Below are 72,089 nucleotides of genomic sequence, written 5' to 3'. Positions count from 1 at the left end.
ATGGCAATGGGGTAATATTTTGTTTTACAAACTAGAACAGCTGCTTGATATCTCAAAAGTTTAAATAATACTTCAACCACAACATGGCTGCAGGATCATATCCCCAACTCTAGTGTCTCTGCCAGGCTTTCTGATCACACAAGCAGACAGAGATTTAAAGAGGAGTGGCAAACGCAAAGGAGGTGGACTCGGGGGGGATGCCCCCTCAAACAAATGCCTGCCCCCTCAAGTCAATACTCAATCACAAGCCCCCGCCCTGCCTCACCCTCCTGCTCTTATACTTAAGAGCAAAACATAATACAATTTGTTGCATTTGATACAGTCGATCACAATATTCTCTTAGAAAGGCTGGAATATGGTGCAGGGATCAGGGGAACAGCACTAGGATGGTTTAAATCTTATTTGTCTGACATATTGTTCATATAAATGATAAATCATCTTTAAACTCCAGGGTTAATTGTGGAGTACTACAGGGTTCAGTACTTGGACCAATTCTCTTTACTATATATATATGCTTCCAACAGGTAAAATTATCAGGCAGCATAGAATAAATTTTCACTGTTACGGTGATGATACTCAGCTTTACTTATCCATGAATCCTGATGAGCCCAACCAGTTAGATAGACTACAAGCATGTCTTGAAGATATAAAAACTTGGATGACTTTACATCTTCTGCTTCTAAATTCAGACAAGACAGAAGTTGTCGTCTTTGGACCGGAGTCTTTAAAAAAGAAACTGCTTAGTCAATCACTTAACCTGGATGGCATTAAATTGACCTCCGGTAATAAAGTAAAAAACCTTGGTGTTATTTTTGACCAGGACATGTCATTTAAATCCCATATTAAACAGGTTTCTAGGATGTCCTTCTTTCACCTCCGTAACATTGCCAAAATTAGAAATATCCTATCCTGGAGTGACGCTAAAAAACTAGTCCATGCATTTGTTACTTCAAGGCTGGACTATTGTAATTCTTTACTATCAGGATGTCCACAAAATGCAGTTAAAAGCCTTCAGCTGATTCAAAATGCTGCAGCAAGAGTTCTGATGAAAATTAAAAAGAGGGATCATATTTCTCCCATTTTAACTTCCCTTCATTAGCTCCCTGTTAAATCCAGAATATAATTTAAAATTCTCCTCCTCACATATAAAGCCTTTAATGATCTACCTCCATCATACATCAGAGATCTGATTGGTCCATATGTTCCTAACAGAGCACTTCGTTCTTAGACTGCAGGTTTACTGGTGGTTCCTAGAGTCTCTAGAAGTAGAATGGGAGGCAGATCCTTTAGTTATCAGGCTCCTCTCCTGTGGAACCAGCTCCCAGTTTTAGTCCGTGAGGCAGACACCCTGTCTACTTTTAAGGCTAGGCTTAAAACTTTCCTTTTTGATAAAGCTTATAGTTAGAGTGGCTTAGGTTATCCCGAGCTATCTCTGTAGTTATGCTGCTATAGGCTTAGGCTGCTGGAGGACATAATGACCACTTTCACCCTCTTTGCTACATTCTCACACTACTCTCCAATTTTACATTATTTTCTGTTATTTCAGCTTTTAACTTTATGCTCTCTCTCTTTTTTCTTCCTAGAAGCTACACCTGGCCTGACTCTGTCTACCTGTGACACCTTTCTGGAGGGGGGGCATCGCCCTAGCTTCTGCTGGCAACAACTTAATGCTCACACTCTACCAATGATCCACATGGCCCTGTCTTTCAGTGTTTAACCCTTTCTCTCTCCTAGACATGGCTACGGACTGATCTTTTACTGTAACTAAGTATATGTGCTCTCAGACACTAACCTTCAAAATGACTAAAGGAGCTACATCCATTAACATTTACTTTTCCTTCCCATAGAAAGGACTCCTGGATCAGTGCTCCGTTCTCTCAAACCCCCAGTCAGTCGTGGCAGATGGCCGCTCACACTGAGCCTGGTTCTGCTGGAGGTTAAAAGGGAGTTTTTCTTCTCTGTTGTGACTATGATTATGAATATATTCTTTAATATTTAATATTAATATTTTACAATTTTATCAAATAATATTTCTGTCTGTTAAGGGTTGTCCTGTGAATACCAGCCCAATAAGGCGGTGGTATTAGGACAAAATCGAAAAGGGTGAGCCAAGCTCTGACATTATTGAACAGCATAAACTCTGCACACATGGAATAAATTCACACAATTTCTTAAAATACAACAATTTATTGACAAAAATAACTCAATTCAAAGTCAAACATATTTCAATCAACAAACTCTTTACTACGCTAAAACAATCCAACTAAACTACCAAGCAGAATTAAAGAATAAGAAAGACTAATGGACTATGTACAATATAAACAAGTTGATTAAAGATGATTGAAAATTATGACCAAAAGAGTGATGCAACATTACCATGCAATGTTTATGTTTGAGGACCAAGGATTATCTTGAAGAATCTGGAAATGAAGTTAAGTTAGTCTTTTAACTAATTTAGGCAATAATCAGCAAACATTTAGATAACCCTTCACAATGCAAGATCAGATAAAATATTATTTTAATAAAATAATGTTTTAAATAATGATCTGCTGAATAAAACCAACCTTCTGGATGACCATTTCTCAACGGTGTCTCATTAACTGCCTTTATTTATTAAAATAATATTTAAAGAAATATTATTAAGGGAGTATTTTGGAAAAGAGCCTAATCTTTCTGGAGAAATGGGGCTTAATGGTGTTTACTTAGTTATCAAGTTTAGCAAAACAATGTTTAGGGAAATGTTATTTTACTTGATTGAAAACTATCAACCTTTTTGGGTAAATGATCTTAGTAGGCAAGCACGTGTTCTTAGCTATTAGCAGTTAAAGCTAACAAAAGAAACGTATAACTTAGCATCAGAATCAAACACACACCTTTAAAACACCGTTAATAAAATGGTTAAAACGCATAAGCGCGGACGGCGCGTTATTATCAATATTGTGTGTTCTTCTTAAAATCACCCTTCAAGTTTGTCTTAACTTTAAAAACACACAAAACTGGGCACATGCTGAGCAGATAGCCTGTTAGCACCAAGATAGCTGAGTTCAACACAAACAAAACTAAACTTCATAAAATGAAAAACGTTTAGGTTATTTCATTCTAAGTTACTTCTACCACTCTACCCAGCGCCCTGCAAAAGACAAGGCTCTACCTAAATGATTGATTGATCCATCCATCCATCCATCCATCCATCCATCCATCCATCCATCCATCCATCCATCCATCCATCCATCCATCCATCCATCCATCATCCATCCATCCATCCATCCATCCATCCATCCATCCATCCATCCATCCATCCATCCATCCATCCATCCATCCATCCATCCATCCATCCATCCATCCATCCATCCATCCATCCATCCATCCATCATCCATCCATCCATCCATCCATCCATCCATCCATCCATCCATCCATCCATCCATCCATCCATCCATCATCCATCCATCCATCCATCCATCCATCCATCCATCCATCGTATAGGAAATTAAAATAATCTTTTTATCTAACACAATAAATCAAGTAATCAGGATGTGGTATATTTATAAAGTCTGAACAGCACATGTGATTGTCTTAAATTTTCTTTTTAAATGCAATAAATCTTTAAATAACAAGAAATAATGTGTATTCACTGTCTGTGTTCCTTCCAGCTATATTTAAGCATTAACATGACAAGGCAATTGAAGGCTTATCTTAGGAGCTGTTTTTAATTAAGGATAAAAACCATTAAAACCTTAAATTCAAAGTAATAATATTGTATTGTATAAATCTTTATTATATGGAGGATATATCAGCTCAGTTTAAACTCAACATAACAACACGTCTTTTTAAGAAGCTTTTATAGAAGAGAAAGCAGAACCAAATCATTTTCCTGCTCCTGTCTTGCGGTAAGAATAGTTTCTTGTGCGGAGGGCTCTATTAGATGAAGCATCAGTGGCAGGAATACAAAGAGGCTTCCTGCTGCCACCAGTGTCAGGTAGGTTCAGTGAGGTGCCTGCTGTCTCCTTTCTCAGTTGTGGCTTTATCTCTTTAATCATAACCCTCTCCTGTGGTTATCCATTTTAAATGGCAATGTACAGTAAAATGCTAAAGATTTGAAGGAGGACTTTATGCATTGCTTTCAAGAAACATACTTTGTAGTGGTCTTGATCATTGGGTTAGACTTTCTGCAGATTCTTTTCTTTTTGGACTTGCTTGCTGCCTGTACCTAACCATTACAGCATTTTCTGTAGCGTGTGCTTAAAATGAGGTAAGTTGACAGAAAAAGATTTGAGCCTGGAAAAAGCACTGCAACAGATTATTGAAAAACTGAAATCGAAAGTCACGTCTTCAATAAACTGGAAAAAACAAATCTATTCAAGAGCTGGCATAGGAGCTGAGAGATACATCATCATACAGGTGATCATCTGTTGCGTGCTCTGTTGTAACTATTTCAAAATCACCTTCTTGGTACTATACAGTTATACATTAATTGTGTAATTATTGGTAATTTAAGATATTCAACTGAATAAATGGGAACTGATTACCTTTATGGGGGATTTCTTGTAACAAAAACTAGTGCTTTTGTGTTATGTTATGTTATATATAAGAAACCTTTTTAATTCTGAGTTACCAAAACTAAAGTAAGATTTATCTGAAAATGCTTAAAACCTTAGTGGGAAAAGCAGCTAATGTCCAACAAATAACTATAAGTCAGAGAACTTGGAGAACTCCTTATACAGAGTCCTTCGTTATTCTAACACAAAACTTGGCTGTTGAGAAGCAAATGAAGACTTGGTCAAGATACATTTTAAAGCAGGTTTTAAATAGAGAACAAGCCACGAAGGACATTTGTGCAATTTTGTGAGTGTTTTTTTATGTAATTAGGATAGAAAAGATGTTTTCTTCTCCTTAGTTGGATGAAGAATGCTTTCTCCTTGTAGAAATGGCTTTACTGAAGAGCTAATGTATGAGATTGAGACACTAACACAGCATTCAACATATTGGTTCCAGCATGTTAATATCCTTCCAACTGGGAACCGTGTGCTCCTGATGTCTTGCCTTCAGCTCCTGATTTATGGCTCCAGCCTGCTCAGCTTATGGATTCTGTTTTGCAGTGATCCCCACTGATGAACAACTATGCTGTGAGCTTATTCAGCATCCAGGTCCAGTTCAGTCTGAGAAACCGAATGCCTGTTTTGCTTTTCAAGAAATACGTGACGGCACCAACTATTGTTTTTGCAAATTGTAACTTTCTATTACAAACAACACTGCTCTGTGTGTTTTTGGCATGGCAAAATGTTAGAGCCTCTGACCCAGATCTTAGGAAAAAATAACATAATGGTGTCTTATTTTTCATTCCCAGCTGCATCCAGAATAATTGATTCATTTGCACACCAGAAGATTTTCACCTTACTTTATTTACAGTTTTTGCAGTTGGATGCATGAGTAAAATCAGTAAGAACCAAACAACGGGTATAGCTCTAAGAAATAAGAGCTGCCAACAAAGTTTAGGCCTTATTAAATCAGGTAAGATGCAACAAATAAAATCCTTATCAGATATTAAATGTGACACATGAAAAATAGCAATCTGTTGGGATTTAAACATGTTCAGCCATTAGTTGATAAAGATTTCAGTTTAAAGTTACACCCATCTGTTTAGAGACAGTAAATCTATTGTGAGCCCATATCTTCTTGTCTCAAGCTCTGCATTATTGACCAATTCTATCTGAAGATGCAGCTGAAACTGTAATTGTAGCTCACTTTCTCTTAACTACCAATTGATTTATTAATGTCTCAAATGAAAGTACTGTGGATGAAACTCAGGATCGCACTTTACATTTCCCACTGGGCACACAGGTTGGCTTGTTGCTGTAATTTATTACAGACCCATGAAGCCACATCTTAATCACATGCATTTATTGTGCAGAACCACAGTGGAAACATACAACTGAATGCCTTGATCTCTGAGGTGAATGTGCTGTAAATATGTCTGCTGAACCGAAGGAGGTCTTAATTTGCACCTTGCTTCCAAACACAGATGTGACTTTGCACACAAGGATTTATACACAAAAGAATGGTCAGTAAACACAAAACATAAAAACAAAAAGAACGCAAATAAAAGATGCATAAAATTAAATAAAAAAAAACAGGTACTGCAGAGATAATGTTGGATAAAGATGCAGCCAGAAACAAAATTAGCTTTCAGATGTGTTTACTTCTTGATCACTGAACTGGAAGCTAAATAAACATAATTTTCTGGCCTTGATAAAAGTCCACATTAACATAATCATCACTATTTCTGTTTCCTATTAACAGAAGCACATGTTCAGCTTTGTAAAAATTGAAGAAATAGGACGTGTTTTTCTAATGCATTTGGAGATAAGCAATGAATGAAAAGTTCAAAACTAAGGGATATACAGTTTTGTAAAATGTTTTGGCTGACTATTAGGAGAGAACACAGATAGATTGAAGGAACTGTTTGGGTCTTCAGGAAGGTGATTATATCAGGTTATGAGTTAATTTGAAATTAGCCCTTTCTAAGTTTGCTGTAATACCAATAAGGACATATACAGGGGTTGGACAATGAAACTGAAACACCTGGTTTTAGACCACAATAATTTATTAGTATGGTGTAGGGCCTCCTTTTGCGGCCAACACAGCGTCAGTTCGTCTTGGGAATGACATATACAAGTCCTGCACAGTGGTCAGAGGGATTTTAAGCCATTCTTCTTGCAGGATAGTGGCCAGGTCACTACGTGATACTGGTGGAGGAAAACGTTTCCTGACTCGCTCCTCCAAAACACCCCAAAGTGGCTCAATAATATTTAGATCTGGTGACTGTGCAGGCCATGGGAGATGTTCAACTTCACTTTCATGTTCATCAAACCAATCTTTCACCAGTCTTGCTGTGTGTATTGGTGCATTGTCATCCTGATACACAGCACCGCTGTTGGACCACTTGTTTGCTGTATATTGGACCATTTGCACGTTGCTGGACGCCACTATGCCTTTCCAACGTCATCGGCCATTTTGTACTGCAGGATAGTCTGTCCTACAAAACCCAGCAGCCACTGCGGCTGATATGACGGGGCCGTCCCAGGTCTGACGTCACAGGAGGCAATATAGGACGGCGAACATTTGAAAGAAGCTGTCTTCAGCTGGAGACCTTGACACGGTTACCACGCAACTGAAGCATCTCTCTCTGGAGAAGAAGAGGTCCCACATGGAGCCTTCATTTATTCTCCTTCGTTGACCAACGAAAAATTCATGAACGAGGTTTCTGGAATAAGAAGGCCAGAAATTTCACTTTGCCGATTGAAGACGTGAGTTTAACACGTAACCAAAACCACGGGGTTTCAAGGAGACGCAACTTTCCCTCCTTGCTTGGTTCTAGTCGACTGCTGACAGTCAGATCATATTTTTCCTTTTCACCAAGGAGGTCAAAGGATGAAGATTGATCGCTCTTCCCGAAGTTAACTGTGGACGCATGTTAACTTCCAACTTCCCCCTCCTCCTCTCTCCCTCTGCTCAGAAGGAAGACTTCAACAAAGTAAAACCCATCCTTTTTTATTTTTATTTTTATTTTGTTATTAGGAATAGCGTGGGCAGGATAGAGTAGGAAATTTTAGTGCGATTAGAGTCACCATGTAGAGTCTAATGTGTTCTGAATTGTATGTGCATGCCGTTGTTTTGAAACGTACTGGTACTTTGGGAGACCACCATGTCTCGCAAGTGTGTCTTTATCGTGCAAACACCTGTGCACAGGTGCGCTGTGAAACTGGACCGCTATAATAACCTTATGGTGAAAATCAACCATTTTCTTTGTCTTCAACTTTACTGCTTCCTGGCTTGCCGCCAAAAGTTTTATTACCCTTTATTACCCTCGGGGAGGGGGGGAGGTTTATGACTGTGCATCTCACTGAGCTACACTTTCTGGCTGGCTGCGCACCCAAAGCTTCGTTCAACACCATATTCCTTTGTCATATTATCACTTTGGCCATAACTGCTGGTTTGATCTCGTACACACCCACTGCTGTTTTGTTTTATTTTGTTTAGTTAGATATTTTGCCCTTTTGTGTAGAACTTTGCATGTTTGAGTAGGTGAAGATTATTAAATCGGAAGAGCGGATTCTATCAGGCTGAGATTTCATAAATATTCACATAGATAAATAGAAGGCGTTTTGTGTTTATTTTGTGCAACTGTGATTCGTCAGTCAAAATAAGGTTAAAGTTCCACACGTTTCGGTAGAAACGGTCGATTAAACAGTGACATCTCTGGTAATAGTTATCAATTATTACTGAGTATTTAACGGTTGTAATTATCAAAGGCGTTGAGCCACAATTACAACACCAGAGGACATCTCTGGCTTCGATTCATAAATGAGGATTTTGGTTAAGAAATTAATTTAGTCAAATTATAATTATTAATAATAATTCTTGATAAATATTAATTAATCGATAATCATAATTCCAACACCGCCTTCAGGATACAATGTTTGAACCATTGGATGCACATGGTCCTCAAGAATGGTTTGGTAGTCCTTGGCAGTGACGCGTCCATCTAGCACAAGTATTGGGCCAAGGGAATGCCATGATATGGCAGCCCAAACCATCACTGATCCACCCCCATGCTTCACTCTGGGCATGCAACAGTCTGGGTGGTACGCTTCTTTGGGGCTTCTCCACACCGTAACTCTCCCGGATGTGGGGAAAACAGTAAAGGTGGACTCATCAGAGAACAATACATGTTTCACATTGTCCACAGCCCAAGGTTTGCGCTCCTTGCACCATTGAAACCAACGTTTGGCATTGGCATGAGTGACCAAAGGTTTGGTTATAGCAGCCCGGCCATGTATATTGACCCTGTGGAGCTCCTGACGGACAGTTCTGGTGGAAACAGGAGAGTTGAGGTGCACATTTAATTCTGCCGTGATTTGGGCAGCCATGGTTTTATGTCTTTTGGATACAATCCGGGTTAGCACCCGAACATCCCTTTCAGACAGCTTCCTCTTGCATCCACAGTTAATCCTGTTGGATGTGGTTCGTTCTTCTTGGTGGTATGCTGACATTACCCTGGATACCGTGGCTCTTGATACATCACAAAGACTTGCTGTCTTGGTCACAGATGCGCCAGCAAGACGTGCACTAACAATTTGTCCTCTTTTGAACTCTGGTATGTCACCCATAATGTTGTGTGCGTTTCAATATTTTGAGCAAAACTGTGCTCTTACCCTGCTAATTGAACCTTCACACTCTGCTCTTACTGGTACAATGTGCAATCAATGAAGACTGGCTACCAGGCTGGTCCAATTTAGCCTTGAAACCTCCCACACTAAAATGACAGGTTTCATTGTCCAACCCCTGTAGATACCAGTCATATTCGAACACTAAGATAAATCAACTTTGTACAAAAGGTCATTAATAATCTTAAACTGCCTGTGACACGCCTTTCCCACAAATGCGGAAACTGAAAGAAAACATCTTAATATTGAAGGAATTGGCCAGTAACTGACATGATATTAGGATTATTATTAAGATGTTATACAAGACAATTGTGACACAAAATAACCATATTTCGGTGGTAAATTTTGCGAGTCCAAAGTCGACCAGAAATGACGTCTAGGGGGAAGTCCTTGGTCATTCACTGTGTGAGCATCAATGATAAAAGGTTTAGGTAGAAGACCAGTCAAAAACAAGGTTTATAAGGTGAAACGGTGCATTGCTGGTGGCTGCAACAGTAATACAACAGCAGCCGTTAGTCTGCACTACTTTCCTGAAGAGAAGAGGATCAGAGCTGCCTGGAACTGGAAAACTGAGGAGGGACAGATGGGCTGGTCCCACCAAGCACAGCCAGTTGTGATCAGAGGACTTCTTGGAAAACTGCTTCGAACAATAAACCTCTGAATTCACCAGAGAAATTATGTCAGAGGTCAGGATATCTGAATGCTGAAGCAGATGCTGTAGCCACGCTGTTCACAGCATCTGATGGGAAAAGATCTCCAAAGAAAAGGTTGTTGTTGCTGTCACTAAACGGATCAAGGCTCAGCAGTTAAGAACACTTTCTTGTTGCAAAACATTTTAGATTTAGATTTGTACAATTAGATTTTGGCAGTTATTGTTAATAATTAAAAATGATTATTTTTATTATTAAATAAGACAAATTACACACGCATCCGATATATTTAAAATGTTTCTCTAAAGATTCAAACATAAACACCAGGTAGTGTCTTCAGATGTTGAATCATCCCTTGTGTCGCTGCTGCTGCTCCATGCTGCTCACTTTGCCTCCGGTTGTTTCACTCAGAGCTGTATTTCCTGTAATTTAGCATTAACACTTTATCTGCTCAGTCTGGTCTGGTCAGCTGTGAAGCCCGGAGGAGCTCCAAGAACCATACAAAGATCGCGCAATAAAAGTCAGTGATAAATGTGGTAGGAAGTCCAAAACAAGTCATTCTGTGGAAGTTAAACCAGTTAAACTGCTTCATTTTTTGTTTTATGCATCCAGATATTTTCATATGTTTTGTTCTACAATGGATGAGTTCACTGAGGGCAGAGAATCTATATTTGTTGCTTAGTTTGGTGCATTTAATGTTTCTTCCCCTGACTCTGCGTTTCTCTGATAGTGACTGAAATATATCTACAGAAACATCAGATTCTTCGCTGCTGTCTTTGTTGCTGCCATTGCAGCAGTCAGTTTACATGCTGAAAAGAGCACAACAAAATGACAAAAGAGTCGTCTGGATTTTTTGTGAAATTTATGACCACATTTCTCAACAGCTGTTCATTTCAGTGGCATGAATTAAATTTTTTAAAAATTGTATCTATTTTTCCTTTCAATAAATGTAATTGGATTTATCATGAAAATTAAATGTCACAGGCACTTTAAGGTCCCTAAAGTGGTAAAGTAGTAAGCTGAACAGGTTTTAGTGTAACACTTGGACCCAAGTAGGAAAAAGAATCACTCCATTTAAAGTCAAGGGTGCAATAATTTCCTTACTGTCAGAAAAAGTTTGAAGTAATATTTAACCTGATGTGACTGTGGAGGAGGCAAACAGCTCTTCGGATTGATTTTACAGCGCTTAGTTTCCTGTGACCTATGTCTGTCTGCAGAGAAACCAATTCTAGTCCGTCACGTCCAGCTAAATTTAGCAGGAAGACTTAATGCATGCGGGGCATCTAAAGCTGTGAACATGTAATTCACTGTTTTCGATTTAACTCAACACTGTGATTCATTTTGTTCACAACATTTGGAAAGGGCTAAAGACACAAACCAGAACACATCTGTAAGGCTTGAATTCTGCACAGAGCAAAATTGTGGAGTTTCAATTTAATCTTGTTTTCTACTCTAATATAGAAGCGGCATAATTTATCATATGTAATTCAGTCAATATCATTTACAGTTAGTGAAAAAATTAGGGGGCAACATATGTTGCCTGAAATCAGCAAATGAAGGAAGAATGAGGAAAAAAATAGATAAATGATATAACTGACATCAGTTTTTATCCTTTTTCCTGAATTGTAATAAAACCACATACCTTGCTAAGTGAGTGATTCCTCTCCATGTGAATTTATTAAAATTGCAATTGGTATTTAGAGAGAACGTTATTGTGTGGGTAGAACAACAGCCACAGTTTGAAGTTTTTGAAGTCACCAAGGGAAGGAAAAGAAACATTTGTCTCTCATCATCTGCCTCCACATATTGTTTTTCTCTATTTTTCATTTTTCTCATTCTAACTCTGTCTCAATCCTTGTTATTCTAACTTTTCTTTTTAGCTTTCAATTGTGGAAGTATTGACCATTCCCAGGTCTGAGTTCTGTAGAATTGGCATCGGACATTAGAGAAAGCCATCACAGTGAATACTGTATTTAATGTGTGCTTCAACACACAACTCGTACTCGTCGTATTCGCTTTATCCGGGTCACGGGGGCAGCACACTCAGCAGAGACGCCCAGACGTCCCTCTCCCCAGCCCAGACACCTCCTTCAGCTCCTCTGGGGGAGCCCAAGGCGTTCCCAGGCCAGCCGAGAGACATAGTCCCTCCAGCGTGTCCTGGGCCTCCTCCCAGTGGAACGTGCCTGGAACACCTTCCAAGGAAGGTGTCCAGGAGACATCTGGTATAGATGCCTGAGCCACCTCAGCTGGCTCCTCTCGATGTAGAAGAGCCGCGACTCTACTCCGAGCTCCTCTCGGATGGCCGAGCTCCTCACCCTATCTCTAAGGGAGAGCCCGGCCACCCTACGGAGGAAGCTCATTTCTGCCGCTTGTATCCAGGATCTTGTTCTTTCAGCCGTGACCCAAAGTTCACGGCCATAAGTGAGGGTAGGAACGTAGACCGACCGGTAAATCGAGAGCTTTGCTTTTCGGCTCAGCTCTCGCTTCACCACAACGGACCGGCACAGCGCCCCCATTACTGCGGCAGCCGCACCGATCCGTCTGGCGATCCATTCTTCCCTCACTTGTAAACAAAACCCCAAGATACTTGAACTCCTCCACTTGAGGCAGGAACTCCCCTCCAACCTGAAGAGGACAAGCAAGAAAAAAAACAAATTTAAAACATTTCTTAGTCGGTTAAAGAAACAAACAAATCCCATTTAAGTTCATTGATTTAATTACACTTTTCACAGATAAAAATGACAATGTGCTTCAAAAGATGAAACCATTAATACATGCCTCACTGTTACCAGAAGTCTTGTTGGGAGCTGTACCAGATCACACCTTTCAGCCATTTAACATCTGTATTACCTTGGATCAAGACAAGAAAGGCTTGTGAGGAAAATCTGATAAAGTGAATAATTTATCTAATAGCTGCACTGTTGATACTACATGTTTTATAATGTTAACATGAATGTACAGACAATGTTGTAAAAAATGACACCATTTTTATCTTCTCTTCTGCTCTTGGTGGGGTCAGACGCTTTTCCACTCTCTCCTTGATCCTCCCCCATTTTTTGCCCTGCTTCAGCTTTTTGTCTGTTTTTCTTAGAGCCTCTGGTCGCATATCCTCCTAATTGTTTCATTATGGATTTGGTCAGCTTGTCTCTCAATCGATCAAATTTTCTTGAGGGGAAGACAGGGTAAAGGGGAACCCTCTTGTCCACACGGGACGTTCTTCTCCGGATACGCAATGGATTCCTGGCAGTGGAAGATTGTGTGCCTGATAACAATGTCAGTCGAGGATGTAGAAGATTTGTACATAATTGGATTTCTGTTAACAGAATTTCTGCTTTTTGGAGCTGGCGGTTACCTGGCTTATCGAAAGATTTGTAAAACATTGGCAGCTGTTCAAAGCACTCCAAAGCTGCCTGGGTTGTTTGAAGGGATCTTTAGAGCTCTCAGCACTCAGACTGATATGTTAAGAGAGCAGAATCGCAAGCTGGACGTGATCCTTGAACAGAATAGCAGGCTGGTTGTGTTTCCCGGACTCAAAGGTGATATGATTTAATCTTGGAGAAAGTTGTTTGCTCAGGATTTACTGAAAGTACCAGAAATTTGGCTATTTGGCATTCCCAAAATTTTGGCATTTTGAGAATGCCAGTAAGACTTTGAAGGCAGGCGGAAAATCACAGCCGGCCTGAACCAAAACATTTATTGTTTGTCTAATTCAGGCGCCCCGATATGGCCTTCAAAGGCTTCTTATCAAAACATTTCTCCTGGATGTTCTGTAAATACAACGCTCTGCCCCAGCAACCCCCCTCATCTGTGAACTGAACTGTATGGCCGTTTGATAAAACTTCCATCTCTTTTTCAAGGACAATGGCAACTCTGTCAGTGTTGACAGTCTAATTCTTTGCACACATGATCATACTTAAATATTGGCACTCTCACGGGTCCACCATGCCCCTGCAATATCTTTGCTTATGTGTGTTGCTTTCCCATGCTCCTTATTTTTTTTTACCTAAATGTGGATTTCATTTCTTCATTTCTTCTCCTTTTCATAGATTTTTAGATTTACCAGTGAAAGGAAAATAATACTAGTTTCTTAAAAATTTTAACAAAAACTGTTTTTACACCAGTGACTCAGCTTCCTTAGTTAGAACTCAATGATTGCTTAGTTAAATTTCAATGGATGCAAATGAATGTTATTATTGGACTACAACTGCATGTATACCAGTGAAACCAAGGATCATTCTCTCTTAGCACAAGATGCTTTCCCCTACATAGAGGACGTAATGATATAATTACCTCTTTAGAAAGATTGGTTTAGAACCAGCTCTTACCAATAAAACCCAAAGGATTATTAATGTTTTCTGTATCATTGTAATGTTGGACAGAGATTTTTAGATTTCTCAGAAGGATTCATAGATTTTTTGATTTCTTAGAAAGATTGTAGTATCATTTGATTTGTTTTTCTGTGTATCTGTGTTTATTTTTTTTGTGATTGTATTGTAATTGTATGTACAGCGCTTTGAGTGTCTCGTTACTGAAAAGCGCTATATAAATAAACTTACCTTACCTTACCTTTGGGGTTTTTATTTTTAGTTTTTATCCAGGATTTTGAGAATGTATTTAATAATTTCTAATTTAGCTTAATCTTTGTTAATAAATAATGACATGATGGAATCTGTAGCCTGGCTGATTTTGTACAGTTGAGGTTGGATTTCTTTGAAAACCTGGTAGTGACCAGATCATTTATACATTTACACCCTAGAATTGACAGAGTTGTTTATGTTTTCACCATAACTGTTTATCCATAAACTGAAAGCTAGATAATTCATTCGGCTAACTGAAAAGCAAAGGTTACATCTTGGTTTTTTTTATGTGAAAATCTAGGTTTTTAAAATGAAGCTTTCAAAATTATTATCAGTTCCTTTCAGTATGCATCTGCTTTAGAGTCTGTGTCATTTAATTTTAGCATACTCTGGAGGAACTGCGGAGATCCATAGCTCTGGTGGGAATTTGTTGACAAGACAAGTATTAGTTATGCCCTCCACAAATATGGTCTTTTATAAAAACAGCACTAAGAAGAAAGCCATTGTTTAATGAAGGCTATAAGAAGTTCTGTTTGTAAGTTGACACAAGTCATATAGAGGACGCCGCAAACCTGTGAAAGTGTCATGGTTGTAGATAGCTTCGAGGAGGAGAATGGGTTAACATTCTTTCCAGAATCCCTGTGATGAAGTCAGGAGAAGCAGGATTAAGTTATAAAAACAATGCCATTCTATGGCTGAACTGCAAACCTAACAAGTCATGGTCGTCCACTTAAACTGAGTGGTAAAGCATAGTGCATTAATCAGAAAAGCAGCCAAGGGGCCTGTGGGAACTCTGGAGGAGCTGCAGAGTTCCATTTCCCTATATTACACATTACTTTTTATGATCTATTACACAAAATCCCAATAAAAGAAATTTGTATTTGTAACATATGCAAAAGGTCATGTGGAATGAATACTTTTGCAAGGCACTGTGAAAAGTAACCACTGCAACCATTAATCAGCTAAGTTAACTTTAAAAGGAAGAAATCTAATTGCTCAAATTATACTCCTCTGTCATTTTTATTTGATATTTTCTGTAATTTTGTTCAAAAGCCTCCCAGTGTGTTTTTCCTTTTGAAAAGTTTTTTTTTTTCCATCTGCTGTTCACCCCCAGACCTATTAAATATTCATATGAGCTCCTACCGTTATCGAGTGCAAGCATATTGCGCTGTAACAGCGTATTAAATGGGGACACTGGCGTAACAGTTGGAGCTCCTTCCTCAGTATGATACAGATCACAGTACAAAGCCCTGCAACATACTACCATCAAGGTGAAAGTGAGAAAATACTTCAGGATCATAAAGGAGAAACAGCTCAGCCTTATTCTACTGAGTGAATAGCTTCACTTTTCAGTCACACAACATTTCAGCATGACTTTGAAGAACTGATAATGAAATATTTTAATATTGTGCTTTACATAAATCACAATGAAAGAAAAAATAAATAAATTCTGCGAAACCCTTTAAACGTATAATATTAAGAAAAATCACTTTTGAACATATTGTACAATATTGTTCTGAAGCTTTTTTATGCAGTTGCTTTGTTGAGCAACAAAAACTGACGTTTTTCTTTCCTTTGGTTGCATACATAAACTGTCATGTTAATGGAAAATGTAAGGTGCTGTTCTAAAGGGAACATTTTATTGTTCAAGTTGTTATCTTTCACCATTGGCACATGTTTGCTCTTTTGTATTACGCTTTAAATATTAATACATTCAGCAAAATTAGATGGTGGGTTAAGAATGCTCAGCAAGGACTTAAAAGTTGTGGTGTGGTAACTTAAGCCACTAGTGCACCATAAACTAAAACTGTTTTTAATTTTCAACTGAATTGCTCAGGGTGTTTTTAACTCTTTGACAACACAGACTCGGGGCGCTGGAGAAGTCAGGATGTGCAGTGCCAAAGAGATTGTCAATATGTTTCTCAAATATAGAAATAATACTGTCGGGTTTGATGGGTTGTTTGCTGGACGAAACTGCAGACATGAACCCGAGGGCAGCATGTTGAAAAGTAGAATGATTTAATGATAAATAAAACAGCAAACACACAGTGAATCAGGCGTTGAAATGGAGCATGAGGCGAGGAGCTGAGTAACAGAGTTCAGGCAGCAGAACGGAAGAAATCAGAAAAATAACAAAAAAACTAAGCATCTTATATAGAAAGAGAGAGTGAAGAGAAAGGCAAAGCAAGCAGGTGACGGTTATCAGGTAGAGATGAGAAACAGCTGAGACCAATGAAGAGAGAGAAGAGTAATGAGCAGAATCATACAGAGAAATCTAACAGAGAATATCTATACACAACAAAGAACAAGAATAAGAAATAAGTAAACAACAGGATGAACTAGAATGGCAACACTAAGAAAATAGATCAGGCAAAATAAAAGAACAAGAAACTGAAAAACACCTGACACAACAGGTTCATGACAAATACGATAAATTATTTGTTTTCTTACATCAAACACTGCTTTAACACATATAATAGCCTTTTCCCAAGTTACACAGTATATAAAATTATATACAGTAAGAATATAACTGCATTGTATTAACAGTTTCAGGGACGTTTGTGATTAAATGTCCACTCCTTGTGAACATATAACACTATTGTTATTGAGATCAGAAGGCAAATACAGGGTCAAAAATCCAACATTATGCATGAACTGGAAAAAAAAAAACTTAAATTAATCAATAAATGAATCAATTACAAAAATGAACTCTGATTTAACTGACATTTACATAGAAAATAAGTGTGGTTCTGAGCAAAACAACGGATGAAAATTGGCTCATTCAGAGGATGACAATACAATTCAGACGATAATGAACAAAAAGACTGTCAAAGCTGATGTCAAGCATGTCAGCGTATTCAGCTGCTTCTCACAATAGAAACAAGCCTGTAGCAGCTGCAACACTGGCCAGAGGTTTGAAAGATAAAGATGGCTCAGTTTTTCAACATATCGTTCATTTCTAGACTAATTTGCTGATTAGAGATGTTTTTTAGTTCATTTCATATGTACTTTTCCATTGGTGGAAGAAGGCAACTCTTTGGAAACAAGGTGGGAACCGAAGGATTGACATGAGGTAAGCTCTAGGTATGTAACTCCAACCTTAGGGAGATCAGCAAGACATGCAGGGAGGCCAGGAAGGGAAAGTAAGAGAGGAAATCAAATCGTTTAGCCCTCCCAGGGTCACTACAGGCAAAAATAACTCATTCTGCCCCATTCATAATGGTCAACCTCATGTAAACATAATCTTTGACAGATCAACATTCATACACTTTATTAAACTCAATTTCAGAGTATCCAATTGTGCATGAACAATGGATGGAGGTTAGGGGGAGATATTCTTATTGCAGCTTACATTGCTCATGTGAATTGAACGCAGAGAAAAAACAATAGCAGGGTTTGTATTAGTTTTTTCCTGTCTAGCTCTCCCCTAACCCTTCACCATTGGATTTTGGCAGCCTGCCAAAGTTGAACATTAAGAGAAACTTTGGAGTCAAATAAATTTAAGAAATGATCAGAAGTAAAATATTGACTTCGATTTATAGAGAAACATTGACCATGGACAAAGTTTCCCAATTGTTCAATAAATTTTCCACATTAGCAGAGATCACAGGTTTGCCCAAGGTGCCGACAGAATCATTAAACATGCATCTCTAAATTCTTATAGACATACATGGGCTTTTTCTGTCCAGTGCCTATATAGATAGTCACAGTCTGTCAGACTTAAAACCAGCCATATTAGCAAAACCAGTTGGACACCCTCTCTATGCTAGGTCTTAAATCTGTATTCACAACACCATCTGGTGCCTGTATCAGAGTCCATTTCCTGCCTATATGTTGACTGATGGTCTGATACTGCAATGTCAGCTTGTTGTGTAAACACCTCGACAAGCAGGCAAAGGCTTTTCTTTGCCCGATGTAATGCCAAACCCTTATATAGAAATTCACAATTTATTCTCATAGATTCTCATGTGTGCAGTGAGCACTGATGGTGTTTCCAACTGTTATCATTTTACCACTTCCTGCCCATTCTTAGACCAAACCTTACAGTTTTTGTGCTTAGAAAGTTTTATTTCTATGAAGTCTGGTTGAAGGTAGAAGTGAAACAGTTCCTTCCATGTCTTTTTGGAATTTTCTTGCAAAAATATATTCTTGAGGGGCAGGCATGAGCTGGACATTCAAATGCATTCACATATATAAATATCTTTGGCATCTTTTGTGATATTTCTAAGAAATAAACAGACACACTCATGCCCAATTTGAAGTGTGTGTTTTGCATTATTGTCAAAATATCCTGAAAAAGCTAAAAGTAAAAGAGTAAAAATAAGATAATCTTATGATGCTGATATTTACAGGTGTATTATGCTTCACATGAAAGTCAGTTATCCCTAATATGCATAAGAATTAAGGAAAATAGTATCGTGATATGTAGGGCTTTCCAAATCAGGATTTTTGCCCCAGACACCAACCCTAGTTTAGTCATCTACTGATACCAAGTAACAGTCCATTTATTCCTGAAAATCAGGAGCTTTATTTCTCAGTTTCAAAGCACAAGCTACATTTCTTCAGAATTACATGGGCCACATTAGTATTGTGATTATGCCCCATTAAACTCACCAGCGATATTCTGGATGATGTTCCTTCTTGACAGCAACAGATGCTTGTTGTTCCGAAGGTTTTAACTAGAGCTCTAGTCTTTAATACAACTTGTTGTACTCAGGCTGACAATGATTTCATTCAGAGCAGTTTGATGATGTATTAACCTAATGCAAGTAGGTTTACTCACTGTTTTAATATAACACTTTGGTAATTTTTACTCGTGATGTCAGTTAGATTCCAGCTAATCCTGTGTGAACAAAAGGCACAGAAAAAAGTCGTCCTCTTTCATGAAGCTACCGTTTTGCTTTGAACATTGTAAAAATTAATGACAGGGGTTTTAGATGTTTGCTACGTCGATCGCTGCCTGAGCATTGCTTGCAGAGTTGGTCACATGACAGATGCAGCAGCCAATATAGTCTCTCCTTTATGGTAAAGACAAGACGTGCTTTCATTACATCAGCTCATGATATAATATGCTGATAAAGTTTTTCAAGCAGTACACACAAAAATAGGCTGGGATTTAAAAAACATTGGAAAGCAAAATGTAGCTGTGTAGCTTCCTGGTGGTGTACCTCATACCTCGTTATATTTTATTATCACAACATAAAAAAAACAAAAACCTCTGCAATGTGCAGTCAGATAGATGTCAGGTCATTGTATCACATGTGGTAAGGTGGGAACACATATCTATTGTAGGCTTGGTAACAACTTGCATTTCTTATAAACTTATTTATCTAACAACTAATTAATTGCAAAAAAATGTTTGTATTATTATAAGTATAAATGTAGTCTCTTTACCACAGCTCCTTCTGGCTATCAGTAAGATGCCGAGAGCAACAGGTAGGAGGAGGTGTAGGTGTGGCTGTGACAGCAGGAGAAGGGATTTCAGCCTGCATGTCACAGCTAGCAGGATGAAAAGCTGAAAGAGATCGGAAGAAAAAGCGAGGTCTGAGGATCTCTGCTTCAACTGTCGCCTGCATAAACACATTCTGGGGGGAAGATGGATGGCGCTGCATCAAAGATAATTGGAAATTAGATTTGTACAGAAATGTAATCTTGATGCCTTGGATTTCATATTGGAGGGAAATGATTTTAGGCATAATTGAACGAACTCCAGTAAATTACATGTTTTTGTAATGATTCTCATTTTCCACTGACTGGGACCAGTATTGATGTTTGTTAAACCGCACAGCTTCAGATTGTGTGGCAGGAAGTAACTTAAGCACTGTGGTAAATAGGTCAATCATCGGAGAAACTTGTGTGCATGAGAATTGTATATTGACAAAGCACATCAATTATTCAGACACCCCACAGTGAAGGGGTATTCATTTATTAGAGGCTTGATTCCTGTAGGGCTTTGATTAGACTTTGAAAGGGCAGCAAGAGTCCCCCCACTTGGGTTCCACGGCACCAGTTTTTTCATGACAACATCTTGGCTGCATCATCAGGAATGTCTGCACATTTCAAAGAGGTTAGATATGAAGGTTAAAACTTTTGCTTGTTTTATAGTTTTCCTCTTCTGCATGGTCTAGTTTATTTTTTGTCAGTTTCCCTGTAAAACATTCTTAAAACATGTTGAGAAAGATGAGATTAGGTTGGCAACATCACTGGTTTGGTCATTTGGACATTACTTAATTAATACATAATAAAGAAATAAAGAAATCATAATCTTTTTCCACATTTTCTCTTAAGCAAAATTTTATGTCTTTATTGTGATTTTTGGTTTCAGACCGACATAATGCATGATTGTAAATTGAAAGAAAAGAGAACATTTGAAAAATATTATGTTCACACGTATAAAGTCCCCGCTAAATGATTTGTGCACAATGTTAAATACACAGAAGCGTGCGGAGCTATCTGTCCATTTTCTGCATTCAGTTTGTGCGTCTTTTCGTCTGTCATCGCGAAACATGCAGATATGAACCCAACACAATCAATATGAAGAAGAAACGAAGAAGACATTGACAGAATGGCTGAATTTCTCCATCCAAATTCTACCCTAAATTTTGTGGTTTTACAGACCACCTCATTCTACATTCTCACACTACTCTCCAATTTTGCATTATTTGCTGTTATTTCAGCTTTTAACCTTGTTCTCTCTATTCTCTTCCTAGAAGCTACACCTGGCTCTGTGTCTACCTGTGACACCTTTGTGGAGAGGGGAAGCTTCTGCTGGCAACAACTTAATGCTCACCCTCTACAGATGATCCACATGGCCCTGTCTTTTAGTCTTTAACCCTTTCTCTCTCCTAGACATGGAAATTGACTGAGCTTTTACTGTAACTAATTATATGTGCTCTCTTTCAGACTCTAACCTTGAAAACTGGCTCAGAGTTTATCTGTTCTTTCTTTCTAGGTGAACCGACTAAAGAGCTACCTCCATTAACATTTACTTTTCCTTCCCATAGAAAGTACGCCTGGATCAGTGCTTCTGTGTTCTCTTTGTGTCTCTGCTCTGTTCTCTCAAACCCCCAGTCGGTCATGGCAGATGGCCGTGTAACCCAGGTTTAAATAGCCTTCACTAAATATAAGCCTTTTCATAAAAATAGCTATAAAATGGATAAATAGGAAATAAATAAATAGGAGAATAAATAAGTCTCAAAGTGGTTAAAAATAATGATATAAAAAGTAATAATTACAAACATTAAAAATGCTGTATTTCATGTTATGATATTTTATTTGGTTAAAAAAACAATCTGCATATAACAGTTTTATTTTGTCAGCAGCTAGAACAGTCAAATGTGAGAAAAAATCTCTTATTCTGAAGGACTTCTGGATCAGTGCTTCTTTGTTCTTTTTGTGTCTCTGCTCTGTTCTCTCAAACCCCCAGTCGATCGTGGCAGATGGCCGCTCACACTGAGCCTGGTTCTGGTTCTGCTGGAGGTTTCTTCCTGTTAAAAGGGAGTTTTTCCTCTCCACTGTCGCTACATGCATGCTCAGTATGAGGGATTGCTACAAAGTCAACACCAGTGACTGTCCACTGTCTCTACATGCTCATCCAGGAGGAGTGAATGCTGCAAGTCACTGACTGGATGCAATCTGCTGGGTTTCCTTAGATAGAAAAACTTTTTATCCAATTTGAATAAATAACTGAATCTGACTGAACTGTTCAATAGTTATGATTAATTGGAACGGATGGACCTGATTGTTGTGAAGTGCCTTGAGACAATGGTGTTGTGAATTGGTGCTATATAAATAAAACTGAATTGAATTGAAAGTGGGAAGCAGGCCAATGACTGACTGACTGAATTGAATGGCTCTTTTCTTGTCTATTTTTGTCTCTTTGTGAGAATGTACAACATCAGGTTTTCTCAACCGTCACCATGTTTGGTGTTGTCTGAAACCTTTTCTGAATTTGGAAGCAAACTCAGAACTGCGCTCTAAGAATAATATTGTCTAACAGCCATGCCAACTTTGACACAATGGAAGCACGAGGGCAGTGAGACTTGACAACGTCAGAAACACATGACTCTGTTTCTGTGCGTCACTTACCTTCAGATATATGTTCATTAGTAAATAGAATCTGAACGTGTGTTATTTGTTTACAGGAAAAATCCAGTTGTTTCATGAAGGCCTCAGTGATTTGTTAGAGAACATTAGTGAACAAACAGCATCATGAAAACCAATGAACACAGCAGACAGGTCAGGAAGACAATTAAAGCAGAGGTTAACTTTAAACATCTCTCAGAGCCCTGTTCAGTCCATTATCTGAACATGGAAACAGTATGGCACAGCAGCTCAGGTGGCACATGACATGTTGACATGACACAAGTTTTCTAGGGGACACAGCAAACATGTGAAGGTGTTATCATTGCAGATATTTTACCAGTGCCTGGTTTAAATAAGATGTAACAACTTAAAATACATTAATGTGGAAGTCATAAGTCATATTCTCTGAAAAACTCTGTCCTGTCAGACAATTTTTTAATAACCTTTAAGTTTAATTTAACAGAGTACTACACACCTGAAAGAACATTTCAGTATGAACAGAGATGAGTACAATAATTTTGTTTCTGCCCCTTCACAAATTGATTCTCTTGTTCATAGTGTTACTTCCTCTCTGTGTGGTGCATTAGACAATGTAGCCCCCTTGAAAAAGAAGGTCATTATTCATTGAAGACTGGCTCCCTTCTTTAATTCAGAGCTGCGTACTTTAAAGCACAATGTCAGGAAATTGGAGAGAAAATGGCGCTGTACACACCAAGAGGATTCCTACTTAATCTGGAAAAATAGCCTACTGTTGTATAAAAAGACACTTCACCAAGCCAGAACAGCTTATTTCTCATCATTAATAGAAGAGAATAAGAATAATCCTAGGTTTCTCTTTAGTACAGTTGCTAAACTTACGCAGAGTCATAGCTCTGTTGAGCCATCCATTCCCTTAACTCTTAGCAGCCATGACTTTATGGGATTCTTTTTAAATAAAATGTATTATATTAAAAATAAAATCTTTGGCATTCTCCCGAACATGATTACTTCATCCTCAGTAAGTCAGACAACATTGGAAGTAACAGTAGAACCTGATCTGTGTTTCGACTGTTCTGATCCAGTGGAGCTTCCTGAGTTATCAAAAATATTAGCCTAATCTAAACCTTCAACTTGTATGTTAGACCCAATCCCAACAAAATTATTTAAGGAAGTGGTATGATTAACCTATCCTTAGTAAACAGTAAACAGTACCACAGGCCTTTATGGTAGCTGTAATTAAACATTTACTTAAGAAATCTTCACTTGATCAAGAGGATTTGTTATATTATTTGATACACTGCAGATTTTGCAGGTTTTCCCACTTGCAAAGCATGTAGAAGTCATTAATTTTTATCATAGGTACTCTTCAACTGTGAGTGACGAAATCTAAAACAAAAATCTGTTTAGATGTGTTTCTCTCCTAGATGAAGCCATTAAAGGAGCTCCTACTGCCTTTAATGTTTTTACTTTTCTTTCACATAGAAAGTACGCCCGGATCAGTGCTTCTGTGTTCTTTAGTGTCCCTGCTCTGTAGTCTCTGTAGTTGATGCTGAATTTGTGACCGTGGGAGCAAGGACACTATCCTCTGCTGAAATCTGCCATAGCTTTGTATTCAATGTGTTCTTTCTTTCTGCCATTTCTTCTTCTTGCTGGCAGGTATTTGTTATTACTTGAATAAGCGTTTGTCAACAACATCAGGGCTCCTCCCCAACACCGGCAGGAGGCAGATGGCTGCTCATCCTGAACCTGGTTCCTCTGAAGATTTCTCTCTGTAAAAACAATTCGTTCCTTTCTACTCTGCTGCGAATGAGGAAGTGAAGATTACATGTAATCTGCTTGCTTCCTTACATAGATAACAGGTGAAGGCAGTGAAAACATAAAAACAAAAAGTTTTCACTTAAACTAATATTTGTTTTTTATGCCTCATTAAGTTCCCATGTGAGACTAACTGATCCAGAACCTAACTTGTTTTGCAGAAGCTGTTTCATACAAAACAAATCATTTTTATAAACCTTAAAATAACTGTCTTCATTGTTAGACTTCTGGGTCAACAACAGTATAACACAAATGTGAATGCAGTTTTAGGGATTATAAAACAGTAATTACATTAAAGTTTTAATGCTCCTAGAGTGGATCCAAGTGGTCAAGTCAGACAAAACACCGTGAGGTTCAACCATCACACATCTAAGGTTTTTGCATAGTGTAGTGTCAGAAGCAATGTTGTTACTAGCTGCAGTTGTGCTGATTCTGCAACGGTGGTGCATATAGATATGCATGTGGTAATAGGAACTAATGCATAATCTTTTCATGGCCTAATCTCTTCCAACAGCAATGAAAGGAAAGCCTGATATGAAATGGTGTAAAGGGTGTTTTTCTATTGCAGGTAAGAGTCTACCAGCTTATGACCTTTCCACAGGAGCCTGCTTCAAAACATCGACACAAAAATGTCTCAAAATATTTGTTTTCTGTGCTGAAACTACACATTGACCCCCAGTTTAAAATTAAAATTGTTTCCACAGTTTTAAAAGAGTTTAAAATTGTGTTAACAAAATTCACATTTTTTTACTGAAAATATGAAAATGAATAAGAATATAGAACATTCATGTACAAGTTGGTGAATAACTAAAACAGCTACCATTTACCAGTATTAACAATAGAAAAATAGCTTGTCTCAGCTCAAACAGACAGCTTCAGTTAGGTACTGCAGCAGCTAAAACAGTTATGCCGATTTATTACTTATAGTGATATGATTTAACATAAGGAAAAGACCAAACTGACACTTTTTCTCTCAGAGCTTAATAACCTCGCTGGCAGATTTGTGACAAGTAGCTATTATGGAAGATTTGCTATGAATCAGAAAAAGGCGGAACCAAATTTCAGCCAGACACAGTACTGAAAGTTTCAAAGGTTTATTCAGCCACAGGAAAACGTCACACAGGAAACACTCCTCACAGCTTCCAGGAATCACTGAGGCAGAAAGAGGGATTAGTGACTTGTAGTCTCTCCAGATTTTGCAGGGATCAGAAAAGCCACTAACCTGCTTTTGTCTTGAGTAGAACTTGAAACCCAGAGGGGAAACCTCAGTGGGCGGCAGGCGGTGATCTCCACAGCACAGGTAAGAAGTGACTCCAGGCTGAATAATCCGAGGGTTAGGCAGGCTCAATAATCCAAGGACAGAAACAGGGTCAACGATCAGAACAAGAGGCGTCAGGCAAGGGGCAGGCAGAGGCATAAACCAGATGCAGGAAACAAGGTCGACAACCAAAATCCAAATAGTCCGACAGGGAGCAGGCAGGGGTATACATCCAAAAGACAAGGCAAGGTCAAGAACAATGATCAGACAGGAAGGAACGCTGGATATCTACTCGAACAAAAACGAACAAAACTCCTTCCAGAAACGTGACACAAATTGGGGTCCTCTATCGGAAACAATGTCATTTGGAATTCCATGGAGCCTGAAAACCTCTCGGGTCAATATCTCACCCATCTCCTTAGCAGATGGAGGCTTCTCCAAGGGCACCAGATGAACCATTTTTGAAAATCTGTCAATTATAGTTAGTAGTACACAGTGACCATTAAAAACCGGTAGACCTGTCACAAAATCCATCGCAATATGTGACCATGGGCGAGGGGGAATTGGCAAAGGGTGCAACAACCCCGCAGGGGTGCAACGAGAAGGCTTGGCTTGACAACATTGAGTGCATTCAGCAACAAAGTCTTTGACATCCTTGACCAGCGATGGCCACCAAAACTGAGTTCAAACTGTCTGAATGATTCTGCTGATTCTTGGATGACAAACTAAATGAGAGCAATGACAAGACTCCAGTACCTTAGGCACAAGGCGTTCAGGGACAAAACAGCAGTCAGGTGGACATGATGGTGGGATAGGCAGATCTCTAATGGCTTCCTGGACCTCCCATTCCACCTCCACTCGGGACACAGACAACCTGACAGTTTCAGGAAGGATAAACTCCTCTTCACACGCAGACTGAGATTCTTCAGGCTCTTGAATCCGGGATAGGGCGTCAGGTTTGCCATTTTTACTCCCTGGCCTGTAAGATAGGGAGAAATTAAAACGACCAAAAAACAAAGCCCACCTAGCCTGTCTGAGGTTTAGCCGTTTTGCTGATTTCAGGTACTCCAAGTTCTTATGGTCAGTCCACACCATAAACGGCTCCTTAGTCCCCTCCAGCCAATGTCTCCACTCTGTCAACGCCAACTTGACAGCCAATAACTATCTGTCTCCAACGTCGTAATTCCGCTCAGCCTGTGACAGAGTCCTTGAAAAGAAGGCACATGGGTGAACACGATCATCCTCACCTCTTTGGCTTAATACAGCTCCGACCCCAGTGCTTGAGGCATCCACCTCCACAATAAACTGTCTCTCTGGGTCAGGAGACCGTAACACTGGAGCTGACGTGAAGAGTTCCTTTAACCTATTGAAGGCCTTCTCTGCATCCTTATTCCACACAAATTTCACCTTGGAAGAGGTAAGAGCGTTTAGGGGAGTAGCAACCAGGCTGTAATTTCTAATAAACCTCCTATAGAAGTTTGCGAAGCCCAGAAATCTTTGAAGCTGCTTGCGATCAGTTGGAACAGGCCATTCCAATACGGCCTTAACTTTGGAGGGGTCGACAAGCACTTGATCTGGGGAAGGATGAAGCCCAAAAAGGAAGTGGTAGATATGTGGACTCACATTTCTCTACCTTGACGAACAACTGGTTTTGGAGAAGACGCAGGAGAACAGCTCTGACCTGTTTTCTGTGGGTTTCCAGATCTTGAGAATAAATCAGTATGTCATCAAGATAAACAAATATGAATTGACCCACCATGTCTCTTAGAACGTCATTGACCAATGACTGAAAAACTGCAGGAGCGTTAGTAAGTCTAAAAGGCACGACCTTGTATTCATAATGGCCCGTAGGCGTGTTGAAAGCCTTTTTCCACTCATCTCCTTCTCTGATTCGGACCAGATGACATGCATTCCTTAGATCCAGCTTAGAAAATATCTTGGCTCCCTCGATCTGATCAAAAGCTGTGTTCATGAGGGGTAAGGGATATCTATTTTGAACTGTTATCTCATTAAGGCCTCTACAATGAATGCATGGTCTCAATGAACCATCCTTCTTCCCCACAAAAAAGAAACCAGCACCTGCAGGAGAGGAAGAGGGTTGAATGTGCCCTGCCTTTAATGCCTCATCAACATAACTCTTCATGGCCCTGTGCTCTGGACCAGACAATGAATAGGTTCTGCCTTTAGGGGGTGATGTGCCAGGAAGCAAATCAATAGCACAATCATAAGGTCTATGGGGTGGCAGAGCTGTGGCCTTGATTTTATTAAAAACCTCCTTTAAATCATGGTATTCTTGCAGTACCGTGGATAAATCCAGATAGGTATCCTCAACCTCATTCTCCACACTGACCTCCGTAGCAGCAGACAAAAGACAGTCAGCAGAACATGACTCAGACCAACCCAGAACTTCTTTTTTCTTCCAGTCGATGTGAGGGTTGTGTTTCTGCAACCAGGAGGCCCCTAGGACTACAGGAAGTTCAGGTGAATTAATGATCATGAAAGTTACTTTTTCTTGATGATTACCTCCAACTATTAAGGTAATCTCCTCCGTCCTGAGATGTGAATTGTTCATGCTGTGACCATCCAAAGCTAGCACGTTTCTTGTGTCAGCTGACGGAATAAGTTTTATGCCGTTCTTATTTGCAAATGTTTCGTCCATGAATTCAGTATCTGCTCCTGAATCAATAAACACGGCCCCCTGGAGAGACAAAGAAGAGGTTTGAAAATGGGCAGGAAACAAGAAGGAGGAGGCAGATAGTTGACTTCGGCTGAGTAGAGACCTCCCTTCCTCTGCTGAGCCTGTCCTTTTAGTGGACACCTGAATGCTAAATGTCCCTTCTGTCCACAATAAAAACAGAGCTTGAATCTTCTCCGACGATCTTTCTCCTCAGGGGTAATCTTGGTTCTGCCCAATTGCATGGGCTCACAATTATCATTTTCCTCAGTGAGAGGTGACCGACTCCTTCTCTCACACTGGTGTGCAGAAACCTGAGTTAATGATGAGCGACCCTTCTCATGGCGCTTCTCCTTCCTTCTCTCTGCCAGCCGAATATCAATGCGAGCAGCCAAATCCTCGAGTTGTTTCAGGGAAGAAGGATAGTCACGGGTCGCTAGCTCATCCTTGATGTCTTTGTTTAATCCTTTCATGAATGCATCCATTTGTGCTGCCTCATTCCAACGGCTCTCTGCAGCCAACAAATGAAAGTCAATTATATAGGTCGAGACAGGCTGATCACCCTGTTTGAGGGACAATAATCCTCTTGCGGCCTCATGACTTGGAATGACCGGGTCAAAAACTCGAATGAGTTCCTTGGAAAAAGTTTCATAAAGATTACCAGATGCAGACCTGTTATGCCATTCAGCAGTTCCCCACTGTTTTGCCTTTCCTGCCAGCAGAGATATAACAAACACCACCTTGGAACGTTCATTGGGAAAGGATGACGGCTGAAGCTCAAAATGAATTTCACACCGAGTTAGAAAAGCTCGACATTGGTCTGAGTCTCCCCTGAACATCTCAGGCGGAGAGAGGCGTGGCTCCCTTACCTCTGCTGTTGTCCGTGTTACTTGGGCATAGTTTCTTTGTGACGGTGGTGGCTAGGAGACAAGATTGCCAGAACGTAATGTGGAAATTATTTCCTCCATGCCGGAACCCAACCAGGAAAGGGTCTCATCAATGTGGGTACGCCACTGTTGTGCTGGTGATGGGTCCATTTCTGGCCAGATTTTTCTGCTATGAATCAGAAAAAGGCGGACCCAAGATTCAGCCAGACACAGTACTGAAAGTTTAAAAGGTTTATTCAGCCACAAGAAAACGTCACACAGGTAACTGTTGGAATAATTGAATATAGATGTATCTTATATTTTCTCCTATTCTTTAACTTGACTATTTGATCTTATAACCTTTCATGATGTTTGTGTGAGTAAGGATGTGTGAGTTGTCTGCAGGCAAAGATCATAAATGGAGCTGAGAAGGAGACAGTCCTGTTGAGGAGGTCATAAAGATGAAGGCTGATTGCACTGAACAGAAGACGCACTGATCCTAAAGATGGAGACTGTGGAAGTGTGTTGTTGAAAGATAATAGTGTTTATGACCTGTTTACGATGCAGGTGTTGTTTCCCATCCTTAGAGAGCAACGTTCTTTGTAACTAGGGACCCCCGAATGATAATAAAAAGAGAGGGACGGACAGATGCGGTTCAGAGCGGTGTGGTGTCTGTAAATGAACACATCCTGACCGTTCTCCTCGTAGCGAGTAAAACAACAAATTATTTGTCTCTCTCTTCTTTTTGTGTTGTTATAAGTATTGTAGGTTGTTTAAACCTGACATTAATTTGGTCCTTCAATAGCCGGATTCCAACTACGCCTGATGATTCCAGCGGGTCGGTAGACTCCAGGAAAAGACCGTGCGCACGGTTGTCTTCATCAGGGAGACACACAGACCCTTTCCGGGACTGGATTTCGGCCCGCCCGCTGGGATCTGACGGCTGACGGAACTCTGAGAGAGAGGAGAGGACAAAGTGGTGAGTTGAATCTAGATTTAAAAAAGTGTGACGAATGACTGGGGGTCATTGCGTGAAATAAGAAACAAACCCTGTAAACCTAGGCACTAACAGGTAACAGCAGTTTGCCGGAGTTCTGCTTAAAGTATAAGTATTAAGAAAGTAATACTAAATAATACTATTCCGTGTTTCCAGAACAGCGGAGTCCGCGTTTAAGTCTTTTAAACAACAAAAAATACTACGAAAAATCCGCGTTTAAATGTGTGCATGTGAGAAATAAATGGAGGATTTAAACCACTAGGTTTTACCTCATACCAAAAACAGTGGGATTGTAAGTGACTAACTTTTGTGGAAGCAAAGGCAAGAATTCTCCACTCGAAAGAGTTGAAGTGAGAATTACCACAAAAGGAGATTTTTCTGTCACCCTACTGAGCAGAATAATCCAGCATTTAGAATACCCTAGGTATTTATATGCTGGACCAAATTTAAATAAAAATAAAAAAAATGGGAAAAGGGGCGAGTAAAAATAAACTAAAAATGAATAATAATGCAAAGATTGGAAATTTATAGAAGCACAGGATCAAATTAAAATATTAAAATAAAAATATTTAGATAAATGGATAACCACATATCATTATGATGGTCGTTTAAACTCTAAAAAATTTGTTGATCTATAGGATGCAATAATTAAAAGTACAATGAAAGTAAACGTGATTTAAGAAAAATGGACAAAGAAGGTTATGATGATGTAGATTATTGGTTAAAAGTAACTAAAAAGAGAGAGATGTGATGCAGGAGAAAAGAATGGACGTTTTTCTGGAAAGCAGAAAAGGTCAGAGGGCTAAGAAGTAATTTTTGATGGACTTGCAAAGTAGAATAGCAGGACAGAAGAAAGTGAGTAAAAAGAGTAGGTGGAAAGCTTTGTTTTGTACCAAAGATCTGATGAGGTTTGACAGGATTGGATGGACTAAAATGAGTCCCTTTGGTGAATAAATCCATCCCCACCATGTATCATGTATGTTTTATTTGTGTTTATTTTTTTTATTATTGTTTGAGACGCTGAAGGCTGTTGATACAACTTGTCACGGAGGTTCATGGCATGACACGTTTTTTTTGTGTAAACCTTAGAAAATATTTTACTCTTTTTAACAGCAGAACAAACAGAGTGAGGGGATTAATCAATAGGCTTACAGTTAGATACAGACACAGAGCTGACTACGCAGAAATAGCCAGAGTGAAACAAAAAGAGGAAGAACCTTTTGAAGAATATAGGATTAGACTGATAAGTGTTTAAAATACACAGTGGTCTACAAGAAGATGAAAACGAGCAAGGAGCTTATCGACAGCAGTTAAAAAATGCACTATATGCTGGTTCCAGGGATGCAATTAATACCTGGGTAAGGAGACATTTTATAGGGTTCCCCACAGCAAATCTAGAAGACTATGTTAATCATGCCCTCCATGCAGAAAAGTAATGAAGGATAAAAAACAAAAAAAAGATAGTCAACACCTTTTTCCAGCAAGAAGAACAGCTTTATTATCAAAACAGCAGAGGAAGAGGAAAATTTAGAGGCAGAGGACAAAATCGCAGGAGAGAGAGAGGAGGAGTGAGCAGAGGAAATTACAGACACCTCAGGGTGCTGGGTTTGTGGGAAAGAAGGACATCTGGTCAGAGATTGTCCTGAGAGGAGAAATAATGATTTAGCATGACTAGGACAGAAAACAAGTGAAATTGTTCCTAGTACCTCAGACGTCGATAAAAACAAATGGACAGTCATGCCAGCTATCTTTTCTAATGTTCCCTGAGTGTCCGGTGAATCTATTGGGACGAGATGGATTACTACATCTGGGGTTAGCATTAATTCCAACCTCAGAAGGACATATTGTAGTTAAGAGAAAAGCAGAACTCAGCCAAGGAGATTATTTCATGTTAAAAAGGAGTGAGACCATTTTATTACCACTATTCACTGGATGTTCCAAATAAACCACCCCTAGACATAGGGACAGCTTTATTAACAGAAGGAAGAAATGTCATAACTCAACTACAAGATCAGATGACACCAGATGATCTACATATTACCATGTGGTATAAAAATACTCCTGGACCAGATAAAACTTATGAAGAAGCATTAACTAAAGTAACCCCTATAAAAGTCATGGTAACTTATGTTTATACTGATTGGAAGAGTACGTCAGTTGCTGAAGTAGTGTTAGCGGAAGACACTAGGAAACTCTGAAAAATGTGGTCACCTCCACAAATATCTTTATTCAAGGTTAAAGAGCTTAAGTGGCATAATATGGGAAGAATAGTGCAGAGGGGAAAAGATGCCACAGACTGGTTTGCAACAACAATGAATACAGAAACTAGTGCATCCACAGGATTAACTAGGAAGCCATTATTCTAAACAGTGACAGTGCAGGAAGGGATGCATTTGCATACAAAGCATCAATGAGAAATATTCCTTACTGAACAGGAGGAACAGTTCTTGAATGAAGTTCCTGATAAGTTATGGTCAACAGACCCTACTGATGTGGTTTAGTAAAAGGAGTGTTACCTGTCCAAATTAGAGCAAAAACAGAATACAGGCCCAGTGTAAAACAATACCCTTTGAAATATGATGCACATGAAGGAATAAAACCAGTAATAAAAGATTTAATGACTGCAGGGGTGATAATAAAATGCGAGGAATCACCATGTAACACCCCCATTTTTCCAGTTAAAAAACAAGCTCCATCAACAGGATGGTGCATGGTACAAGACTTACAGGCAGTTAATAATGCAGTTGTTCAGAGAGCACCGTGTGTTCCTGATCCTTATACATTATTAAATTCCCTAAGACCAGATGCTAGAATATTTACTGTAGTTGATATAAGAAATGCATTCTCTGTACCTATAGATAAAGATAGTCAGTTCTGGTTTGCATTCACTTTTGAGGGACAAAGATATACTTATACCAGACTGCCTCAAGGCTACTGTGAAAGTCCAACTATATACTCTCAGGTAATGAGTGCAAGTATGGCCAAGTTTGACCCTCCAGGAGGTAGTCAGGTTTTATTATATGTTGATGATGTGCTATTAGCCTCTCCTGATGAGGAGACCTATAAAAATGACACAATAGCATTATTAAAACATTTAGCAGAAGAAGGACACAAAGACAGTAAAAAGAAACTTCAGTTGTGTAAAAATGAGGTTAAATACCTAGGCCCCAATCTTAGCGCAGGGGGCCGCACAATAGTAGAAGAAAGAAAGACTGCAATATTACATGTTCCAAAACCAGTAACAAAAAAGCAAATGATGTCCTTCCTTGGACTAACTAATTATTGTAGAAACTGGGTGCCAAATTATGCAGAAATAGTAGCTCCATTAAACAAACTAATGTATGAGGAAGAGCTGAAAATGACGTCTGAACTGAAATGGAGTGTAGAAGCTGAAGAAGCATTTACCAACATAAAACAAGTTCTAGTTTCCAGTACTGCTTTAGCATTACCAGATTATAGTAAACCGTTTGTTCAGATGGTAGATTGCAAGGGACATTTTATGACTTCAGTTCTGGTTCAACAACATGGAGATTAAATGAAACCAATAGCCTATTTCTCTTCAAAACTAGATAGTGTTGCGTGTGCGCAACCATATTGTGTGAGAACTGTAATTGTAGCCTCCATGGCAGTTGAAGTCAGTGCTACAATAGTGTTGTTTCACCCTTTAACCTTAAGAGTTCCCCATGCAGTTTCAGCATTATTACTGAAGAATTAGCAGAAAAAGAAGCAAAAAAAAAAAAAAAACTAGAAGCGATTTGCAGGATCTACCTCTTTTGCACGGCAAAATAGTTTATGTAGATGATTCCTCTAAAAAAAAAAGATGAGAGAGGGAAGACACAAACAGAATATTGGTGGCATTGGTGACAAAATACAGGTCCTTCTCAAAATATTAGCATATTGTGATAAAGTTCATTATTTTCCATAATGTCATGATGAAAATTTAACATTCATATATTTTAGATTCATTGCACACTAACTGAAATATTTCAGGTCTTTTTTTGTCTTAATACGGATGATTTTGGCATACAGCTCATGAAAACCCAAAATTCCTATCTCACAAAATTAGCATATTTCATCCGACCAATAAAAGAAAAGTGTTTTTAATACAAAAAACGTCAACCTCCAAATAATCATGTACAGTTATGCACTCAATACTTGGTCGGGAATCCTTTTGCAGAAATGACTGCTTCAATGCGGCGTGGCATGGAGGCAATCAGCCTGTGGCACTGCTGAGGTCTTATGGAGGCCCAGGATGCTTCGATAGCGGCCTTTAGCTCATCCAGAGTGTTGGGTCTTGAGTCTCTCAACGTTCTCTTCACAATATCCCACAGATTCTCTATGGGGTTCAGGTCAGGAGAGTTGGCAGGCCAATTGAGCACAGTGATACCATGGTCAGTAAACCATTTACCAGTGGTTTTGGCACTGTGAGCAGGTGCCAGGTCGTGCTGAAAAATGAAATCTTCATCTCCATAAAGCTTTTCAGCAGATGGAAGCATGAAGTGCTCCAAAATCTCCTGATAGCTAGCTGCATTGACCCTGCCCTTGATAAAACACAGTGGACCAACACCAGCAGCTGACACGGCACCCCAGACCATCACTGACTGTGGGTACTTGACACTGGACTTCTGGCATTTTGGCATTTCCTTCTCCCCAGTCTTCCTCCAGACTCTGGCACCTTGATTTCCGAATGACATGCAGAATTTGCTTTCATCCGAAAAAAGTACTTTGGACCACTGAGCAACAGTCCAGTGCTGCTTCTCTGTAGTCCAGGTCAGGCGCTTCTGCCGCTGTTTCTGGTTCAAAAGTGGCTTGACATGGGGAATGCGGCACCTGTAGCCCATTTCCTGCACACGCCTGTGCACGGTGGCTCTGGATGTTTCTACTCCAGACTCAGTCCACTACTTCCACAGGTCCCCCAAGGTCTGGAATCGGCCCTTCTCCACAATCTTCCTCAGGGTCCGGTCACCTCTTCTCGTTGTGCAGCGTTTTCTGCCACACTTTTTCCTTCCCACAGACTTCCCACTGAGGTGCCTTGATACAGCACTCTGGGAACAGCCTATTCATTCAGAAATTTCTTTCTGTGTCTTACCCTCTTGCTTGAGGGTGTCAATAGTGGCCTTCTGGACAGCAGTCAGGTCGGCAGTCTTACCCATGATTGGGGTTTTGAGTGATGAACCAGGCTGGGAGTTTTAAAGGCCTCAGGAATCTTTTGCAGGTGTTTAGAGTTAACTTGTTGATTCAGATGATTAGGTTCATAGCTCGTTTAGAGACCCTTTTAATGATATGATAATTTTGTGAGATAGGAATTTTGGGTTTTCATGAGCTGTATGCCAAAATCATCCGTATTAAGACAATAAAAGACCTGAAATATTTCAGTTAGTGTGCAATGAATCTAAAATATATGAATGTTAAATTTTCATCATGACATTATGGAAAATAATTAACTTTATCACAATATGCTAATATTTTGAGAAGGACCTGTATACAGTATTAAAAGAAATGCAATAACAAAGCCCACTACTGGAGATAGAAATGTGGAAAAAACATGGAGCTGCATTAAAAGATGAAAATTATATTTGACCAGATAATAAATCTGTCCTACCAAAGAACCCATATAAATGGGCAATAGAGTGAACCATTGTGTTTCACAATGTCTCAACAGGGAGGAAGAGTAGGACAGATATATTAATACTATATAACATATGGATTTAATTCTTAATTCTTATTAAACATTTTTTTTTTGTAAAACATGTTTAACATGTGCAAAACATAATCCACAAGGGAATTTAAGACCACGAAGGGGACAATTTTCAAAACCAAGATACTCTTTCCAAACAATTCATATGGATTTTATTGAGTTAAACCACAGTGAAGGGAAAACGTTCTGTTTAGTCATTATAGATGCATTTTCTAAACGGATAGAACTATTTCCAACTAAACACTACAAGCACCTCAGGGCTAACACCCTATGAAACGTTATTTGGAAGACCATACAGATTACCACAGTTTAAAAGATAAGTGGGAGTTAGATGAAGTAGCTAACCTAGTTGATTATATGAGGAGTATGTTAGAAAACAACAGAAATAAATTTAAGCTATGAGGAATGTTCTATTTCCCAGCAGGAAAACCAACTAGTGGAACCAGGAGACTGGGTGTTAATAAAGAGTATAAAAGTATTGGTATTTCACCTAAGTGGGAGGATCCATATTAGGTATTATTAACCACTCCTACAGCAGTAAAAATAGCTGAGAGATCAACCTGGATTCACCTTACACATTGTAAAAAGGTCATTTCTGTTGAAAGCTCCGCCAGGGGAAGAGATTTACAGACTGATAATAGGGTGGACCCAGACATTTAGAGGCTGGAGAGACCCGAAAGTCAGTGAAGAAAATTAAGACACTTAGAGGAGTTAAAATTTCAGCCAAAAGGATTTTTAGATGGATGAGCAATGCTTTCCGGTGCTGAGTATTTATATGTTTTTTTCCATTTTTTATTTTTCTGGTACTTCTGGGAACCAGTCAAGATGAGTTAGAATATGAGTCATATGAAGCAAGTAGCGCTAAATCAAGGAAGGCAAGATAACCTAACTATGTGCACTAAACAAACTTCTTATACTTATGGCATTCAAGTGTGCGTGAAATCTAAAACCATAGCTGTGGTGCTGATCCCACTCATTAGCTTGACCAAACGAGGAAGGAAAGGGCAGGATTATAGAAGTTATAGATGGTACTTAACTAATGATAGAAGAGACACCTCATGGTCCATGATGGTAGCTGATGAAGGAAACAATTGGACACCAGAGAGGGGCACCACTGCTTATGCTAGTCATCAAAAGAAGTTGTTTAAGCTCCATAAAGATGTTAGGAAACTTAACCACAGATGACAAGTTCGAGGTTATTACAAGAGGATCAGGAACAAATAATAACTGGTTATTGATGGTAGAGCAAGCGGCTAACATGACTAAAAGAGATTGTGTTGTGTGTTTGGGTCCCAGGTTTTTGTTATAAATAATTCCAGCTGTGATACCACAACCCTGTGTGATGGAAGTAATGAATCAAACTAATTTAATGAAATGTGTCAACACTAGGATTCTGTTTTTCCTGTAACCACTGCAGATAAGGATAAACCAGTATTCCATAAGCGGATCACCACTGGAAACTACACATGTATAAATATGACAGAGAGAGGTAATAAATTGGGAAATCTCACTGCAGTATGGTGTACTACAATTGTAAAAGTAAATAAGTGTTTTAAACTAGTCTCTAGAGGAGATATTTGGTGGTGGTGTGGTGACGACAGGTTGTTTGATTGATCACCTTCAAATGTAACAGGACTCTGTGCTCTAATTACTTTATTGTTACCACGGGAAATCCGTTGTTACCCCATTTCAGGCTGTGCTGGAAGTAGGTTATTGCGATTTATTTTGAAAGTTACAGAAAAGTTCTAATGTTGTCCCCATGAGTGGGGTCCCAACAGAGGTCTTCCATCCAAGTGGAATGCTCCTTCAGGAATTAGTCTCTTCCAAGGATCCAAAAGAATGTGACTGTCTCTGTATCCAAACAACTCCTCTTCTGCACACTGAGGTGGAGGAGGACGCTTTTTCTCTGTCTCCCGCACCCCTCCCATATCTGCCCTGCTTCAGCTCTGTGTCTTGTCTTCTTTTTGGAACCTCTTTTTGCATATCTTCCAAATTCTGAACTATGGATTAGGTCAGCTGGTCTCTCAGTGCAATTGATCAAATTTTCTCGACGAGAAGACAGGGTGGGGGAGGACATTTTTCTCTGGATACACAATGGACTCCTGGCAAAAGTGGAGGATTGTGTGTTTGTCAATAATGTCAGTCGAGGATGTGGAAGATGTGTATATAATTGGATGTTTGATATCAGGATTTCTGCTTTTCGGAGTCAGCGGTTACCTGGCATATCAAGAAATCCGGAGAATGTCAGCAGCTATTCTGGCCATTGTAAGGCTGCCTGGCATGTGTGATGGGATCTTCAGGGCGATCAGCACTCAGACTGAGATGTTACGTGAGCTGAATCGCAGACTGGATGTGATCCTTACACCGGATCGCAAGCAGGTTGCGGTTCCTGGACTCAGGGGTGAAATGGGATAAATCTTGGAGAAAGTTGTTCGCTCAGATCTGGCGAAAGACCAGGAATTTGGCTGTTTGGATTCGCCTTTGAGAAGCACCAGCAAGACTCTCAAGGCTGACGGAAAATTAAGAGTCAGCCTAACCCAAATAATTATTGTTTTTCTGAAACTGGCTCCCCTGCACGGCCTTGATGGCTGGCTATCTTCAACTTCTCCTGGAAGTTATGTAAACATGACGCTCTGCTCCCTCTGACCCCTCCCTTCCCTGAGGACATCTGTGGACCTGCTCAGAACTGTGTGGCTGGTTGATGAACCTTTCATCATACCATCAAGGACAATGGCCTCTGTGACAGTACTTCATGGACTTACTTGCACACACTCACATGCTCAAGATAAACATATGCACCCCTCACACCACCTTCACTGTTTCCAGCATGATGTTGTTTTGTAAACTTGTTGCTTCTTTGTGCTGAGATTTTTTGCAAGCTCAAACTGTATCCTGCTAAGGATAAAGTGTGAAATATAATTTTTCCCCTCTACTTACCTAATGTGGCCTCTTTTGTCTTCTAACAAGGGCAGCGCCTGTGAGTGGGCAGCAAAGCCTCGGTGACCCGTCCCCCCCTTGTCTTGTGTCATGATGTATGTCTGGATGGGTTGTACTGGAATTCTAATTTCCCCTCAGGGATCAATAAAGTATCTTTGAATTGAATTTGAAGACAAACAGAGACTGGAAGCACAAGCTACAGTGCTGAGCAGTCAGTTTGTTTGTACAAATGGATTTGTTGTCATGTTAAGTCATGTTAATTTATATAGTATAAAACCATTTCTGGTCGTTTCTTATTTGGTTGAACACTTGATATTATTTGAAGATGCTAAGTATATATCTTTTCTTGCTTACTAAAATAAGTTTATTTGATGTCTTTACTCAGTGGTAAACCCACGTGATGAACAATTCTCCCTTGCATCTGGTTTCTTTCATCATGTGCTTTCACTGATATTTGATCCATTTTTTTCCATGCTGTTTTGCTGCCTCTGGTACTTCTTCACATCTGTTCAGATGAGTAACTATGCCAGTTGGGGATTTTGATTTATTCATTTTGGCTACAAAAGAACATGATTGAGATTTCCAAAGCCCAGTAACAGCCTGAAGAGAAACCTCCAATGTTTGACTAGTTTATGAGAAGATTTTGTGGATAAAGGGAAGAATGTATATGATGGATTGAAAACCTTAATTATCTCTTACTTCCATCATCTTCATTGGACGTAAGACATCTGTAACAAAATAAATTAATGTGCCATGTCCCTTCTAAGTCCAGACCTAAATCTAACTACGAATTTATGGCTTGACATAAAAATTTACAGATAATATTCATCTAATCTTTATAAAGTTAGGGTAATTTGCAATGAACAATATGTAAAACTGTGTAATTGAACCCAAAAATAGAATATCATAAAAAAGTTCAATATTTTTTGTTACTCATTTCAGAAAGTGAAACTCATATAGATGCATTACATATAGAGTAAAATATTTCTAAGCTTCTATTTCTTGTAACTTTGATGATTATGGCATGCAGATAAGTAAAATGGCTCAGAAAATTTGCATATTACATGATATAAATTCTTGCTTAAAAGTTTTCACTCTGTGTTTATTAAATCAATATAATAGACGAGTTTCACTTTCTGAAATGACAAAAATGACTGAACTTATTCCAAATATTCAATGTTTTTAGATGTACCTTTACATGTTATTTATATCTTACCCAGGTTCCTTCAAATACTGTATCAATCAAGAATAATTGTTTGACATACTGTTCAAGCCCAGGTTTGGCCCTCTGGATTTTTTTTTTAAACAAACACTATATCTGTCAAAATAGATAAGCCTGCATTAGAATAGAATACAATCCACACCAGAGCTGTGCATTTGAATCACAAGCGATTTAAAGGTGCTTCTGAACAAAAGAAGATGCCTTAAGGTGGGAGAGACGGCCTTATGAAGATTAAAGTCACACTCAGAAAGATTGGTGAGCTTTATTAGAAACACCTGCAGGCCAGGTTTCAGCATAAGAACCTGCAGAAGATGTATTGAAGAGTAGAAAAGACCACAAGCTTTAACAGGAAAGGGTTACAGAATGATGGAAGTCATGGGAGAGCCAGTGAATGAAACATTTTTCAGCAGTTTCATTTGAAGATGACATTTAGCACTATGCTAAACTGCTCCTGGCCGTGCAAGTCTGTACAAGTTGCAAGGACGCACAGCTTTTATATCCCAGTGGTGCAGAGTTTCTGATCTTAACAATCCTTCACCAGTGCCAGGAAACAATGAAGGTCAGAACAGGGGACTCCTTTTGAATATGGGAATGATTGGAATGGTTGCTATTATCTATAGCTATAGATGTTTAGAACAGAATAAAACATACTATGTAATCTAGAAATAAACTAACAAAATGACTTTGTGCTGAAATATTCTTTAGCTGTTTAAGTGCTATAATCAAAAAGCAAATAATGCCTTAAGGCTTGCAAAATCCACACCAAAACCGACAGATCTGGCAGCTGGTATCAGAGATTTGTGCACCAATCAGTTGGCCTCGGATTGAAATAAGCTAATTTCTCTTTTATTGTCTCAGATTGGTGATTGGCAGGTTGAATCTGAAATTCAGATTTTTTCCCCCCCTATTTATTAAATACATAAAGACTCTTTTCTATGAATGCACCAGTCCACCAGCATTTATTGTCACAAACCTTTTTTGTTTTATTTATTTTAATGTTGTCCTCATAAATTTCAGATTACATCTGTTGCAAAACCTTACAACTTCAACAATTACCAGAACATGTATTCAGGTAAATTACTTTCTTTATAACAAATTTGTTATATATTTTACAAAAAGTGCAAAACTTTTGAAACAGAAATCACCCAACTATTACTACGCTTCTTAGCACATCAGACTTCACAAAAACCAAACTTTGCTTGTTTTCCTAATTTAATCTTTAAGACCGTGTTCGGTCTCCCAAACACTGGCGCTTGTTTGTTCCCCAGTTTTTTAACAGTCACAACAAAGATCAGCAGATAGTCCTCCCATTTGTATGGGCAAAAACAATGTAATTTCCAATATAACCGCAGGTGTCTTTGCTCTTTGGCTTTGTGTTAACACACTACTGAAGGCTCCAAACATTCAAAACATCAGCTGTTGTAGAGGTGCTCTCCATTGCTGATGATTAATTAGTACATATTTTTCATCAGCAGAGGAAAACTGTCAGGGCCGTCTAGGTCCTCTCTGAGGACTCAAAAAAACAAACAAAAAAAAACATTTAAACGGAACTAGTATTAATCAAAACTAAAATCTCATATACATTTATTGAAACTATTTTTATTTTGTTATTTCTAAAGAAATAAACCTATGGCACAGCAGGTGTTGGAATTTCGTGTTTTATTTAAAAGCAGAAGATTTCATGCTATCATATTCCATCCTGTTCTGTTGCTGGGTAAAGAAAATGTCAACAAAATTAGCCCTGTGTATGCCCACCAGAAAATCATCAGAGGGCTGTGCACATGGGAAAAGTTGTCATAAATGACATTCTTCTAAGTACAGGGGTTGGACAATGAAACTGAAACACCTGGTTTTAGACCACAATAATTTATTAGTATGGTGTAGGGCCTCCTTTTGCGGCCAATAAAGCGTCAATTCGTCTTGGGAATGACATATACAGGTCCTTCTCAAAATATTAGCATATTGTGATAAAGTTAATTATTTTCCATAATGTCATGATGAAAATTTAACATTCATATATTTTAGATTCATTGCACACTAACTGAAATATTTCAGGTCTTTTATTGTCTTAATACGGATGATTTTGGCATACAGCTCATGAAAACCCAAAATTCCTATCTCACAAAATTATCATATCATTAAAAGGGTCTCTAAACGAGCTATGAACCTAATCATCTGAATCAACAAGTTAACTCTAAACACCTGCACCTGTTGGTCCACTGTGTTTTATCAAGGGCAGGGTCAATGCAGCTAGCTATCAGGAGATTTTGGAGCACTTCATGCTTCCATCTGCTGAAAAGCTTTATGGAGATAAAGATTTCATTTTTCAGCACGACCTGGCACCTGCTCACAGTGCCAAAACCACTGGTAAATGGTTTACTGACCATGGTATCACTGTGCTCAATTGGCCTGCCAACTCTCCTGACCTGAACCCCATAGAGAATCTGTGGGATATTGTGAAGAGAACGTTGAGAGACTCAAGACCCAACACTCTGGATGAGCTAAAGGCCGCTATCGAAGCATCCTGGGCCTCCATAAGACCTCAGCAGTGCCACAGGCTGATTGCCTCCATGCCACGCCGCATTGAAGCAGTCATTTCTGCAAAAGGATTCCCGACCAAGTATTGAGTGCATAACTGTACATGATTATTTGAAGGTTGACATTTTTTGTATTAAAAATACTTTTCTTTTATTGGTCGGATGAAATATGCTAATTTTGTGAGATAGGAATTTTGGGTTTTCATGAGCTGTATGCCAAAATAATCCGTATTAAGACAATAAAGGACCTGAAATATTTCAGTTAGTGTGCAATGAATCTAAAATATATGAATGTTAAATTTTCATCATTACATTATGGAAAATAATGAACTTTATCACAATATGCTAATATTTTGAGAAGGACCTGTACAAGTCCTGCACAGTGGTCAGAGGGATTTTAAGCCATTCTTCTTGCAGGATAGTGGCCAGGTCACTACGTGATACTGGTGGAGGAAAACGTTTCCTGACTTGCTCCTCCAAAACACCCAAAGTGGCTCAATAATATTTAGATCTGGTGACTGTGCAGGCCATGGGAGATGTTCAACTTCACTTTCATGTTCATCAAACCAATCTTTCACCAGTCTTGCTGTGTGTATTGGTGCATTGTCATCCTGATACACGGCACCGCCTTCAGGATACAATGTTTGAGCCATTGGATGCACATAGTCCTCAAGAATGGTTCAGTAGTCCTTGGCAGTGACGCGCCCATCTAGCACAAGTATTGGGCCAAACCATCACTGATCCACCCCCATGCTTCACTCTGGGCATGCAACAGTCTGGGTGGTACGCTTCTTTGGGGCTTCTCCACACCGTAACTCTCCCGGATGTGGGGAAAACAGTAAAGGTGGACTCATCAGAGAACAATACATGTTTCACATTGTCCACAGCCCAAGATTTGCGCTCCTTGCACCATTGAAACCGACATTTGGCATTGGCATGAGTGACCAAAGGTTTGGCTATAGCAGCCCAGCCGTGTATATTGACCCTGTGGAGCTCCCGACGGACAGTTCTGGTGGAAACAGGAGAGTTGAAGTGCACATTTAATTCTGCTGTGATTTGGGCAGCCGTGGTTTTATGTTTTTTGGATACAATCCGGGTTAGCACCCGAACATCCCTTTCAGACAGCTTCCTCTTGCATCCACAGTTAATCCTGTTGGATGTGGTTCGTCCTTCTTGGTGGTATGCTGACATTACCCTGGATACCGTGGCTCTTGATACATCACAAAGACTTGCTGTCTTGGTCACAGATGCGCCAGCAAGACGTGCACCAACAATTTGTCCTCTTTTGAATTCTGGTATGTCACCCATAATGTTGTGTGCATTTCAATATTTTGAGCAAAACTGTGCTCTTACCCTGCTAATTGAACCTTCACACTCTGCTCTTACTGGTGCAATGTGCAATCAATGAAGACTGGCTACCAGGCTGGTCCAATTTAGCCATGAAACCTCCCACACTAAAATGACAGGTGTTTCAGTTTCATTGTCCAACCCCTGTAGGTGGACTTTGTAATCAAAAGGCTTATGGCAAGTTCTGCTCCCTTTAGGAAGCACCAATCAGAGCTTAGTGTGCATGGTTCCATTTTGGAGTTGGCAGAGTTGACTGAGAAGCTACTAGCTGCCATGTTTGAAGGTGTTAGTTAAAATACGGGAGATGTTTAGCCGACAGCATACTGTACTACTCTTAAAAAGTTTTATTGCAAAGTTTAAATGTATGGCTAAAAGAAGAACAAGCACAGAACAGAAATTGGAACAAAAAAAAAAAAAGGCTTATGAGAGGCTTTTCAGCTCATCTACATGTATCACATGTTTTTGCTGGGAGACGTTTGGGCAGGTGAAATATGTTTCTTCTAAAAACTAAATAAACTAAAACTAATAAACTGAAAGGTTTATTGAATTCAGCTTATTACAATTCCGATTCCTGAACTGATATGCTTATGTGTGCCTGATAGTTATGGGAGCAGCTTGTTACATACTCTTTGAGGTGACAGCTGTCAGCTTGATGGATGGCTGAGATGCTCATGAAGACATCCATCTATACAAAGACACACTACGGAACAGCACAAGAGCTTTTTCAGTGGAGATAAAAACAAAACAGCTGTTGCCTTATGTCCTGATCTTGAATTTGATCTGTCATTAAATAGGTGAATAAACTATTTTTATTTTGCTCCCTGCAACACAGTCTGGGAATTTATTCATTGGTTTATTTCAGTATAATCAGTATGCTTTCATAACTCAGCAACCCTGACCCCATCATCTCTTCTTTTGTGCAACTGCAGCTTGGTTTGCCCTCCATGTTGTGTTCTTTAATATTATTTTTTGCCATTTTGCAACTACTCTTCTTACTGATGTGCTTTGTCAGTGTGGAGGGCAGTCATCTTCTAATTTGAGGTCATTTCTTCAGTCCTCAGCTCCTTCATGGGACAGTGTCCTCAGGCACGACACGTTGCCCTCAACATGTTCACCTACATGACTTTGAAGAAAAGCACAGGAAATATAGTGTGCACATTATATATACTCTCAAAGCAATGAACAAAAACACAGGTTTATGGCATTATTCGGTATACATGGAGGCAAACTGTCACTATCATACATATGAGATATAAAGTTTTGCATATGATTGAGTATATGAGAAACACATCATGAGGCTTTGTAGAAAGTTAGAAAAAAAACATTCAGTTATCTTGGCAGCAGAATTAGTTTGCTTCCTCTAAACCAATGTAAGAAAAAAATATTTTTTTATATACATTTTGATTCATATCTATATATTTTTTAATATACTTTCATTAGTAGTCTTGATATATAGTCCTGATATAAATATTTGTATGCAGCATATAATATATATTTTGTTTTACTCTCTAATTTTAACGTTTAAAAAAACATGCCTTGGTGAAATATTCTAGTAGTCTAGGTTCTAGGGGTTCAGCAGTTTGTTTAGAAAATTATTTCTGAATTATTTATAGGTTATAAAGGACCAGAGGATATCATTATCCTACTACAGAACATAACAAACCAAGACAAATGAAATAGCTTTATTATTTTACAAAGTTGTTGGATTTGAGCACAAGGCAGAACCAAACAGAACTTAATAAACAGGGCTGTCCATCTCAAACTCTTTAAATTGTTTCACACAAAGCAGCATCTAAAGTAAGCTACAAATATTAAAGATTAAAAGGAAACTTGTTCATAGATGCATAAAATATTTAAAAATAATATTTAGTAGTTTTTCCACCTATTTATACTATTTATAGAATGGATACATTCACACCACAGTGGTTGTATTTTCCATTGCAGCAGAGGAAGGCAATAGAACTTCAAGCATTCTGAAATATAATTATTAAGTTTTGTACGTGTTTGAGGCTGAGACCTAGTTGTTTTTATGGTTATTGACATAATTTTAATGCAAATGGCATCAGAGTCTAGGTGAACATGTGGCCCTGGAATGACTTAGAGGTGAAGATGTGACATCACACACAGACAATGCGCTGGTTGATGCTACACATGACAGCATGCGTGTTTAATTTCTGTAATCTGTTGAGCAATTGAAGCCTTCAAAATTATGACAGTCATCAATGTGTCTCCTGTAATGTTTGCTGTGTCAAGACCAACTCCAACTACAGAAAGTAGCACCTCCACGTGATTAGCTTGATGCACTCCATTGTTCTGAATAAAGACACACAGCTAAAATCTGCAACTCCAAAGAATGGGGCAGCATGCTGTTATTAAACAGAGCAGTCAGTCAGTCATTTTCTACCGCTTATTCTATAGTGGGTCACAAGGAAGCTGGTGCCTATCTCCGGCAGTCTATGTGCGAGAGGCAGGGTACACCCTGGACAGGTCACCAGTCCATCACAGGGCAACACACAAACAACCATGCACACACTCATTCATACAACTAAGGGCAATTTAGAGTGACCAATTAACCTAACAGGCATGTCTTTGGACTGTGGGAGGAAGCAGGAGTACCCGGTGAGAACCCACGCATGCACAGGGAGAACATGCAAACTCCATGCAGAAAGACCCCAGGCCAGGAATTGAACCCAGGACCTTCTTGCTGCAAGGCAACAGTGCTACCAATTGCGCTGCCATGCAGCCCTTAAACAGAGCAATAGTAACAAAATCTGCAGTGCTTGTTTCTTCTATTGTTTACAATGAATCTAGCCACTTCTGTCACAAGCACAGACCTAAACGACAGATCAAATGCAACATGACTGCTCAGACTGAGGTCACTTTGATGCATCTGATTCAGGACCACATGTTTAGCCTGGAACCGATTTGTGCTTTTCAAACTATGATAAACAAATCAGATATGGATATCAAATATAGGAAAAAAGTCACATTTTGACCAACTTTGCTTGCACTGTGTATGTAAGTTATCGACACAGTGTCAAGATAAAATACATACATCCATTGGTATTTGGTGAATTATCACTTTGCAGCTTCACCACGTGTTTTGGTAGCCATCAACAACATTCTGGTATAATGTATAGATTTTTTTTATTTTTATTTATTTGGCACACTTCCTGGTACAGAACAGTTTTTTTTATGTGGGTTTGGCATCATATTCATGATGAAACATCCATCTTTGTCCACATATGATACATCTGACCCAAACAGACACCCAGAGAAAGGATATTAAATTGGTTGGAATGTTCAAGAACAGCCCAGGAAAAGGCCAGTAATCCAAGATCCTGTCAATAAACAGTAAACTGCTGGAAGATCAGTCTTATTGTCCACAGTAGTTAATTTATCATCCTGGACTGAGACAGTACCAGGCAAGAAAGAAACCAAAAACGGACACATTCAGGCTTGACTGAAATGGTCATGGACCAGCCCTGCATCTTCTGGAGGAAGCTTTTATGGTCCCACAAGATAAAGATTGAGCTCTTTGGCTGTTTTATTACTCTGTTTTATTACCAATGTTACTGGTGCAACACTGAATATTAAAAGAGTACCAAATACTGTAATTCAAGTTCACCTGATGTTACCAGTCAGTTAAAACTTAAACATACCTGTTTTTTCAAACAGGACAATAACCCCAAACACACATCCAAATTGGCTTTGGAAGAAATAAAGCATCATTAAGCCATTGGAATGGCCTCTGCCAAATCCATGTTAAATATTTATGGACCTTGCTTAAAAGCAATGTCTGTGCCAGGAAGCCAAATCATTTAAATGAGCCCTATGCTAAAATGAACAATCGTTAAATATCCAGGTCATTGCATTAAAAAGTGAATAGATTCAATTAAAAATTAAAACTTGTTCACCATACTCTTTAATTTAATAGAGGTTTTAAGTTTTATTATAAGTCCACCTCCCAAAAACAAACAGTTCAAGAAAATAATAATGAAATTCATGCCAATATTAAGGGTATTTCATCTTCTGTTTATGCTGAGGTGATCCATTCTAAAATCTGCCTTTTAAATATTTTATGCTCCTTTTTTAGGACAGAACTGACTGGTTGGCTCATTAAAGGCTAGCTTCACTAGTCGTGTTTTTTGTTCCTATTGGGGACCATGATTTCAATCCACAAATATATTTTATCTGCTTCTCATTAACTCCATCTTTCCACTGTATTCACACTCCTGTGACTTAGATATGTGTGCCTGTGAACACACATGTGAACACAAGTCCTTTATAGCATTGATACTGAGATGAGCAATCAGCAGTGTCCCCTGTCTCCTGGAGAGGATTCATGCTGACAGGTACAGATTGTGTACACCAATTTAGAGGACATAACAAAGGACAATGAGGACAGAGGAAAGAAGGTTTCAAAACCTCTGGATGGATCATAGGAGATGTTTAGTCTGTGCCTGTGGTCTTTTACGGTGGGTTTAATCATATCACTAAATATGAACTGTAAGACCCAACACAGAATACAGGGCAGAAATAAACATAAAAATAAAACCAGGTGTGTGATGATCACCTGATGATGACCTGCAGTGTCAAAAAAGGCAAAGCTGAAAGAGAAAAACGGGAATGTATAGTTTATTATTGGTTTCAATAATAAAATACTATATTTTAATTGTATTTATTTTAAACATATAAAAACTGCCAACACATTGGTTTTTAGATATCATATGTTACATTACTCCTACAAATAACAAGCAATTAAGATGACTTCTTGAATTTTAAGTTGATTGCCTTTTTTCGCAGACAAATCAAAGACAGGTCTTCTTTCCAAACCTCATTTTTAGTTTATGTCTTCTTCTCTACTTATCTTCTACAGCTGATAGTCATAGCTCTAGGTGTTTCACCACAATTATTTGCTATCTGATTCTCAGTCAAATCACTTTAATCCCTCTGAGCTCTTCTGGCATTGAACTAATCCTCTGGTTCTGGCCGTTCTATGACACTGTTTATTTTTTGACCTTGTTTTCTTTTTGTGTGGTAATTTATGCACACTAGCATTGCGTCATGTCCTTCCACCATGTGGAAATGCTACTGTGCCACACTAAAGTACACGTCTTGGATGAAACACATTCTTATTGACTCTGTGTGATTCATGTGAAAATTTAAAGCTGCATAGGGGATAATGGCCGACCCGCTGCTGTTACCAATACCCCTCTGAGCTGCCAAGGTGGCCAGGCATCAGGTTGAGATGTGGAACCAGCTCCCAGTTTTAGTCTGTGAGGCAGACACCCTGTCTACTTTTAAGGCTAGACTTAAAACTTTCCTTTTTGATAAAGCTTATAGTTAGAGTGGCTTAGTTTATCAATTTACCTTCTTCCCTCCCTGTTGGATGGAGTAAGGGGGAGTCAGGTTTAGCATAAACCGGCTCAGTTATGGTTGAGGTGCAAACACACCCTCCATTTCTGCTACCTGTATGACCCCTTCTTTTTTCCAATGGTTATAATCAGTCTGACAGAGAGAGGTCATTGTTATACTAAAAACCCAATCCTTGTGGTTTTTAGTATAACAATGACCATCAGTGGGGCCCTTTGTGGGGTGCCTTGAGACGACATTGTTGTAAATAAGCGCCGTTTAACTAAATAATCTGAACTGAAACTATCTGTGTAGTTATGCTGCTATAGGCTTAGGCTGCTGGAGGACATAATGACCACTTTCACCCTCTTTGCTACATTCTCACACTACTCTCCAATTTTGCATTATTTGCTGTTATTTCAGTTTTTGACTTCTTGTTCTTTCTCTTTTCTCTTCCTAGAAGCTACACCTGGCCTGGCTCTGTGTCTACCTGTGACACCTTTCTGGACGGGGGCATCGTCCAAGCTTCTGCGGGCAACAACTTAATGCTCACCCTCTACTGATGATCCACATGGGCCTGTCTTTCAGTGTTTAACCCTTTCTCTCTCCTAGACATGGCGATTGACTGAGCTTTTACTATAACTAATTATATGTGCTCTTTTTCAGACTCTAACCTTGAAAACTGGCTCAGAGTTTATCTGTTCTTTCTTTCTAGATGAAATGAGTAAAGGAGCTACATCCATTAACATTTACTTTTCCTTCCCATAGAAAGTACTCCTGGATCAGTGCTTCTTAGTTCTCTATGTGTCTCTGCTCTGTTCTCTCAAACTCCCAGTCGGTCGTGGCAGATGGCCGCTCACACTGAGCCTGGTTCTGCTGGAGGTTTCTTCCTGTTAAAAGGGAGTTTTTCCTCTCCACTGTCGCTACATGCATGCTCAGTATGAGGGATTGCTGCAAAGTCAACACCAGTGACTGTCCACTGTCTCTACATGCTTATCCAGGAGGAGTGAATGCTGCAAGTCACTGACTGGATGCAATCTGCTGGGTTTCCTTAGATAGAAAAACTTTTTATCCAATTTGAATAAATAACTGAATCTGACTGCACTGTTCAATGGTTAGGATTAATTGGAACGGATGAACCTGACTTTGTGAAGAGCCTTGAGACGACATGTGTTGTGAATTGGCGCTATATAAATAAAACTGAAATGAATTGAATTGAAAGTAGGAAGCAGGCCAAGCAACACTCCATTATAACCAAGAGCGCTGCTGTTGCTTACTCTTGTGATTAATTGGCCAAGGCAGCTTTAAAGGAGGCGCCTGATGTTGCACAATCAGACCATAACCACAGAAACAGGCAAACAGGTAAAAATGTAACAAAATGTCTGATACAAAAGTGATGAATTCTAAAAACATTTAATTTAACATTTGCTTTAATCACAATCAATTATTTTTAGTTGTAGTTGTTTTTCAATTTATGTATGTCTCTTCTTTTGGCCTGCATGGCTATTTGTTTACCTGATTCATCTATGGAAACTACTCCCCAAATCTCCAGATTCAGAGTTATGATGAGAAATGACTCAACACGTGCCTCCCTTGCTTCAGGAAAGCAAGTTAATGTTTGTACTTTGATGCCGGTTTTTCTCTAGTTTTTAGTGGAGCTTAGGATAGCAATTAAAGATGTATAAAAAATAATAGATGGTTTCTTATGGAGGAGAAATTGCAAAACTAATTGCTGAGGATGTAGCAGTTTATCAAAATGATGTGTGTGAATGAGAGTGCATGATATGGGTTTGGCTGCAGAGCTGTTACCTGAGGCCAGCTTAACTGACTTCTTACAGTCCCCGGAAAAACAGGATGGATTATTTACAGCAGTTACAGCTGCTGCATTAAATAACTGCTTTCTTTTTGTTCTTTACTGTCTTCATGGAAATGTGTCAATAAAACTTGAAATGTATCAAAAAAATCTTCAGGTTCAGTTTGGAGTTTTCCATTTCCCAGAACTGGGTTACATCTTAACTGGTTCTGTCACAATGGTAATTTATACTGAACACCTAGCCTGCTTTCTAGATTAAAAATCAAAACCACAGGGCGGGCATGGCATATAGGTAGAGTGGGCGCCCCATAGACAGATGCTAATAGTCCTCAATGCAGCTGTCCGTGGTTCGTTTTCTGACATTGGGACTGCATATCTTCTCCCCTTCTCTCTCTGCCCATTACCTGTCTGATTCCTGCAAATAAAGGCCACCAGTGCCACAAAAAACAAAAACCCCCCAAAAAAAAAACACTGTATCCCAACCAATCAATGGCCAGGAAAGATAAAAAAATGAAAAGGGCGGGGACATGGGAACAAACTCATCTGGTTGTTTTACTCCTACTCAGAGTTGCGCTGTTACCTCTTAAATGACTAGAAAATCTTTTTGAGGAACACAGTACATTGCCAAATGTACATGTAAACTTGACAACAATTCTTCCAGTCCCTTTCATGGCCAAAGGTGTTTGGAACCCAGCTCACAGTGCTAATTATCACATACAGTAAATCGGCTTCAGACAATCCAAACTCCACTACTTGGCCAGTAGGTGCTGATATGTAAACTACTTGACACCTAGATTATGTTTTAATTTCTGTGAATGACCAAATGTAAATAGATCTTTTAATTTGTTTCACTACTGAAGCAAACTGAATATTGATTAAATTAACATTTGTAGTTGCTCCTCATTGTTTATTAAATTAGATGGAGTGATATCTTAGTGCCAAAAGCAATCTCCCAGTTTATTATTTAAATGAAACAGCAAGGTAGTCCAGCAGTCGGGATCCAAAAAGTCCCCCACATATTTTAAGCAATGCTGTGCTGTTGTATAGAATACTTGAGGCTAAAGGGTAACAGAAGGTCATAGTTTTATGGTAATATATAGTAAGTGTGTATTTATGTGTTTATGCGCCGTTAATGTTCACTGTGAGTGTCAATGTGTCCCTTTGTGCACAAAAATCAATCCATAACCTTTAATGGCATTCTGCAGACAGGCAGCTTTTCACTGTCCATTAGGTTTTATGTGTGTGTGTGTGTTTGACTGATAAACCCAATAGAGCATCCAGATGTGGAAACACATAGGTTCCCCCTGACGAAGATAAAAAAGTGCCAGTCTGCTTGCATTCACTGGCAACAAAAGGTGAATACATTGTCTCCCTGCCCTCAATGTCCCATCTTCTCTGCTGTGTTTGCTCTTACAAAGGAAGGAAATTAATTCTGGCCATATTGACTGGAGCAAGACTGATAAACACAGCTACATAATTAGAAAATGTAACATCTGATCTGTTGTTTTCACCCTGTTGAAACACTTTTGGCTGACTGCCTCCCATGTGGCCCTTTTATATGGCTTAACTCAAGATCAAAAATAAAACAGAGCAACAGGAAGTCAGACAATCCAAATTTGCTCTTAGCAGAGCATTTAATTATGTTGTGGAATTAAGATATTTTAAAAGTAATATAGTTTCATGTACAAGGATGGCATATTTTAACAGTGTTGGCAGACAGATATGTAAAAGTCAGCACATGCATGTAGCTCTAACTGTTAACTTTGGTTTAAGGCTCACTTCTGGAGTAAAGATCTTGTCTTATGGCTTGTTCAATGTATTCCTTCTGTGGCAGAGAGACAGGGGACATTACCCTTGAGAAATGTTAGATGCTTCAACTACTGACAAAAGTGCATCTTATCTGTAATGTGATTCACAATTCAATTCTCATCAGAATCTTTTCCAGCCATTTTTCTAAGTAGAAACACAGCTTGATTTACTACCCGTACAGTTTTAGGGACTTTAGTTGGAGGACTGATGGCGTTTGTGACGTTTTAAGTAGCAACCCTCTCCTAGTCATAGGTGGGGCTGTATCTCCATGCTTACAATAAAATTACTCGCTTTTATTTTTCACAGCCAATAGTGACTGGGTGAAGAACTATATTTATCTCAAGGTCACACACAGTGAGAAGGATGGAGAGAGAGTAAAAAGTCATCTTCAAATCTCAAAGAACTCAGTGAACAAAGAATGACATTATGGGGTCACCAAGTCTCCATAACCACCACTAGCTCAGAAGTGGACTGAGGGGAAAAAGTGGCCCGTGAATTCCTGACAAACTGGCCCAGTTTCAACTGCTAGGTTGAAATTTTGATGAAAGACGTAGCCCTTTAAATTTAAGTTTTAATTAAAGGAGCAGCTTTATAAATGAAAATGCAACACAAAAATCTAACATGCCAACATATGAAATGAATATTTAGGATGCATTATGTGTAAAAATACATTTCCAAGTTTCTTCAGTCAGCTGCTGTCTTTATGGTTCTCTGCTACTGATCATCTCCCCAATCTAAGCCCCTTCTCTGTCACACTAAATCCTCTGCTTCCTTCTCTACATCTATGAAGCTTCTCTGTGGTTCTTCTCTTCCCCAGAACCTGGCAGTTCTGATCTTCATCCCATCCTTTGTACTATATTTACATTATCCCTTATATCTAATAGTTTTAGATACCTCACTCCAAACTAAGCACCTGATTCTGTTTTTTAGGTTTAGCCAATATAAATATGATCACAAGCACCAAATAAAACTGATACTATTTACATTTATTGTCAGAATATTATTTAGCCTGTTTACACAGTCTTGAACATAAAGTAGATACTGTCTACTTATTGACTTCTACATGCAGTAATTAGATGTGTCCTGGTTAGCGCTAATGATGCTATTTTTTAATTTATATTACATGTGGTAAAGACCACTGCTGTTGCTCCCAGTGTTTTTTTTTTCTTTTTAATTTAATGCAGTTTTGATTTTACTCAGTAATGAATGGGATTTCAAATGTAACAAAGTAAATTACTTAAATGAAAACCGAAGTAAAAGTGCAGCTTTTGTAAACTACTTAAAAAATGCAAATTACAGACAAATTGTACATATTACAGTAAGGCAGGTAAATGTAATTTGGTACTTTCCACTCCTGCTGGCTTTAGTACATTTTTAGAACAAATCAGAAATGTTTTATTTTATTGCTGCTCACTATCAGCTGGTTGAGTGAAACTGACCCTCCAACCACATGGAAAATTCAGATTAAAAGGCTGAGCGGTTAGTACTTCATTTGTCCTTGTTTGTGCTGTTAAAATGGTTATCATAATCGTTTTTTGATGCTATGGTTTCTGAGATATTAAAGAGTATTTGCAGGTCATTCAGAGATTACCATCCCCCCAGTTTGCTCCAAAATGAACCAGAGTGGTTGCATTTTTTAGGGCTTTGTTTGTGTCGGATTATGCCGTTAAAATTTCAGCTGATGACATTATTAGTTATTATAAAAGATATAAACATTATGTTACGATGGCTAAAGACCATGGACGACATTAGTTTGGGTCAAGGCATGTACAGCCTGCAGCTGGTGAAATCCATTACCACAGATGGTGGTGTTGATGTCGTTAGGGTTAGGGTTTGAAAAGCATTGTTGTATAAGAATCCTTACAGTTTTTAACTGACCATTTTAATATTGATTGTCTAGACATGAGAAATGTTGCAGATGTCTCTAATTTAATTCTTAATACAAATAAACAAAGTCATTATCTGCAGCACACTTCATACTAACAATATTTCAGATATCATTTTAGTATAAAATACTTCACAGTTGTCTTCATGTTTGTTAGTATTGATCTTCATATATATGGGTAAAAACAACAGAACTTATAAATAAAATATGGTTTTAGAAGAAGTACATTTCGCTTGGTGAGAAGTAGAAAAAGTATATTTTCTATATTACATCCTAAACGTCATTGTGCATCATTTTGACAATAGAACAGTGCTCTATTGGAGAGATGTTTTTTGTAAAGATATTTTGGATGAAAAAATTTAGGAAACACATACAAAGCGTTCAGCTGCTCAATTTAAAAGATAAAAACATTTGTGATTTCATAGTCTGCCACACAGTTAAGGTAGCTGGGAGGTGGGGCTTTTCCCAGCAATCAGATCCAAGGAGACACTCTTGAAAGGTTGTTTGTCCATCCATCACCAGGCCAACAAAGAGACAGCAAAACAGAGTGCCATGAATTCGCAATCACACCTGAGGGCGTTTTCAGAGCCGCCACTTCACATAATTACCAACACTGGACTGAGCACAAATTGGAGAGGATATTCTTTAATTTATAAGTAAAAAACAAAACACAAGGCAAAACAGTTGACAGAGAAGAACAAAAAATAAATTCAAAGCTGAAAACAGGTTGGCTGCAGCAAAACTGTTGGGTAACACAATGAATAAAATATCTAAGGTCAAGAAAAAAACCTCATACATTTTATACTTCTGTGAAACTACTGGTACTACTGTAAACTCCACTGAAGTAAAGAAAAAAAGTTTAAATTGAATAATTATTGTTACTACCTTAAAAATATTGTATGGAGTTCTATTCTCTATGTTAAATAAATATTATTAATGGATTTATGCTGGAATGTTTAAAAAATGTATCATTCTATACCAAAATAACACATGATTTCTTAAACATTTTGTGGGTATAATTAGCTATTTAAGTGCATACCAGCTCAGCCAGTCCTCAGCTTGTTTAATACCAAGCTTGTTGAATAAACCTCATCTGTAATAAAACTCATTTTAATTGTCTGCCCTCTTTTTTCTGTGAACAGATCCTGCTCTGAAAGAACATGATGATGACATAAACCGGTCCTTGACAACATTTCAACAAAGTGAAAGAAATAAATGCACTGTATTTATAAATATATAAAAGTATTTCCTAATTGAGTTTCCATGAGGCACTGACTGCTGGTAAGTTTATTTTCTGCAGTGAACCCAGTTCAGCTGTCTTCTAGTTGGCCTGGGAAGTCTGCAGAACACAGTTAGAGATACCAATACCATTTTTTTCAGTATTGTGAAAAACTAATATTATAATAACCATTATTTACTCAGTTACAATAATGATACAGTATAATTGATAATGTTTGCAAATCCTAAAAACTGTGATTGTTACTTTTACTGTTAGAGCAATTTTTCCACAGTTGATTATCAAAAAATTCTGTGTTGGCATTTTAAAAATATGACTGAACACATTTATTATGTGCTATTCAGCAGTCCAGTTTTACAGCTAAAAGTAATTAGTCAGTAATAGTTGAAGAGGTGTACCCTTCTTGATAACAAGTAAGTTTTGTTTGTAAAGTTTTTGATCTTGATGCTTTGACTATATGCACTGATTTATAGCATCATTAGTGATGACTTCCATCTATCACAGGTCTATGGGCAACAGGTTCAGCAGGAAAACCCATGTCAACCTTCTCCCCAGTGACATTCTCCAGCACATTCAGGGGGATCCCAAGCTGTTCTTAGGCCAAAAGAGTTAAATGGTCTATCTGGCAAGTTCTGGGTCTGCTCTAGAGTCTCCTACCAGTGGGACAAGCCCAGAAATCCTCCACAGGGAGCAGCCAATGAGAAATCCTAATTAGATGACTAAACCAAATGAAATTTTATTTTTCAGTAGCTCACAGAGATGAACAGCAATGACTCATTTTGATGTGGAGAAGCAGCAGCTTTACAGCAAGCTCTTCTCCTTAAGGAAGAAGGTAATTTCAGCAGCTTCTATGCAGGATTTTGTTCTTTGGTCATTAATCATATTTTTATGAACCAAGGGTTCGAACGACAGACCATTAAATCAAGAGCTTTGCTTGATGAATTTTTATTGTAATTACAAAAAATATCAAATAATAATATGACATTTCAGGTCTAAATCAGTATTCTATAATTTTAGGCCTATAAAAGAAAGTTCAGTTGGTGTTTCGATTTTCTAAGAGCAATTGGGTATCTGTCACGTATCTATTTTTCTGTTTTCAAACTGGAGAATAGATGTAAATTCTGGGGAATATGCAGATTAAGAACATATACAGTATGCAAACTGGACCATCCATGGCTAATTTCATGTGACTGTTTATTAAGTATTTTATTCTGATACAAGCTTAAATCATACTAACCAAATTACACAATTTTAAAATATCTTTCACAAAACTAACTATATACTAACCATCTTAATGGTAACATTAGTTCTATTCATCCTCATTAAAGATGTGTTTATCCACAGTACTGGCTGCTTCTAACTGTTACACCGTAAATAGTGGGTACTATGGACTGTACCCAGGCGAAGTCATGCCTTGTTTATATCGACTTCCCAAAATAACCTTCTTTGTGTATTTTGGGATGTCCATATGAACAAGGGATGTCTTTGCCTGGGTACAATCTTTAGTACAATAAGAGATTAACTGTTTTGTCCTTTCCAAGTTTTCTAAAATACACAAAAAACAAACACCACTTAGACCCATAGTCAGCAGCATAAACTCAGTAACATACACTGTTGTGAAACAACTGGCTGGTATTCTAGCACCTCTTGTTGGAAACACATCACTTCACATAGAAAACTCCACAGAGGAGAAACACTGGTATCTTTTAATGTCATTTCACTTTCCACCTGTATTCCCACATCGGAGGCAGTAGAAACAGTCAGAAAACAACTTCATCAAGATGCGAACCACAACAGGACCAATTTCACCCTGGATCAGATCTGCACCCTGCTGGACCTCTGCCTATCCACTACGTTTTTATGGTATAATTATAGTTTATAAAGACAGAACTATTGCTATGCCATGGGATCTCTGGTCTCCTCGATTGTGGCCAATTTCTGCATGGTGGAAACCATGTAGAGGGAACGCCACTGAGTCACTTGTTCAGGTATGTTGATGATATCTGGGTCAAAATCCAAGCGAACAAAGTAGAAGCGTTCACCAGAAACCTTAACTCTGCAGACAACAACATCAAATTCACCAGAGAGGAGGGGAACAACAGCAAGCTGCCTTTTTTGGACTGTCTGGAGCACATGGAGAGAGATGGAAGCCTCAATATTAAGGTTTACAGGAAGCCAACCCAAATAGATCAGTACCTTCTTGACTCTCACACCCACTGGAACAGAAACTGTCTGTCATCAGAACTCTACACAATCAGGCCAAACACATCCCCATGAAAGCAGAAGGAAAGGAGAGAGAACAGAAGTATATTAAAAGAGCTCTCTAGACATGTGGATACCCTAACTGAACCTTTGTTAAGGCAGTGAGGAAGTCCAGAAAACAAACCACTGAACAGAACATGGAAAGAGGACCTGCAAAAACATTGTCATCCCCTACATTGCTGGAACATCTGAGAAACTGGATTTTTTCCAAACATCCTGGTGCATTTCAAACCTATCCGAACTTTCAGACAGAGGTTGTCTCATCCTAGGGACAAAACATCCAAAAACAAACTGAGAGGTGTGGTGTAAGTAGTTCAGTGCATTGTGGAATGCCTAGACCTCGTTAATGGAGAGACTAAACAACCAAGACTATAGATAGTTTGAGAGAGGAGTGAAGGAGTGAAGCATCAAGCCTGATGCCCAGTCAGTTTCAGACCAGTTCACACCTTCTTGCATGGGACCAAAACATCTCTCAATGATCCAAGCTAACAATGGCACTAACACTAACTAAAGAGTGAAACACTACAAGAACTATCCATTTGTGTTGCTTTTAAACTTTTTTGGAGTTACCATGTTCTGGATGACTAAGAATCTTTAGCAGCATTAACTAAATATCTTCCAGGGTACTTTGCAAATGTCCCTGCATGTTTGACCTGTTGCTGAGTGTGTTTGACCAAACTCATGATTTTCCCCCTGTGACAGCTGACCAAACACTCACATGTTACCTGCAGTTCCTAAGGTTACCAAGGACAAAGCAGGTGACACGCTGTCCACTGTTTCCGTGACAACTGCTAGTGGCGATGCATTCATCCATAAGAGGTGAAGAGAAGCAGAGACCAGTTTACCTTTGAGTTGCTCAGACAGTGTGGTTACAGGGAATGAGAGCCTGGTCAAATGCAGCTTCCTAAGGAGAAATACATGTATGTCTGATTAGTTTTGTCCTTCTCTGGAAACAGTTGTCATTGTCATTTGGAGGAAAAAACATCAAATAAAAAAAACAAAACAAAAAACAATTTTATCTTAGACTATCCAGTGTTTTTAATCCAAACTCATTTGTTTTAATGTTTAACCCTAACTTTGTGATTATCTCTTCCCTGGCCTTAATGATTCCGGAAGAAAGCATCAGGGAGTACAGCAATTTAGGCTGGGGCACCAGTTGATCCCTCGTCAAGATGATGGTCTAGCACATAATCTACAGCTTTATAGCGATTTTAAACAATCATTAATATCCTGAACAGGTGTAGTGCAGATCTGGACTGTATGCACAATATGCTTTAACCAGACAGGCCTGGACACGTTTTAAAGTGGAGATTCCAACATTCATAAGAAATGTCATCTTGAAGCACTTACAAGGTCCAATACATAAGGTCCATCTAAACACAGAAACTTCTATGAGAAAGAATAATGCCTTAAGTTGGTGACAATTGTTACTGTTGTAGCAACAGACTTGATCAATGTCATATCCACGGTGGTTTGTGTACAGGCTGTGTGCAAGATGCATGCAGGCTGTGTTTTTGTGTGCTGTGTTCTCTCTATGCAGGGTCTGACTGGCAGGTGCTACTGCACAAGTGTCTAAGAAAAGCCCATTATGACAGAACGAGCTGACCAAATGGACTCTGATACACAATTATGAGGAGCTATTTCCCATCAGGGAGTTCTGTTAGGTCAACACGATACTATGCTAAGATCATTAGCCCAACAGCAGAGTCAGATCCAACAATGTGTCAGCACTTTGAGTCACCAGTTTCAAGAATTTATATCCAGGCGTCCTGCACCGCAAATTAATCCTGTTTCTTCTCCTCTACCCTCAGCTCAAGTCTTGTCTACTCCTGCCCAGGTTATGGCAGTTGAGTTCCGAACTTTAGCTGCAGAATCTGGCTGGAACCCTTCGGCCTTGAAGTGCGCATTTTTAAATTCGTTAAATTAAGTTTTAAAAGATGAACTCACTTACAGGGATGAAACTGACTCTCATTGGTCCTGCTATTCGCATTGATAACCATATCCATTAGAGAACTAGAGTCAGGGGTTTTTCTTCCTTTAAAGATCCTGAGAATCAAGTGCCCACCATACCTGAGAATTTTGAGTCATCCCCTGAACCCATGCAAATAGGGAGAACACGCCTCACTCCCAATGAAAGAGAGAGAAGATTTAGAACAGGACAGTGCCTGTATTGTGGTTCCACAGGCCATTTTTGTCTAAAATGCCCGGTTCGCCCAAAAGAGACAGCCCGCCAGTGATCAAGGGGGCGCTGGCGGGCGCGATTTAACGACCAAACTACCCCCGTTTCCTGCTTCAAACCACTATATGTAGCAAAGACGAACAAATTCCTTTAATGGCTCTCATTGATTCAGGTTCAGAACAGAATCTAATTAGTCCCGATCTGGTCCAGAAATTTTACCTTCCTATCTGTAATTTTGAACCTCCTATAAATGTCACTGCTCTAGATGACAAATCTTTGAATTGTGTCTTACAGAAGACTCTGGAATTAGTTACATCGGGGATCCACCACAAAACTATTTCTTTCTTGCTGTTCCCCATTAAGAAATTCCGGTTGTTTTAGGTCACCCTTGGCTTAATAATCATAACCCACACATAAACTGGAAAGAATCTCGCATAGATTCCTGGAGCATCGAGTGTCAAGCTACTTGTCTTCGTTCTGCAGTCACTACTTCCTCCCCTCTGGCCGACATCCTTACACCCCCAGATTTAACAAACGTTCCAGCAGAGTATCATGACCTAGAGAAAGTATTTAGCAAAGATCTAGCTCTTTCTCTCCCACCCCATCGCCCATACGACTGTGCGATAGATCTACTTCCTGATGCTCCACTACCAGCAGGTCGGCTTTTTCGCCTGTCAGGTTCAGAGCAGGAGTCCATGGAGAAATGCATAAATGGCTCACTTAAAGCTGGCATAATTCGGGCATCTTCTTTACCTATGGTGGCAGGATATTTCTTTGCGTCTAAAAAGGACGGATCTCTAAGACCTTGTATCAATTACAGAGCCGTTAATGACATCACAATCAAGAATAAGTATTCCTTTCCTTTGCTCACTTCAGCGTTCGAGGCCGTCCAGGATGCCACCATATTAACAAAACTGGACCTGCGGAACACATACCACCTACAAGTCCTTCTCAAAATATTAGCATATTGTGATAAAGTTCATTATTTTCCATAATGTCATGATGAAAATTTAACATTCATATATTTTAAATTCATTGCACACTAACTGAAATATTTCAGGTCTTTTATTGTCTTAATACGGATGATTTTGTCATACAGCTCGTGAAAACCCAAAATTCCTATCTCACAAAATTAGCATATCATTAAAAGGGTCTCTAAACGAGCTATGAACCTAATCATCTGAATCAACGAGTTAACTCTAAACACCTGCAAAAGATTCCTGAGGCCTTTAAAACTCCCAGCCTGGTTCATCACTCAAAACCCCAATCATGGGTAAGACTGCCAACCTGACTGCTGTCCAGAAGGCCACTATTGACACCCTCAAGCAAGAGGGTAAAACACAGAAAGAAATTTCTGAACGAATTGGCTGTTCCCAGAGTGCTGTATCAAGGCACCTCAGTGGGAAGTCTGTGGGAAGGAAAATTGTGGCAGAAAACGCTGCACAACGAGAAGAGGTGACCGGACCCTGAGGAAGATTGTGGAGAAGGGCCGATTCCAGACCTTGGGGGACCTGCGGAAGCAGTGGACTGAGTCTGGAGTAGAAACATTCAGAGCCACCGTGCACAGGCGTGTGCAGGAAATGGGCTACAGGTGCCGCATTCCCCAGGTCAAGCCACTTTTGAACCAGAAACAGCGGCAGAAGCGCCTGACCTGGGCTACAGAGAAGCAGCACTGGACTGTTGCTCAGTGGTCCAAAGTACTTTTTTCGGATGAAAGCAAATTCTGCATGTCATTCGGAAATCAAGGTGCCAGAGTCTGGAGGAAGACCGGGGAGAAGGAAATGCCAAAATGCCAGAGGTCCAGTGTCAAGTACCCACAGTCAGTGATGGTCTGGGGTGCCGTGTCAGCTGCTGGTGTTGGTCCACTGTGTTTTATCAAGGGCAGGGTCAATGCAGCTAGCTATCAGGAGATTTTGGAGCATTTCATGCTTCCATCTGCTGAAAAGCTTTATGGAGATGAAGATTTCATTTTTCAGCACGATCTGGCACCTGCTCACAGTGCCAAAACCACTGGTAAATGGTTTACTGACCATGGTATCACTGTGCTCAATTGGCCTGCCAACTCTCCTGACATGAACCCCATAGAGAATCTGTGGGATATTGTGAAGAGAACGTTGAGAGACTCAAGACCCAACACTCTGGATGAGCTAAAGGCCGCTATCGAAGCATCCTGGGCCTCCATAAGACCTCAGCAGTGCCACAGGCTGATTGCCTCCATGCCACGCCGCATTGAAGCAGTCATTTCTGCCAAAGGATTCCCGACCAAGTATTGAGTGCATAACTGTACATGATTATTTGAAGGTTGACGTTTTTTGTATTAAAAACACTTTTCTTTTATTGGTCGGATGAAATATGCTAATTTTGTGAGATAGGAATTTTGGGTTTTCATGAGCTGTATGCCACAATCATCCGTATTAAGACAATAAAAGACCTGAAATATTGAAATATTTCACTTAGTGTGCAATGAATCTAAAATATATGAATGTTAAATTTTTATCATTACATTATGGAAAATAATGAACTTTATCACAATATGCTAATATTTTGAGAAGGACCTGTAGTTCGAATAAGGGAAGGAGATGAATGGAAAACGGCTTTCAAGACACCTATTGGTCATTTTGAGTATCTGGTTATGCCTTTTGGTTTGACTAATGCCCCAGCTGTTTTTCAGGCCCTAGTGAACGACGTCCTCAGGGACTTCATCAATGTTTTTGTCTACCTGGATGACATCCTTATTTTTCCTAACGACTCTAGTGAACATCCCAGACATGTTCGAGCTGTTCTACAAAGACTCTTAGAGAATCGCTTATTTGTCAAGGCTGAGAAATGTGAATTTCATGCCCTCTGTGACTTCCCTAGGTTTCATTTTTGAGGGTGGACAGGTGAAGCCAGACCCAAGTAAGATCTCAGCTGTTGTGGACTGGCCTATTCCCACAGATCGTAAGCAGCTGCAACAGTTCCTGGGATTTGTCAATTTTTACTGTTGTTTCATTTGTGACTACAGTCTCCTTGCTTCTCCCCTCACAGCTCTCACCTCCAGTAAACAACCTTTCGTCTGGTCTCCTGAAACCGACAAGGCGCTCAATGACCTAAAGCCACATTTTTCCACTGCTCCTGTGTTAAAACATCCAGATACCATGGAGCAGTTTATTATGGAGGTGGACGCCTCGGACACTGGGATGGGAGCAGTACTTTTCCCAGCGATCACCCACGGATGGTAAGCTCCACCCCTGTGCATTCTTCTCTAAATGTTTTTCTGCCGCAGAGAGGAACTACGACGTGGGAGATTGTGAACTTTTGGCCATCAAGATGGCCTTATAAGAATGGAGATACTGGTTAGAGGGGACCTCTCAACCCATTGTAATATGGACCGATCACTAGAACCTAGAGTATATCAAGAAGGCTAAGCGACTTAACCCACAACAGTCTCGTTGGTCATTGTTTTTCTCCCGGTTTAACTTCACTATTACTTACCGGCCGAGGTTCCAAGAATGTCAAGCCTGATTCCTTGCCCAGACAGTTTTCTCCAACTGAAGACGACTCAGAACCTGACCCAATCATCGGCCCGTTCTGTGTTTTCGGCTCTGTAACATGGCACTTTGAGGATCAGGTTAGAAATGTTCAAGAATGTGAGCCTGATCCAGGTGGGGTCCCCGGGTTCGTCTTTATGTCCCCACTGTTGTCAGATCTCAGGTCATCCAGTGGGGTTATTCCTCCAGGTTTTCATGGCATCCTGGTTTGAGTCGCACTATAGCCCTCATTCGAAGATATTTCTGGTGGCCAGCTTTTAACCAGGATGTTGTCAGTTTTGTTTCTGCCTGCACTACCTGTGCCAGAAATAAACCTTCTTACAAGCCCCGTGCTGGCTTACTTCAGCCCCAGTCACATATTGCTTTAGACTTTGTCACTGGCCTCCCTCCTTCTAGAAATAAGACTGTTATCATGTCTATCATAGATTGTTTTTCCAAGGTCTGTCACCTTCTAGCATTAACCAGACTCCCCTCAGCAGCTGAGACCACTAGGTTATTGATTAACCATGTCTTCTGTCTTCATGGGTTACCTACTGAAATAATCTCGGACAGAGGTCCCCAATTTATCTTGCAAGTTTCGGGAGATTTCTATTCAGCCTTGGGAGCCAAATCCCGGCTTTCCTCTGGTTTTCATCCCCAAACAAATGGACAGTGTGAGAGGTTAAATCAGGAGCTTGAGAACACCCTCCGTTGCCTTGGCAACCATAACAACACTTTGGAACCAGACTAAGTCTGCTCTTTAGCGCACCTCTGCACAAAACAAACGCTATGCGGACAGAAAGAGGACACCCTGTCTATGCCCCAGGGCAAGAGGTATGGCTGGCCTCCCCAAATGTTCCCACAAAAGCCTACTCCAAAGAAGTTGCACCTTGTTTTTTGGGCCCCTTTACGATCCAGTCTGTCATCAGTCCTTCCACCGTCCGCCTCAAACTACCGGCTCATTATGGAGTACACCCTACCTTTCATGTCTCCCAGATCAAGCCTGTTGTCTCCAGTCCATTGTGCCCTCCGCCCGGGACATTGATGGTCACCCCGCCTACTCTGTCCGTCATATAGTGGACTCTAGACGCAGAGGGGGCGTCCGTTGAGGTGGTTTGTGTACAGGCTGCATACAGGCTGTGTTTGTGTGCTGTGTTCTCTCTGAGCAGGGTGTGACTGGCAGGTACTGCTGCACAGGTATTGATCATCTGAGAGCAATCAGGTGGGTCACGTCAGCTCGTTTTTCTCGCTTGCCGTGGTAACAGCTAGACCTCTGCTTCTCTGCAGTCCTGCTTCTAAGCAGTTTCTTTGATCTCCTTGTTTTTCTTCCCCTGCCTTGCAGATCACCCTTCGCTGCAGGAAGTCGTGGAACCCCGCGTTTCTCCACCAGCTCCAGTCCTGGTTCCAGTCCAACCTTTATCCGTATTTCTAAATAAACTGTTAAAATGCTGTCTTTGTCCTCGTTGTGTATCTCAGAGTCTAAGAAAACTCCATTATGACAATCACAGCTTACTGAGGCAAGATATGGGTAATTTTACACAATGTTGCACCAAAGGTGAAAAAGGTTTAAATAATTTTAGTTTTTTAAATTGAGAATTTTTTGTTCTTGCCAGACAGATAAACAAATATGCTAAATTTTAAAAGTTAAGTATAGTAAGCTACCCCCTAAGGAGTATTTGATAAGCTGTTACTTTATTGATCCCCATGGGGGACATCCAGGCGTAACACAAACAGCACAAACTAAAGAACATTACTGATATATTAATAAACTAGCATAAATAAGACTGGGAATGGCACTTTGTGAACACTGCACGGACACTGTTGGTGTATAGATGGACTCATATGTATTGTCGGTGTTGTCTAATATCTGATTTTTGTTTTTTAATTATGTGTCCAAAACTAGTTAATTTTGACATGAATTTACTGATAAGTTCTTTGTGCTATTTGTCCATCTGTTAGAAACAGACACTCAGAAGATGTCAGGTTCATTTCATGTTTGTTCGTGAGTGTCCATGGCAGACTCTGTGTACCATCTGCCAAGCTGCAACCTTGAGACTCATACGACTGAGTGCTTGTGTTCATGTGTGTTAGGCTGTTCCATATTTATGTGTGAGCGGGAAAAGGTGTGTGACTTGTGTGTGTTTGCGTGAATGAAAATGGTGAAGGTGACATTAGGATCCAGGGAAATAGATAGGTTGATAGGTCTCCTTTATTTTCAACTCCGTTCTTATTTCCTTCAGTCAGTCTTTTCACTTTACTTAAAATTTCTAAATAAAAAATATATTTTTTGACTGAACTACATGAATATATTGTTAATTAAACAATATATTCAAACTGTTAATCAGTGTCAGCAGCTTTGGTGTTAATAAAACTAACAACAGGTGCACTAAAGGGGCAACAATGAAACGACCCCAAAAACAGAACTGGTTTTGCTAGTGGAGGCCACAAGCATTTTTTCAGTAGTTTTGCATTTGAGTCAGGGTCAGTGTCACTGCTGGTACATGACACCATCCGTCACCTCATAAGAAGCATACCCCAACATTGTCAGGAATGCATAGAAGCACACGGGGAGCATACAAACTACTGACTACCATTTTAAGCTGCTGGACGAACCCACTGCATCGTTTTTTTAGTTTACATTTCTCCCTCTGTGTGTTGATCAATTTCAGTTTCATCAAATGATGTGGCATCGTTCTGTTCCTAACACATTACCCATTCCATAACAGTATGGATATCTAGCATGATTTTGTGTCCCAATAGAGACTGGATGTGTTTTCAAAGTGTTTCTGTTTTTTAGCAGTGTACATCAGTCACAGGAGTTTGCTAAGAAAAATAAGACTTGAAAGGACAATCCTGTGTCTTGATTCTGTAGAAAGTAAGCATAATGTGGTATTTGTAAGTTTAGCAGCTGGTATTAAAGTGGGAGCAGTGTGACCATCTGCTTTACCACCACCACATGCAGACATTAATTCAGTGAAACAGAGTGACGCGAGTGGGTGCAGGAGGGCCACTGCTCTGCAGGGTAACTGTAGGCAAAGACACACACCAAGACGTTTTTCCCCAGACCTCTGAATTTTAAAAGGTTATCATGTTTAATCTAGAGCAATGTGCTTGGAAAGCTGTACACATGTGTGACTGTTTAAACTGCTTCTTTGACAGCAGGTAGGATTTCTGGCTTCACTGAGGAGCCTTGAGGTCAATACGGAAAGGTGAGATCTTTACACGAGCACTTTAGTTACTTTGATTTTACCACACTTTTTATATTATTTCTTGTCACCATGTTAAACACATGGTGACAAATCTTGCAACACACACAAATCACCAAGTATTATTGGACAGTAAGCCAACCTATTATATATAGTAGGTCTCAAATGTGTTTCTCCTAGGCTGCTGTTACTAACTGTAGCAAAAGTATAAGCCACCAGGAAAATGGCAGTCGACATCAAATATTAATCTTAGTTTGTGAGAATTGTTGAAACTGATTCCAATATTTAGCAAACAAACTAAAGTTTTTATGTCTTTTAATTCAATCTAAATAAGTTATTTGACATGAACTTCATTGATTGTCCAATTATCATGTTTTTATGGCAGCCATTCTGATTTAAATTAGAACAAAAACATCTGTTCATGTTTGTTAAAATGTGTCCCAGCTTTGACAAAAGCAAAACTTTATTTAAATAAAATGCAGATCAGGTAATTTTACTGGTTTCCCAAAGATGCTTAAGTCAAAACATCTGATAGAAAATAGTCTAGTTGGTAAAGATTAAGCTCATCTCTAAGGTTTCTGATGGACAAATGTCAAATTTTGTTTCAAAAAATACCAGAGAAATGATTGTCTTTCAGACATATCAGTGAAGCAAAGTTAATAAAGGCCACAAACTACTTCATCCACACAGCACCTGGACACTTTCTAAATGTGCCTTTTTTTAGCTCCAAGTTGGGAGATTTCCAGTAAAATAAAGTTGGGATCTGCTTAACTGAAGCATCAAAGACTTGGGGAATAGCTTTACATGGAGGAATAGCCTAGATACCACAATTATAATTTTTATGTCCATCAACTTAAACATTCTGGTGGTACTAAAGCCAAATTATAATGAAAGGCAAAAAAAAATAAATAACACTCTGAGCCATCATTTGAAACTTTCTTCTTCCTGGCCTAACTTTATCCTCTTTTCTGTATTCAGTCCTTCAAACGTTTTGCCTCAACTGGGTGTTAAAATAATTTTTACGACTATGTGCAACATGTGGGGAAGACTATACTATTTATCTTAATGTAATTTATGTGTTATGTTTCTTCGGGCATTGCATTTCACTATGTTTAAGGCAGTTGTCAATTGGGCTTTTTGTTCTTACAAAAACCCCAGGAGTTCTTAGGTAAGTAGAAGCAGTTGAAACATGAAGAACAGGCAGTGAACATCCAAATTGCAAAGCACTAAAACCACTTCTGTTTGTTGTTTTGTACCGTCCACCAGGCCCTTACTCTCAATTTTTAGATCAGTTTTCAGACCTTTTATCTGATTTAGTGTTAAATACAGATAATGTTATTATAGTGGGGGATTTTACCATTCATATTGACTCTGAAAGTGATAGTTTAAATATAGCGTTTAATGCTATCTTAGACTCAATTGGCTTTGCTCAAAACATTGACAAACCTACCCAAATTTGTCTTCATTCTCTGGACCTTGTGCTGACATATGGCATTGAGTGTAAAGACATAACAATATTTTCTCATAACCCTGTCCTGTCTGACCATTTTTTAATAACCTTTGAGTTTAATTTAACTGAGTACTCCACACCTGAAAGAAAATTTCATTGTAGTAGATCATTATCAGGCGATGCTATAACAACCTGTAAAGAATCTGTTCCACTTTTGATTTCCTCATTACCACAGAAAAGCACAGTGGAGGACAATAATTTTATTTCTTCCCCTTCACAAATTGATTCTCTTGTTCATAGTGTTACTTCATCATTGCGTGATGCATTAGACAATGCAGCCCCCTTGAATCAGAATGTAATCATTAATAGGAGGCTAGCTCCTTGGTTTAATTCAGAGCTGTGTACTTTAAAGCACAATGTCAGAAAATTGGAGAGAAAATGGCGCTCTACACACCTAGAGGATTCCTACTTAATCTGGAAAAATAGCCTACTGTTATATAAAAAGACACTTCACCAAGTTAGAACAGCTTATTTCTCATTATTAATAGAAGAGAACAAGAATAATCCTAGGTTTCTCTTTAGTACAGTTGCTAAACTTACACAGAGTCATAGCTCTGTTGAGCCATCCATTCCCTTAGTTCTCAGCAGTCATGACTTTATGGGATTCTTCCAAAATAAAATTGATTTTATTAAAAAGAAAATCTTTGACATACTCCTGAAGATGATTACTTCATCCTCAGCAAGTGAGACAACATTGGAAGTAACTGTAGAACCTGATCTGTGTTTGGACTGTTTTGATCCTGTGGAGCTTCCTGAGTTATCAGAAATATTAGCCTCATCTAAACTTTTAACTTGTATAAAAAAAAGGAAGTGTTCCCTCTGATTACCAGCCCCATTTTAGACATGATTAATCTATCCTTAGTAAATGGATATGTACCACAAGCTTTTAAGGTAGCTGCAATTAAACCTTTACTTAAGAAACCTTCGCTTGATCGAGATGACTTGAAAAATTACAGACCTATATCCAATCTTCCATTCTTATCTAAAATTCTTGAGAAAATAGTTGCTAATCAAATGTGTGAGAATTTACACAGCAAGAACCTGTTTGAAGAGTTTCATTCAGGCTTCAGAGCTCATCATAGCACTGAAACAGCTCTGCTGAAAGTCACTAATGATATTCTTCTAGCCTCAGATAATGGACTTGTGTCTGTTCTGGTTCTCTTAGATCTCAGTGCTGCATTTGATACAGTCGATCACAATATTCTCTTAGAAAGGCTGGAATATGCTGTAGGGATCAGGGGAACAGCGCTAGGCTGGTTTAAATCTTATCTGTTGGACAGATTCCAGTTTGTTCATGTAAATGATAAATCATCTTTGTACCACAGGGTTCAGTACTTGGGCCATATCTCTTTACTACACTGCTCAAAAAAAATAAAGGGAACACTTAAACAACACAATATAACTCCGGGTAAATTAAACTTTTGTGAAATCAAACTATCATCTTAGGAAGCAACACTGATTGACAATCAATTACACATGCTGTTGTGCAAATGGAATAGACAACTGTGGGAAATCTTTGGCGATTAGCAAGACACACTCAATAAAGGAGTGGTTCTGCAGGTGGGGACCACAGAACACTTCTCAGTATCTACGCTTTCCGGCTGATGTTTGGGTCACTTTTGAATGTTGGAGGTGCTTTCACACTCATGGTAGCAGGAGACAGACTCTAAAACCCACACAAGTGGCTCAGGTAGTGCTCATCCAGGATGGCACATCAATGCGAGCTGTGGCAAGAAGGTTTGCTGTGTCTGTCAGCGTAGTGTCCAGAGCCTGGAGGAGCTACCAGGAGAAAGGCCAGTACACCAGGAGATGTGGAGGAGGCCGTAGGAGGGCAACAACCCAGAAGCAGGACCGCTACCTCCGCCTTTGTGCAAGGAGGAACAGGGAGAGCACTGCCAGAGCCCTGCAATATGACCTCCAGCAGGCCACAAATGTGCATGTGTCTGCACAAACAATTAGAGACCAACTCCATGAGGATGGTATGAAGGCCCGACATCCAAAAATTGAGGTTGTGCTCACAGCCCAACACCGTGCAGGACACTTGGCATTTGCCAGAAAACACCAGGATTGGCAAATTAGCCACTGGTGCCCTGTGTTCTTCACAGATGAAAGCAGGTTCACACTGAGCACATGTGACAGATGTGACAGGGTCTGGAGACACCGTGGAGAGCGATCTGCTGCCTGCAACATCCTCCAGCATGACCGGTTTGGCAGTGGGTCTGTAATGGTGTGGGGTGGCATTTCTGTGGAGGACTGCACGGCTCGCCAGAGGTAGCCTGACTGCCATTAGGTATCAAGATGAGATCCTGAGACCCCTTGTGAGACCATATGCTGGTGCGGTTGGCCCTGGGTTCCTCCTAATGCAGGACAATGCTAGACCTCATGTGGCTGGAATGTGTCAGAAGTTCCTGCAAGATGAAGACATTGAAGCTATGGACTGGCCCGCCCGTTCCTCAGACCTGTATCCGATTGAGCACATTTGGGACATCACGTCTCACTCCATCCACCAACGTCACGATGCACCACAGACTGTCCAGGAGTTGGCGGATGCTTTAGTCCAGGTCTGGGAGGAGATCCCTCAGGAAACCATCTGCCGTCTCATCAGGAGCATGCCCATGCGTTGTAGGGAGGTCATACAGGAACGTGGAGGTCACACACAATACTGAGCCTCATTTTGACTTGTTTTAAGGACATTACATCAAAGTTGGATCAGCCTGTTGTTTGTTTTTCCACTTTAATTTTGTGTGTGACTTCAGATCCAGGCCTCCATTGGTTAATAAATTTGATTTCCATTGATGATTTTTGTGTGATTTTGTTGTCAGCACATTCAACTTTGTACAGAACAAAGTATTCAATGAGAATATTTCATTCATTCAGATCTAGAATGTGTTATTTGAGTGTTCCCTTTATTTTTTTGAGCAGTGTACAGGTCCTTCTCAAAAAATTAGCATATTGTGATAAAGTTAATTATTTTCCATAATGTCATGATGAAAATTTAACATTCATATATTTTAGATTCATTGCACACTAACTGAAATATTTCAGGTCTTTTATTGTCTTAATACGGATGATTTTGGCATACAGCTCATGAAAACCAAAAATTCCTATCTCACAAAATTAGCATATCATTAAAAGGGTCTCTAAACGAGCTATGAACCTAATCATCTGAATCAACGAGTTAACTCTAAACACCTGCAAAAGATTCCTGAGGCCTTTAAAACTCCCAGCCTGGTTCATCACTCAAAACCCCAATCATGGGTAAGACTGCCGACCTGACTGCTGTCCAGAAGGCCACTATTGACACCCTCAAGCAAGAGGGTAAGACACAGAAAGAAATTTCTGAATGAATAGGCTGTTCCCAGAGTGCTGTATCAAGGCACCTCAGTGGGAAGTCTGTGGGAAGGAAAAAGTGTGGCAGAAAACGCTGCACAACGAGAAGAGGTGACCGGACCCTGAG

The sequence above is a fragment of the Girardinichthys multiradiatus genome, chromosome 1 (genome assembly GCF_021462225.1).
Source record: "Girardinichthys multiradiatus isolate DD_20200921_A chromosome 1, DD_fGirMul_XY1, whole genome shotgun sequence".
Lineage (NCBI taxonomy): Eukaryota > Metazoa > Chordata > Actinopteri > Cyprinodontiformes > Goodeidae > Girardinichthys > Girardinichthys multiradiatus.
The sequence above is the reverse complement of the archived record's forward strand: the minus strand, read 5'-3'. Positions refer to the sequence as shown.